The 72,089-nt window shown below is 42.9% G+C and overlaps 2 protein-coding genes across 2 annotated transcripts; both read left to right on the forward strand.

Moving 5' to 3' along the window:
• Window positions 1-17,661: 17,661 nt before the first annotated feature.
• Window positions 17,662-25,461, forward strand: LOC120096936 (disks large homolog 5-like). The gene is made up of 5 exons (XM_039093765.2): window positions 17,662-18,200; window positions 18,938-19,100; window positions 20,251-20,382; window positions 21,042-21,218; window positions 24,862-25,461. The coding sequence occupies exons 1-5, from the start codon at window positions 18,050-18,052 to the stop codon at window positions 24,944-24,946; spliced, it is 708 nt and encodes a 235-aa protein (XP_038949693.1). The 5' UTR covers window positions 17,662-18,049; the 3' UTR covers window positions 24,947-25,461.
• An 11,038-nt stretch (window positions 25,462-36,499) lies between these two features.
• On the forward strand, window positions 36,500-44,868 carry LOC134481950 (disks large homolog 5-like). The gene is made up of 5 exons (XM_063274778.1): window positions 36,500-37,590; window positions 38,328-38,490; window positions 39,645-39,776; window positions 40,438-40,614; window positions 44,267-44,868. The coding sequence occupies exons 1-5, from the start codon at window positions 37,440-37,442 to the stop codon at window positions 44,349-44,351; spliced, it is 708 nt and encodes a 235-aa protein (XP_063130848.1). The 5' UTR covers window positions 36,500-37,439; the 3' UTR covers window positions 44,352-44,868.
• The last annotated feature ends 27,221 nt before the right edge of the window (window positions 44,869-72,089 follow it).

Consider the following 72,089-nt stretch of genomic DNA (forward strand, 5'->3'; position numbering starts at 1 on the left):
GGAGGTGCTTTGGGTTCAATAGGTCCTGTGAAGAGCTGGAGGGGCCTAATCCCTCTTGCTGCCTCACAGTGTGTGACTGGACTGTCAACAGGGTATCATTGTTGTTCTCTGATTTTATTCATTGTATTTTGAGATAATGCCACATTCTTGTATTTATTTGGCATTCTAATTGTATGAAAGAGAGAGAGAGAGAGAGAGAGAGAGAGAGAGAGAGAGAGAGAGTGTTTTGTGTGAGTTTGTGTGTGTGTATGCATGTGTGAGTGCGTTTGTGTGTATAACTTAAGATCTGGGTATTCTGTGTTCTGATTTGGCCTGAGAATTATCCTGTGTCAATTTCCATGGCATGATAATGATGTGGGTGAGAGCCTCACTTTGAACAGTACAACATTTCACATCTGCTCAGGTGGACACACATGGGAATCTCCTGGTATGTGCTATAAATTCTTTTCCCTGTAAATACTGTCCATGTTCCTTTGGGTTTTCATGTAGCAATAGATTCTATGATTGAGAATTGTTACCTAAGAACAGGAGAATAGGCTTCATGGGTTTAAGTTGGAGCCTGGATGGTGGCACAGGACGCTCGAAAGTTCTTGGCAAGCTAGTCTATTCCTTCAAACCCTGTCAGGGAGCTCAAGCAAATCAGCTCCCTGCTTTTGTTTCCTGGCACTGCTGTCCCTGTGTTCATAATAATAAACTGAATAAATACCAAATGCACCCAGTACCAAGGAGTAAGGGCGTGGCATGTCCTAGGCTGGGGTAGTTCAGGATTCAGTCTGAATTCATGTAATTCTTGAATCCTTCATTCATAATGTTATTTGATCCTTGGACCATGCCCTGCCACAGGAACAAGTTTGAGTCCGAGATGCTCATGATGCAGCACGAGGAAGTGATGACCGACATGAAGAAAATGAGCGAGCAGATCAATACCGCTTTGGTCAAATGTAAAAACCTTACACTGGAAAATGACTGGTACTGGTGAGTAACTTACAAGGTTGTGACCCCAGCACTAGGCACAGCATGTGTCAGCCCATTCTTATCTTTGAAGTAAAGTGAGGATCAGGCTTTATAGTGTTTGAAGCAGACCAGGAAGCCTGTCTCTAAGGAAGGCTCTAGGATTTTTACCGCTTGTAGATAGTTTGAACAAATGGAAAGAGACTGTGAGATTCATCAGTCATTGTCCTTCCCAAATAGGGATCCTGTACATAGAAAATGTGTGCACAATGATGGAGTCATCAATCAATCCTGATGCTCTGGGGCTCTGACAGGACACACACACACACACACACACACACACACACACACACACACACACAGGACACATAGAAAGATTGGCCTCCAAGGGACATTCTAATAAAATGGACATATAAGCACACATAACGATTAAGTCCACTTCTAGGAAAAACTTGAATCAATGGTGTCAGGTTTTTGAGAAGTGCCCTGAGTCTTCTGGAATGTTGCTCTTTTCTCCATTTGACCTGTCTCTAGGTTATGCTCCATGGCTACTGTGGACGTGGACTATAATCTGGGGCTCTCTTCTGATCAGGACCCTAGAAGGAGGAATGGACTTGGAGAAGTGGAGGAAGTTGGAGCCTGGCTGGGATTCACCATTTTTTCTTTGTGTCTCAGCCGCAGCTTCTGCCCCCTCCTAACTGAGTGTTTTGAGCTGAAGAACAATGCCCAGAGAGCATGGAATGAGTACAAAGGGCTTCTAAGGGATCAGATTGCACTGGAAGAATCCATTAAGGAAACAACAAGGTTCTGTGGGGAAGCCAGTATGAAAATCCGTGTAACAAGCAGCCTCAGGTAGGATGAATGAAGCATCAAGGGCAGGTTTTCCTGATATCTAAGCAGAAACCAAGTCAAACCAATTTAACCTTCTCCAACTTATCCAGACACTCTCCTAGGTCTCATCCAGTTGTTCATTTCTTTGCCCATTTACAAAACTTTCTGTGATTCTAGCTTCATGCAAGAAACTGGAGGATTGACAACCAAATCCTCCTGCTCAACTAGAAAATGCATTTCCTTAAGTGGGATCTGTTGATCACACATTGCACACTTACATGCTAGAGGGATGCCATGTGGTAGCCGTCTTTGTAGTGCCCAGAACTGATTAGAGTTCAGTTCACTTGCTGAAAGAATGGTTATCATTGTCAATTATGATGGGGCTTGTGGACTTTCTCTCCTTTTCCCTGTACATTGAAAATGGTCCCTTCTGCCTTTCCAAATGGTGGTTCATAGTGACAGAGCTTGAGAAGCGGTTTGTCAGTCCTGTTCTAGTGTTTTAGTGTTCTTTCCTGTGGCTTATGTCCTGGAGCTGACTGGATGAACAGGGATGTAAGAAAGACTTCTCTCAGGGTGAGGGTTTGTGTGAGATATGTGAGGGTTAGAGGGAAATTTTTCTCCAACTCTCTCAACCTCGTGTGCCCAAGAAGTGCATTCCCTACACAGGTTTACTCTATAAGGGATGGAGAGCAGTGTCTACGCTCTCACTGACACATTTCCTTTGCCTAATCTGTATTCAACAACTGTGCTTCCAGAAGGATGGCCTCCTCATTCTTTTCTGCTTCTCACTTATGATTTGTCCTCTCTCTCTCTCTCTCTCTCTCTCTCTCTCTCTCTCTCTCTCTCTCTCTCTCCCTCCCTCCCTCCCTCCTTCCCTCCCTCCCCCTCTCCATTTCTCTCTGACTCTGTGTGTGTGTGTATGTGTGTGTGTGTGTTTGTGTCATTGGGCACAGATGTGCGAACATGGTTATGGCTATGGTACATATGTTACATTGGGAGTTGCTTGTTTTAAGTGTTTGCGCTATGGGTGCTTACATATAGAAGTGTGTGTATATGTGTGTTCGTGCATATGTGTGTGTGTGTGAACTCATCAAGTTTCTGAACACAGACACATATTTATATATATTGTATTAGTCTATATGTACACACAGAAGCATGTAAAAGTATATATATATACATATATATACATATATATATAAAGAGAGAGAGAAAGAGAGAGAGAGAGAGAGAGAGAGAGAGAGAGAGAGAGAGAGAGAGAGAGGAAGAGGAAACACAATTTTTCCAATTAGTTTTTTTAAACTGTTCTTAATGGGGTTTTGATTACTATTGAAATTATTACAGTGGGAAAACTGTTCATCAACATTGACATTACTTGGAGAAATCTCAGGAATAGGGTACAGGGATTTGAGGAGAGGCTGCTGTGTGAAATCCATGTACCTGAGTGTGGAAAGTGCTGACTCAGGGCTCTTCTGCCTCCTTTGCTCTCGGTGTGCAGTAACACTGGAAGGTCACGTGCTTGTTGTGTCTTCTCAACATCCTGGTTATGTTAATCGTTACCTGCCACCACTTTCTTTCTAGATCGGCCTAAACTTGATTGAATATACATTGGCTTTGGAGTTTGCTCTGGAAATTGTTAATTGAAAGATTAATTTGCTTAGAGTTGAATCTGCAGGCAGAAGATGTCCAGGAGTTATGCTGAGGTGGAATCACATCTTTGCCTCAGACAGAACCTTAGACTCAAAATAGTCCACAGCACTCACCCTGTGCTGGGTTGTGGCACTCTTAACCATTGTTATTCAAAATCATTTGATCTGAGTGAAAATCATCTGTAAGGTGGGTTTAGAAAGTGATGACCCTCAGACATTGCTGGAGGTGTCAAATGGGTAGCCCTGTGAGAAGCCATGCACAACTCTTGTAAAAGTTCAACCTTTGACACAGCGATTCCAGAACAAGAAGTAGGTGTCAGCAGAGAAACTGTGGCACATTAGTGTTGTAGTGGTTCACCTCAGAGCAGCCATGAAGCAAAACTATCCAGAAGTCCACCAGTCAGAAAGTGAAAAGGTACAATGTTGTCCAGCCCTTCCATGGACTGTGGCTGAGTTTGATTATACCTGCCAGCATTTGACTTTGAATCAGTCAGCCTTATCTCACTCGAATTATATCTGATAGCATCCCAGTCCAAGTTTTACCTTGGATTGTGGTTGTGGAGATTTCCTAGCTGTTTGTGCTGGTAGTTTGTTTCCCCTGTCAGGTACTGTATCCTAAAGGGACCTCATATTGAAAAATGCAGCTCACTTTGCATGCACTGGGAAACAGTGAGCAGAGGACAGAAGAGCCTCACCTGCCCCCACCCAGTGCTCTGTTGCCTGAAATCAGCCTCCTGTGCACAGCCTTGTGCCCTTGCTAAGCAGTCTTGGCTAACAGGCCTAGATGTCACATTTCTAATTTCTGATTTTCAGGGGAATACACTTTATTGGCTGAGCTGTCTTTAGGCTATGCTCACTGTGTACTTACCCCATTCCAGGTTTTTTTTTTTTTTATGCCACAATAGTAGACTGGGTGATCTCTTCTATTACCATTAACTGGGAAACTAAGCACATTCTGCAAAATACTCTGCTTGTATGTGTGAACAAATATATTTGGGTGAGTTCAAAGGTGTGTATGTCTGTCTGTCTGTCTGTCTGTCTGTCTGTCTGTCTGTCTCTGTATACATGCCTGTCTCCATGGACAATATAATCTTCTAATGACCAGGATGAGGAGAGAATGTAGGAAAGTCTGTAGGACGCCCTGAATCAGAACAAACTGTTCACTGAGCAAAAGGCCTTGGCTGGGAAGATGCGGCATCATTTCGGTGTCACTGAGATGATTTGAAAGCACAGGATGAGAGGACCCAAGTAGATTCCCTGTACTTATGAACTGTCTTATTGGGTGTGTGACTTTCATCATAGTTATCAGCATCTGTCAGCTAGGAGCAGCTCAGAATATTATTCCTGTCCATTTTAAAAGAAATTCCATCCATGAAGTGTATGTGATCCATAGAGATTCTGGCTATGGTGTACTGATCCCTCCAGTCTGAGCTCTCTTGTATTATCTGAGCCCAGTGCCTTTAAGTCTCCCCACAAAGAGTTTTTTGATACCCATAAACAAAGGAGTGGTATAGTTTATTTTCTGCATGAGTATCTCCTTTAGAGTTCAATGCCTACCCTTGGCAAGATTTCCATGCAGCATATTCTTGCCAAATATAATATCACTTCAGTGTGCATGTACTTCTTGAGATATTGTTTCTGTGGGTCTTTGCAGATATTGAGGTTGTAAGTGGACCCCAGGCATATTCCTGCACTGGAGGAATAATGATAGTCTTCATTTCAGTGATGGCCAGGCCTCCAAGGCCTTCCTATTGTTTTCTAGGTTGTTCACATGTCTCCTCATCTGACATTGAGACGCTGCTACATGATTTTAAAATATAATATATATGGACGATTGGAATTATCTGCTGTTCACTGTTCAAGTTTTAGCAGTTTTAAAAGCTGGGAAAATATGCAGGCCTGTGGGGTCTCTTACCCTTCTCTCTTGGGCATGAGAAAATGACCTCAGATGAAAGATCATCCTGGATTATCCTGCTGAATTGTGCGCTATGTATGGGAGAAGTGACATGGCAGGTCCTCACCAGGCCTTTTCCACCCCTAGGTCTGAACACTCCAGCAGACGCTTGCCCATGGCCCAGACCAGGACTACAGCTCTCAGAGACAGACCTGTCCACCAGGAGCACTGAGGGTGCAAAGATTGATAACACCTTCCGCATCTCAGTCCTTGTAACCGTTCCAATCTTGGGCTGAATTTGAAAGACCTTGAGATGTGGCATGGAACACGCCTCACGTTTAACCCTTTGACGACTTGTCCATCAACAACCAACCACCCTGAATGAGGCGTCTACATTCCTCTTGAAGAGATTTTACCATCTTACCTGCCGTTCTGCTGTGTTTGCAAGGCCAGCAACAGGCTGGAGTTATATGTTGAAAAATCAGCAGGAATTGAATGCTGACTAATTTACTTGTTCTATTTGGTTTTTAGTTTGAAGTTTGGTTGTTTTATGCATTTGGTTTTATTTGTTTAAGTTTGAAGTTTTGTTATTCATTTGTTAACTTTAGTGTACTTAATTAATATTAATTAATTAATATTCCTAAGGCTATATACATTGAACTCATTGACTCCCCAATTTAAAATGTTCTTGAATAAATTAATGTTTGTCTATAAATAAAAATGTGACCTTTAACCCTTCACTCACAAGACCGTCCTGAGTCGTGTGTGGTTCTTCCTCCTGTAACAGCACAAGTGTAAGGCAACAGTGGTTTTCTGCAAGTCTCATGCAGCGTAGGCTTCATCATCAGTTCACAGCCAGCCAGAGCTGCACAGGAAATTGTGCTCTTGATGTAGACGGTGTGTCATGCTCTGTGGAACCCACCTTCATGATGAAAAATATCCTTGCTTTATCCCTGTACTCACAAATTTAGCTTCCTTTATAATGACAAACAAAGGAGAAACACAGAAGTATTTCTCTAATACATTAGAGGAAATAAAACAATTCAGTATGGGAATGTAAAATGTTCAGGACACACAGAGTTTGATGCCTATGGATTCCTTGAAATATAGCATCAACTATGACTGCACATTTAATGAATTCCACCAATTGTAGAGGAATGAACATTTTTAATATTTTTGTTGTTGGTTTGTTTGTTGTTATTGATAATGATGTTTTGCTGAGTTCATTTTGATATATATCATAGCTTCTTTTGGGTGGAGGTCTTACAGTTTTGAATTATTTCTTTTTTTGCAATTTGTAGTGGATATTTTTATCTATATTTCAAATATTCTGTCCCTTTCCAGTTTCATCCCATAAAATCCCTATTCTCTCCCCAGAATGCCTACCTCTATGTGGGTGCTACCCCACATGCCTGTTGTCTCCCTCCCACCTCCCCATATTCGTTTTCATGCAATTCTGCCAGGGGCCAGCAGAGGGCAGTGGATTTCACTGGGATGTGATGTGACAGAGAATTGTTAATTGCCCCTTAGGTCCTCTGGGATTCAAATTCTCAAACAGATGAGCCATGTCTCCAGTCCCTGTCCTGGACTTTTGTAATGAATTCTATTATTTACAACTTGTCTGCCAATTCTGTGAGTTCATTGAGAGAGCATTTTCTAATTTGTCATTAATGATTTTTTTAAATGGCCATTTACAGAAATTGTTAAACATTATTTCCCTGTGCACATTCACTAATGGGCTTATATTTGAAACAGATTTGAAAAACTAAAACACTATATTTAAAAAAACGTAATTCAAATGGGCTATATACATAAGCATAATACAGTTGAAGAAACTTAAATGACTTAGAAACTCATATTAAATATTTATCATCCTTGGACACTACAGAAATGCCAATCAAAATTATTCTGAGATATTTTTTCATACCTTTCATAACTTAGTTCAGTAACACATAAGAGAATTCCCTCCTACTGGGTATGGAGCAAGGGGAACATTGAGAGTCTCCTGTAGATTTGCAATGCAAATTTCTGTAGCAACTTTGGAAACCAGAATGCAGTTTCTTCAGGAAGGTGGTAATGGGTAAACCTCAAGATACAACACCAAGACCTATATCCTAATGTTGACTCATCCTAGTATAGACACCCTTTCTCCACCATGTTCAGTGAAGCTCTCTTATAATATTCAGAATTTGGAAATATTCAAGTGGTCCCTTACGAGATGAGTGCATAAAGAAAGCATGGTGCATTTCCAGACAGGATTGCTGATCAATAACTACAAAAGGAAAAAGGAAAGCATGTAATTTTCAGGACAATGAATGGGTCTTGTAAAATCATCCTGGATGAGGTGATCCAGATCAATGAGGACCAATGGGATACATATTCACTGTAATCTGAATGTTAATTGTTCGACCTGTGTAACTGTATGATCAGTTTAGTGTAAGGGTCAAGGGACGTGGGCCAGACTGTCCCCATTTCGGTGTTGTTTGCCTTAATCATACAGTCGTATGCCTTTCTGAAAGAGAAATGTATTCATTTTTATTTATATTGGTTAATTGTTCTTTGGCTGACTTTTGTCTGTGGTCCCTCTGCATGCAGTTCTCTCAGTGGCCAGGAGAGGGCAGGAGATATCCTGTTATAGATGATGGGTAAGAGCCCTATAGGTCCTCTGAGTGAGCAGCATATTTTGCATTGGATTCTGTTGTTTATGGTCCTGAGTTTGCCTCTCCCCAACTGGTTGTCTCTGGTGTTAATTGTCATGAGTGTCTCTGACTGGATCCAGCCTCATTGGAGGAATATAGAGCTCTGTGAGCTGGGTGACAGCTGATCTCCTGGGAGTCAGGTAATACTGTCTCTGTTTAGGGTGGGCCTCCTGGGTCTCTGGTTTGAGCAGGCCTCCAGGGTCCCTGGAAGTACAAACCCACAGGCCTCATAGAATTTTGAGAGAGTCTGTACTGTTATTTTCTAGCTTCCCTTCCCATTTCCTACATCTTCAATAGAGCACAGAGTTGACAACTATGAATTATATTTCCTAGGTGCCTCTCAAACCAAGAGTTTGCATGTGACTAAGTTTTGTTCAGAAACATATGAACGGAGTCTATAGGCAAAATGTCTGCCGTTTTCTTCATGATGTTTACCCTCCGTAGTACTGAGGATCAAATTCCCATATTCTTAAAGTTAGTTGATTTATTCAATATCAAGAATGTATGTGTAAAGTATCAATATCCGGTGTTCATAATTGTCTTATTTTGGCTCCCAAAAAGCTGCACTTCCAGACCTGAGCATCCCTGAGGGCTCCGAGTTGCCATTGCCAATGTTTGGACAGAAAGACAGAAGGACAGGGCAAGGGATTGGGAGGGAGTGGAGGATGAAGGGAATCACCATGATCCAGACTTAGAAGGGTCAGAGTAAGAGCTACAGGAGAGAAAGCAGCCTACAATGTAGGTGGAAGGGAATAGGACCCTATTGGGGAGTGGGGTGTTTCCCAGAAGGTAACAGGCAGCAAGATAAAACATAGATATAAAAGGTGTTAAACCTGGGATGCTGGGTGGAAGGGAGATGTATGGTAGCTGTCAGGAGGATTAGAAATGTCCAGACATTGATTGTGTGTGTGCCTGTGTGTGTGTGTTTCATTCTCAAAATCAGAGAACTCTTGGGCAGGTGCCATGACTGCACTAAGGAGCCAAAGCTGTTTAATTAATTCACTGCCACAGTCTGGTACATTGAGGTCCCATGTTAGGGAGGTATTAACCTGGACACGGGGTACACAGCCCAGTCAGCCAATGCACAGTTTATTCAGTTTCAACTTCTTTTAAAGACAAAGCAGGATAAAAGTTGCCCACTGTTTCTAGTTCTCTCCAGAAGCTGTTTCCCTAGCCATAGCATATCTTGAATCTTAGTGACCCCAACCTCCTTGCAGACTGAGAAACATGTCAGCCGTCCAACTCTTAGACGTGTTAGAGGTGCTGCTGTCTAATTAAGCTATAAAGAAAGTTACTTTCTCGTGAGAAAATGACCATGAAGTCCACATCCTCAGGTTTGCAGCTTCCTTGGCAGACAGAGCACCAGGATCCTCTGCTTGAGGAAGTTGCCTCCTCTGTATCTCAGTGTGGTGAGAGTGAGCGAACCATCCTAGGGTGTCCTGCTGCTGGCAAGCTAGGAGCAGTCGCCTCATGACACTTCTCTACAGTACAGTAAAATAGTGTCAACCCCAAACCCTAGAGAATGGCTCAGCAGACAGAGGGACCTGTGGCCCCGAATAGCCAGAGAAATGCTGCCCTCTGTGGATTGGCTGCCTAATTTTGGGCTATCACAGGCAAGGGAAAAGTCTCAATATTTGCAGCCAATCCAGTCTTTTCCAATAGCTTTGCCTGTGCCGTAATTAACTTAAGAACACTTAACAATTTTAGTATTTGTAATTTATTCCACATTTCAGGTACATAATTCAGGCTGTGCCTAAAACAGGAAAAGTGAAAGGAGGTAAATTCTTAGTAATCTCAGATGTAAGAATCAGGGACTTAGAGAATTATACAACCCTTGTTGTGTAGCTAAACCTTCAAGAAGTTCCTCTTCAACCTTGAGTGTGACCAAGCAAGACTAAGCCAAAAAGCCACATTCTGGTTCATTTTATACTAGACTCAAGGACAGTCATATGCAATACACACATCATTCACAGACATTTTATGTCCTATCCTGCTCAAATGGAAAGCCATGGAGCCAAAAAACTCAGATGATAAACTTCAGTCCAAACAAAAGAAACCAATTAAAATAACAACAAAAATAAACCTGGTTTGGTGGCACAAACCTTTGCTGGGGAGACAGAGACTCCATGTCCTCCCTAGCCAGCCAGCCCAGCTGACCTGTCCTATTCCAAGTCAATGAAAACTCCCGTTTTATAAAAATGGTGGACAGCACCTGAAGAGTAACAACCAAGGTTGTCCTCTGGCCTGCACACACGCAAGCTCACACATGCAGAGCCACAGGACCACACGAGCCTGTAAAAGGTTTTTCATGAGCCAGGAAGATAGCTCAATGGGGAAAGGCTCTTGTGTGGCCTAGCCTGACGTAATCAGTTCAATACCTGGGACCTACACAGAAACCTGACTCCTATCAGATGGCCCTGACCTTCATGCTTTGAGGTTTGGTCTGTTGCTCTGTAATGGAATGATAACTGCAGGCCTCCACGGCCTGATTGTCCCAGAGACAAGAGAGTCTACATGTTTACCCAAGTGATACTATGTAAACTTGTGTCACCAAATCTTTTCTGGTAGGTGAATAAAGATGCCAACAGTCAACAGCTGGGCACAGGCAGGGTTTAGCCTCCCAGGACTTCCCGCATCAGAAAAGAACCACAAGTGGGAAAGAAGGTGAAGGGAGGAGGAAGCCACCATGGGTCAGGTGGGTTGGCTAATTGGAGTTAAGAGAAGCCCAGACGAAACACAGCAAATTATACAGTGGGATTATTAGCTGGGAAACAGACATAACAGCCAGAGGATCCATATCTGCCCAGGTCTTTTGCTGATTAAGGCTTAATGTAAGCATAAAGCTTTTGGGTGTCTTTTACCTGGGAACTAAGTGGTCAGAGGCAGGGGAGAAACCCCAGGTTGGGATTAAATAATTTCTACAACATGTATACACACAATTACTGCCCCCCCCCCACAAATAATAAATGTAACTTTTGAAATGGGGATAAGGAATTTGTCATCAACCATGAGGATCCAAGTTCTATCACTAAAACCCATGTGGTAGGAGGAGGACCCCCTCACTCATTGTCCTCTGACCTCCATATATGCACAATAACACATATAGACATATGCGCACAGAATACGACAATGGATTAATTAATGGATTACTTAATTAAAGGTTTTTCAAATCATCTGTTCTTGGCCACTGCTCACTTCTGTCTTTTGTTTACCATAACAGGATTTTTTGAGAACTTGATGCAGACATATGCACTTGGACCAGAATTATTGTTAATGTTGTCATTCATTCTACCCTCCACTGAGCCAAGCTTCCTGGGTAAGCCATCCCCAAACAGGACTTGCCAGCACCATTTCCACATCTAGATACCAGGATAAAGAGTCCCACTTTTAAATCCCCTGCCTGTGAGTTCAGAGCATTCCAGGGGTATCTGAAAAGATCTTCCCAGTACAGGCCCAACACCTCTGAGACTTTCTCATGCTCTCCCCACCCCAGCTTTAGTCCCCTGATGGTGGCCTGGGCCCTTGAAAATGAAAGAAGTAAAAAGTTCTTGAGAAGCTGTGGCTCTTTGTTTAGCTTCTGGTACTTGCTGTCTTTGATGGAAAGCTAGATTATAGGAAAAGGATTTTGCACATGAATTTGGGATCATAGAATTCACATCCAACAAACTGGGAGACTGGGCTCAGAGCTGGAGAGGGGAGACTCAGGTGGAACTGAGAACTGTGCAAAGCTGCATCCCATTTCCCTTTGCCACTGCAAGAGCGGAAGAGACCCATTTCACAGTTGTGCTGTGTTGTGCTGTACTAGGCTTGGTAATGAGAAAGCACAGGGCCTCCCTTTGTAGCTTCAGACTCCAGCCTCTGCTGTCTCAGTTCCCCAAGCATCAGGAGGGCAGGTGTGGGCTGCCACAGCGCTAGCAGGAACAGGAAGATTTCTGTGTTCTGTTCTCTTCTTCATGGGCTGAGGCTGAGCCTGGAGTCTCCATGTCAGTAAGCATCCTTCAAGGCTGTTCCTCTGCAGCTCTGAAACCTTTTGTTGTTTTTGTTTTTGTTTTTTATGTAAACCAAGCTTATTTTTCCTTTTATGTAGTGTTTATGTAGCACTATAGCTAGGTAAACAATGTGAATTAGTATAACTCATCTCAAAAGCCAGAGTTTTGTTTTCGTTGTTTTAATTTTTTAATGAGTCGTTAAAAAGATGCATCCTATTCTAACAGGATAAATATTTTTAACCATTTCACTTTGAGTTAATGATGGCTCACAAATGAGCAACTCTCCTCATTGAGGAAAACAAAAAGCTGTTGTGGACAAGGGACAGCTCACACACACAAACAAAAAGAGCTGTGTAAAAATCACTAACTGTTCCCATATTAAACCTTGACCCCTGGGGAGATGCCCTGGGAGGTTCACTGTCAGAATATTCAAGTCCTGGGGGTCCCTCTAGAGGAACGACTTAAAAACCTTCAAAACTTCATTTGAAAATAACAAGAAAAATCTGACTTTACCTAAGCTATAAAATTTTAAGGCTCAGAGGTAGCATTTGAACTTTTTTAGTTGGAAACCTCTCTGGAAGGTGTCTTGCTCTAAAGCACCCATGAAATGGGCACAGCCACTGTCTTTGCTGCTCTTCCAGTCCTTTCTGCACAGCAACACAGGGACTATCCTCTCCAGTTTCTGAACTGCAGTCAGCTGTGAGCATTGCTCCAGTGTGGGACAGCTAGCTCTCCTCCAGTCCTTAGGGAGAGCATTCTTAACATTTGAATGCCTGTAGCATAGCTCACCTTTTGCCCTTCTTTGTTCCTTTTGTGGAGTGGAGGTGTCAGATTCTTCAGAAGTGTTGGGCAGCAAACCATCAAAGGAATTCATGAGGCTGTGGAACCTCTCAGGTTGTAAGACAATCAGAGTTCTTGACCTTTACATCCTTTCCAGCTCCAGGGGACTCCCAGACCACCAGAGCTTTAAGGTCTGGAGGCAAGATGGAGGTGTGTTAGTGGGAGTGGATTTTGAGGCGTCAAAGGCGCCCACCATTCCCAGGTAGCATTTGTTTCTTCTACTTCTTCATCAACACTGGAACTCTCAGCTGTTCATCCCACATCTTCTTGCTCTAAAACTATGAAATTGAAAGTCCCCAATTAAATATGTTGTTCTATATGTCACCTGGGTCACCTGTTTAGTCCTTCTCAGTTTTAGCATTCTGTTAATAGGAATAACAACAGAAACCAAGCTTTTTGAATTTTGTAGATTCTTTGTCAGGGCATGGTAAGACATGCTACCTTCTATGTGATGATTTTCTAGACTAAAGTGATTTCTAAATCTTGCTTTTCTCAAGACTGGATTGGTCACCTTGTCAATAACAGATGGCGCCTACTGATTCTTTTTACTAAGTCAGGTAATTTTGAAGGGCAAGAAAAGGACGCCCCAAACACCCAACTGCAATTAGCTGTGAACTTAGCTTTGCTGCACCTGGAGGCCATTCTGGGAAGAGAAAGCATCCATTCCAGGCCGTCCAATGAGAGGAGGTGATTGGTTTCATCCAGAGAATAGGTTGAGTAGAGTTAAAATTTGCATTTCTGAGAATTCCCAGGTAATGAAGCTACAGGTGCTTGTCCAGGTCACAGTTTCAGAAGTGTTGGTCTAGCATGCCTGACTGGTAAGTTAGGAGGTTGTTCAGGTTTTGATATTTATGGAATTTCTACTTTCCTGAACTTCTAGGAGTACATGGCAAGAAGGCTTGAGTCTAAATGAAGAACTCGTCTTCATAGTTTGCATGGTGGTCAACTTGACAGCACCTGGAATCTCCCTGGAGACACAGCTCTAGGCACCCAAGTGGAAGCTCATTTGATTATTAGCTCTATTATATAAGGCATTACTAGATGTAGGTTAGCCTCGGGACATGCTGTGCTGAACTCTTCTGATTAGACTAATTGAAGTGGGAAGACCCACCCCCTGTGGTTGACTGGGACAGTGGACTGGATAAGAGGGATGAAGTGATCTGAAGACCAGCGTCTTCCTCTGCTCTCTGCCTGCAGTCAGTACAACAGCTCTCAGGCTCCTGCTGTCCTGACTTTCCACTGTGGTGCATCTTGCAACTATAAAACAAAGTAAACTTCTCTCCCTTAACTTTTGCTTTTGTACACATATTTAATCACAGCAACAGAGAAGTGACAAAGCCAATCAACTGTCACTTAAGCTCCTGAACATCCACAGGAATCTCAGCCAGGAGTCATAAGCTATTGTCCAGGAAAACTGGAAATTTAGGGGAAGAGACACTCTTTCACCATGCTTCTCCATTCATAAGCATTTTATGGGAACACAGACACTCAGAGACAAAAAGTGGTCAAATGCAATGGAACTTAAAGTACACAGCCCCCAATGACATGGTGGATCCCATGAGTCACGTGGTAGATGCCATGAGTCACATGGTAGATCCCATGAGTCACATGGTGGTTCCCATGAGTCAGATGGTAGATCCCATTAGCTCTGCTTCCTAAGCCACTGTGTACTTATCTCCTTTTCCCCTGCTACCTGAATCCAGCTCTATCTTGCCTGAATCTTTCTGCCATGTGTCATGGTATTACCACTTTGATTTCCCATGATTCTGTGCTCTTCCCTTTGTATTCTGATGGCCATGGTGCTTGTTCAAAAACCACCATGCTGTGATGGATTTACTCCTGGTGCTATCCTATAGCCACATAGTTGAATTCAATCATTACCCTTAGTGGTTTGAATTCTGCTGTGCCTAACACTAGTTTTTGTTCACATTTAGAGGACAGAGCCTTTGACTCCTTTTTATCTTTGAGGGGAGTCTTTCAACTAAGCTTCTCTGCCCCTGCACATAGAGTCTCTATGTCCCCTTGCAAGTACATAAATCATAAAATAACCCTCCCTCCGATTCGGTTGGTTTCAAGGCATGAAAAACCAGGGCCAGGCTGTTTACAGATTCATTACTTCCTGACCTTGTCCAGTACAAAGACTGCAGCACTGTATCAGGTGTAACACATGCTCTCATGCACCCTGTTGCCCCTGCCCTCCCTGGTCAGAGTCCACATCCCAGTGTGAGCCCCCAACTCCATCTATCAAACCGCCCTCATTTAAAAGCCCCCAGTTATAAAAAGGCAGGGCCTGCCAGTACTCTAGCTCCTATTGCTGACCCACCCATTACTCCCCAGTGTGAAAACTGCCACTCTTGCAGCACCTTCTCTGTGAGGTTTGGGTCATGAATCCACACTTGGGACAAGATGAAGCTCCTAAGCCTGCTGTCCTCATTCATGTCTGCCTGCCTCTGCACATTCTGATGCCTCAGACCCAAAGCTCACCCTGGTTGCCTTTTCTTCCTATTTTCTCAGTTTACTTCTAGACACTTTTTCAAATGAACTTTCTTGTAAAAGGAATACTTATTCTCTCAAATCTTGGAAAACATAAAGAATTATGGACAAGAGCAACTGTGATTCATGCTTTTGATTTATTTTTGCAAGACATTATCTTTGTAGACATATTTATTATTCCCATCTGTAAGTAGTTTGTATATAAATGTGTGTTTGAATTTGTTTGTTTAGTCCTTATCCTGGTACTATCTTTCATTTCTTTCTTTTCTTCTACTTAATGTAAGGCTACCATTATTTAAAATGTAATTTTGACAACATCGCTAGTTCTTCTTTTGGGATGGAATTTCAGGTTGGAAATGCTGGCACCCTAGGACTTTTTAGGCTCTTAGTGTATCTGTAGCAAGGCTGTTATCCAGGAAGGATGTAGAAATTGACAAACTTCCGAGAGGATCGTGAATATTTACATCTCAATAACCTCCCTGTAAGTCACAGAGTTTTGCTTGGCCGTCCATTATTTAATTCAGCGTCTGTATGTCTGTGATTAGGCTGCATGGTTTTCTACATTTCTCAAGGATATGTGTTCCTTCTTCTGTGCACTGTCTTTGAACGTGCTGTCAGTTTTCAGGTGTCCTGTGCACCCCCTTTCAGTGCTTTAAGGAAACACCTGCTCCCTGAGAAGTTCTTCAGACAGGTTTGCTCTGCTGGGGACATCTTAGCACTGCAGGAGCCCATTGCTACTGAGAATCTCCATTTACATTAAACCATTCAGGCTTGTCTCCCTCTAGTGGACAAGGAGCAAAGTGCACCCAGCCAACTGCTGTGCATGAGGTCTGTGACAGGGATTTAATACTTTACTGATCAACCAGTGAGGATCCCTGCCCAGTGGACTGTAACTGGACATGGCTATCGTCAGAGCAGTTTATCAGCATTTCATGTAAAACAAACAGGAACTCTAAGCTCTTGGATAAGCCTAGGAAATTTTGTTTAGGTAATATTAAGACCTACTTTGGAAAATCTACACTTGCATAGCTAGAGATTGAAATATTGATGCCAATTCTTTGCTCATAGAAACAATATCAGATGCTTTTCTTTTACATAAAAAACATCATTCTTTGAAAACCTTATAAAATTACATTTATGGATTCATCTGGCGCTTTATTAAATTCTCTAGCAAATACCATAGCACACCTTCTGACAGTAGGACACAAAAGGTACACCTACTCAGACAAGAAGAAAGATTCTTCTTTACATTAAACATAGAAACACAAGTTAAACCAAAACCAAGAACTTTTTTCAACTGTGTCATACTCTCAATTTATTTTTCCTTCATTCCTAGTTTGGCTTTTTGAGTTTTGCCATATTTACGTACATACATACATACATACATACATACATACATACATACACACATACATGAATACATACACACACCCACATACATACATACATATATACATACATACATACATACATACATACATACGTTAAGTTAATACTATCTCTGAGGCTTCAGGCAAACCAGAGTCAGTGTCATCCAGGGAGGGCTTGTAGCCACAAGGGACCACTACTGACCATTACCTCATCCCAAATGAGGTTGGTCCTCTTTTTGGGATGGATGCCCTTAAAGCTCTGCTCACTACTGCTACCAGCAAGGGAGAGCTCTTGGCCAGGCAGTGGCTTCCTGCGGGGAAGGCCTGTGACAGGCTCCTGCAAGCACACTACCACCGCCTCCTCCATGCCTTGGTCAGCAGCTTCCACAGCTGGTTGATGAGATGTTCTGGGTTTTCCCACTCCAGGGCACACAGCTCGGCCTCCAGCAAGGCCCTGGTCTGGCACAGCACCATCGAGGGGTTGCTGTCAGAAGCCAGCAGGTTGCCCAGGTAGAACTCCAGTTCTAGCTCCCTGTACACCATGATGTGCTACAGCTTCTCTGCTTCTTCCTGCTCATTCTTGGCCAGCAGCACCTCTGCATTCTGCCCCTCCATGGCTCTCGCTTGCGTTTCAGTTCCCTCATTTTTGGCGATTTTAACTTTTAAGAATGGACAGAAAGTTTACAGTTTGATGTTTGCCCTATACCTGAGCACCTATGTTTTCAGGAAACAGGAGTTTTCATTGCACAAAATGGGATTGTAAGACAGGGATTTCAGGAAAAAACATGGGTGAATACATTGAAACCATGCCCCCTCCCAAGGCACAGTCCATGAAACAATGTACTCCAACTTGCATACATTAAAGGTGTAGGAACAAATATTGGCCTCCTGGGAACAGTAAAAACTGTGGAAATTGGACTATATGTGACATCCATGGACCCTGGGGTATACATTTCAGGGAGAAGAATCTCCCTCACCCAGGGTCTTTAGATTTTTGGCTGTTAACAAAGATGTTCTATCCAAATCAAGGCTTTAACCAACTCTCCCTGTCCTCAGAACTGAGCTGTAATGAAGCAGTGAGAACTTTGAAGTTGTGGAAGGAGAGTGTGCGAATGGGTGTTCCCTAGCTCAAAAGTGAGTCCTTGGAAAAGCCACTGCAGAACCTGGTCAGTCTGGGTAGAGGTAGTTAGCAAGTAAGCTATGGCATTTCCCAGTGATATCACCGGTGGTGTCTTCCCTCGAAATTCTCTTGTATCCAGGAGACACTAGAATGTTCTGTGATGTCACCAGTGTTGTGGTGACACCAACTGCCTGAGCCATTTCCCTTCATTTCCTAATGGGTTCCCGAGGAGGCATGTTCTCCAGGATCCTCAGTCTCTTTCGGAGGGACAATCATATCTATGCAGAGACAAGACCAAGGCAGAGGGAGGCCAGCCTTCTATCACGTTGGAGAACAAGACGAATGGAAAGGTCCTTGAGGAGGTCAAGTGAGTACTGGGCAGGGCAAGGGGAGCTTCCTGGAGGAGGTTGGCTTGAGCTGGTCCTTCCAGGAGTATGACGTATGATTTAGAGCCTCAGTCTTCCTAAATGGCTGACCCAGACTCAACAATTTCTGATCATTAGTTTGACAGAGAACCAAGACCTGTTATATGTCAAGGGCTTTCCTTGGATCTCTTTAGTGTCATAGGCAGTGTCAAAGAATACCAGGATGTGCCTCTGTAAGAATAACAAAGTGTCTCTCAGGATAGGCTGTGGAAGCACTTCCTCTCAGCAGTGTCCTGTAGATTATGTGGGTCATTGATGCCAAGAGGGATACTCTCCTGGTCATATATCAAGGTCTCAGTTACTTTGTTCTTGAACACACGTGACTAGGGATTCAAGATGTTAAGCAGTTTGGACTCAAGGACTTACCGGCCTCACATCAGACATTAGCTGAGAAGGTCCTCCAATTCTTCTTGTTTAGGCCAGCTTTAGAATTTGAGTGCAGAAGAATGGCTGTAGGAGGTGTGGTCTATATCTATGATGGCATATGTCACCATATGTCTATGATGGTGGGGAACAGGGACTGAGCTGAGTTCAGCTTAAAGATCGCTTTCTTGCTCTGTCAGGGAGTCACTGTATCTGTAGACTGTTCATCCTCAGACTTCTGTTTTAGAGTAAGCATAGTTTTTCTTGACACTATGTCCACATATATGCCTGTTTACTGGTGTTTATCTACCTACAGAGTCTGATCAGAAAGCATCATCCCAACCCTCCACGACACCTGTTGAGGAGGAGAGAATGAAGCGTTTGGAGAACCTCAAAATTGCTCTCCACAAGGTGCAGAAGGAGAGAGATGAACTCAGGAGAATCCTGGCCGATTACCCTGGAAAGAATTTAAATGACAGGTAGTCACAGTGCAAGTTCTGTTAAATCCACATTTCCTCACATCACAGTAGGCTACAACTCCAGGGTGTCCTCATGGTCAAAATCACTTTCCTGATTGCATCAGAATGTGAAGATCAGATGGGAATGAGATGGTGGTGGCACAGGCTATTTTGATTCCTACAAACGTAAATCATAGCCTGTGGCCTGAATTACAGTCTGGGAATGAGGGTAGTAGTGTGTGAGCTCTCATTGTGTGGTTTAAGTAGCCTGGACAGGTGTTGGCTTGTGGGAATTTCTAGGTGCTCTGATTATGAGCAATCATTGTTGCAATTGACGTGGAGGTGCTTTGGGTTCAATAGGTCCTGTGAAGAGCTGGAGGGGCCTAATCCCTCTTGCTGCCTCACAGTGTGTGACTGGACTGTCAACAGGGTATCATTGTTGTTCTCTGATTTTATTCATTGTATTTTGAGATAATGCCACATTCTTGTATTTATTTGGCATTCTAATTGTATGAAAGAGAGAGAGAGAGAGAGAGAGAGAGAGAGTGTGTGTTTTGTGTGAGTTTGTGTGTGTGTATGCATGTGTGAGTGCGTTTGTGTGTATAACTTAAGATCTGGGTATTCTGTGTTCTGATTTGGCCTGAGAATTATCCTGTGTCAATTTCCATGGCATGATAATGATGTGGGTGAGAGCCTCACTTTGAACAGTACAACATTTCACATCTGCTCAGGTGGACACACATGGGAATCTCCTGGTGTGTGCTATAAATTCTTTTCCCTGTAAATACTGTCCATGTTCCTTTGGGTTTTCATGTAGCAATAGATTCTATGATTGAGAATTGTTACCTAAGAACAGGAGAATAGTCTTCATGGGTTTAAGTTGGAGCCTGGATGGTGGCACAGGACGCTCGAAAGTTCTTGGCAAGCTAGTCTATTCCTTCAAACCCTGTCAGGGAGCTCAAGCAAATCAGCTCCCTGCTTTTGTTTCCTGGCACTGCTGTCCCTGTGTTCATAATAATAAACTGAATAAATACCAAATGCACCCAGTACCAAGGAGTAAGGGCGTGGCATGTCCTAGGCTGGGGTAGTTCAGGATTCAGTCTGAATTCATGTAATTCTTGAATCCTTCATTCATAATGTTATTTGATCCTTGGACCATGCCCTGCCACAGGAACAAGTTTGAGTCCGAGATGCTCATGATGCAGCACGAGGAAGTGATGACCGACATGAAGAAAATGAGCGAGCAGATCAATACCGCTTTGGTCAAATGTAAAAACCTTACACTGGAAAATGACTGGTACTGGTGAGTAACTTACAAGGTTGTGACCCCAGCACTAGGCACAGCATGTGTCAGCCCATTCTTATCTTTGAAGTAAAGTGAGGATCAGGCTTTATAGTGTTTGAAGCAGACCAGGAAGCCTGTCTCTAAGGAAGGCTCTAGGATTTTTACCGCTTGTAGATAGTTTGAACAAATGGAAAGAGACTGTGAGATTCATCAGTCATTGTCCTTCCCAAATAGGGATCCTGTACATAGAAAATGTGTGCACAATGATGGAGTCATCAATCAATCCTGATGCTCTGGGGCTCTGACAGGACACACACACACACACACACACACACACACACACACACACACACACACACACACAGGACACATAGAAAGATTGGCCTCCAAGGGACATTCTAATAAAATGGACATATAAGCACACATAACGATTAAGTCCACTTCTAGGAAAAACTTGAATCAATGGTGTCAGGTTTTTGAGAAGTGCCCTGAGTCTTCTGGAATGTTGCTCTTTTCTCCATTTGACCTGTCTCTAGGTTATGCTCCATGGCTACTGTGGACGTGGACTATAATCTGGGGCTCTCTTCTGATCAGGACCCTAGAAGGAGGAATGGACTTGGAGAAGTGGAGGAAGTTGGAGCCTGGCTGGGATTCACCATTTTTTCTTTGTGTCTCAGCCGCAGCTTCTGCCCCCTCCTAACTGAGTGTTTTGAGCTGAAGAACAATGCCCAGAGAGCATGGAATGAGTACAAAGGGCTTCTAAGGGATCAGATTGCACTGGAAGAATCCATTAAGGAAACAACAAGGTTCTGTGGGGAAGCCAGTATGAAAATCCGTGTAACAAGCAGCCTCAGGTAGGATGAATGAAGCATCAAGGGCAGGTTTTCCTGATATCTAAGCAGAAACCAAGTCAAACCAATTTAACCTTCTCCAACTTATCCAGACACTCTCCTAGGTCTCATCCAGTTGTTCATTTCTTTGCCCATTTACAAAACTTTCTGTGATTCTAGCTTCATGCAAGAAACTGGAGGATTGACAACCAAATCCTCCTGCTCAACTAGAAAATGCATTTCCTTAAGTGGGATCTGTTGATCACACATTGCACACTTACATGCTAGAGGGATGCCATGTGGTAGCCGTCTTTGTAGTGCCCAGAACTGATTAGAGTTCAGTTCACTTGCTGAAAGAATGGTTATCATTGTCAATTATGATGGGGCTTGTGGACTTTCTCTCCTTTTCCCTGTACATTGAAAATGGTCCCTTCTGCCTTTCCAAATGGTGGTTCATAGTGACAGAGCTTGAGAAGCGGTTTGTCAGTCCTGTTCTAGTGTTTTAGTGTTCTTTCCTGTGGCTTATGTCCTGGAGCTGACTGGATGAACAGGGATGTAAGAAAGACTTCTCTCAGGGTGAGGGTTTGTGTGAGATATGTGAGGGTTAGAGGGAAATTTTTCTCCAACTCTCTCAACCTCGTGTGCCCAAGAAGTGCATTCCCTACACAGGTTTACTCTATAAGGGATGGAGAGCAGTGTCTACGCTCTCACTGACACATTTCCTTTGCCTAATCTGTATTCAACAACTGTGCTTCCAGAAGGATGGCCTCCTCATTCTTTTCTGCTTCTCACTTATGATTTCTGTTCTCTCTCTCTCTCTCTCTCTCTCTCTCTCTCTCTCTCTCTGTCTTTCTCTCTCTCTCCCCTCCTTCCTTCCCTACCTCCCCCTCTCCATTTCTCTCTGACTCTGTGTGTGTGTGTATGTGTGTGTGTGTGTGTTTGTGTCGTTGGGCACAGATGTGCGAACATGGTTATGGCTATGGTACATATGTTACATTGGGAGTTGCTTGTTTTAAGTGTTTGAGGTATGGGTGCTTACATATAGAAGTGTGTGTATATGTGTGTTCGTGCATATGTGTGTGTGTGTGTGTGAACTCATCAAGTTTCTGAACACAGACACATATTTATATATATTGTATTAGTCTATATGTACACACATAGAAGCATGTAAAAGTATATATATACATATATATACATATATATATATAAAGAGAGAGAGAAAGAGAGAGAGAGAGAGAGAGAGAGAGGAAGAGGAAACACAATTTTTCCAATTAGTTTTTTTAAACTGTTCTTAATGGGGTTTTGATTACTATTGAAATTATTACAGTGGGAAAACTATTCATCAACATTGACATTACTTGGAGAAATCTCAGGAATAGGGTACAGGGATTTGAGGAGAGGCTGCTGTGTGAAATCCATGTACCTGAGTGTGGAAAGTGCTGACTCAGGGCTCTTCTGCCTCCTTTGCTCTCGGTGTGCAGTAACACTGGAAGGTCACGTGCTTGTTGTGTCTTCTCAACATCCTGGTTATGTTAATCGTTACCTGCCACCACTTTCTTTCTAGATCGGCCTAAACTTGATTGAATATACATTGGCTTTGGAGTTTGCTCTGGAAATTGTTAATTGAAAGATTAATTTGCTTAGAGTTGAATCTGCAGGCAGAAGATGTCCAGGAGTTATGCTGAGGTGGAATCACATCTTTGCCTCAGACAGAACCTTAGACTCAAAATAGTCCACAGCACTCACCCTGTGTTGGGTCTGTGGCACTCTTAACCATTGTTATTCAAAATCATTTGATCTGAGTGAAAATCATCTGTAAGGTGGGTTTAGAAAGTGATGACCCTCAGACATTGCTAGAGGTGTCAAATGGGTAGCCCTGTGAGAAGCCATGCACAACTCTTGTAAAAGTTCAACCTTTGACACAGCGATTCCAGAACAAGAAGTAGGTGTCAGCAGAGAAACTGTGGCACATTAGTGTTGTAGTGGTTCACCTCAGAGCAGCCATGAAGCAAAACTATCCAGAAGTCCACCAGTCAGAAAGTGAAAAGGTACAATGTTGTCCAGCCCTTCCATGGACTGTGGCTGAGTTTGATTATACCTGCCAGCATTTGACTTTGAATCAGTCAGCCTTATCTCACTCGAATTATATCTGATAGCATCCCATTACAAGTTTTACCTTGGATTGTGGTTGTGGAGATTTCCTAGCTGTTTGTGCTGGTAGTTTGTTTCCCCTGTCAGGTACTGTATCTTAAAGGGACCTCATATTGAAAAATGCAGCTCACTTTGCATGCACTGGGAAACAGTGAGCAGAGGACAGAAGAGCCTCACCTGCCCCCACCCAGTGCTCTGTTGCCTGAAATCAGCCTCCTGTGCACAGCTTTGTGCCCTTGCTAAGCAGTCTTGGCTAACAGGCCTAGATGTCACATTTCTAATTTCTGATTTTCAGGGGAATACACTTTATTGGCTGAGCTGTCTTTAGGCTATGCTCACTGTGTACTTACCCCATTCCAGGTTTTTTTTTTTATGCCACAATAGTAGACTGGGTGATCTCTTCTATTACCATTAACTGGGAAACTAAGCACATTCTGCAAAATACTCTGCTTGTATGTGTGAACAAATATATTTGGGTGAGTTCAAAGGTGTGTATGTCTGTATGTCTGTCTGTCTGTCTGTCTGTCTGTCTCTGTATACATGCCTGTCTCCATGGACAATATAATCTTCTAATGACCAGGATGAGGAGAGAATGTAGGAAAGTCTGTAGGACGCCCTGAATCAGAACAAACTGTTCACTGAGCAAAAGGCCTTGGCTGGGAAGATGCGGCATCATTTCGGTGTCACTGAGATGATTTGAAAGCACAGGATGAGAGGACCCAAGTAGATTCCCTGTACTTATGAACTGTCTTATTGGGTGTGTGACTTTCATCATAGTTATCAGCATCTGTCAGCTAGGAGCAGCTCAGAATATTATTCCTGTCCATTTTAAAAGAAATTCCATCCATGAAGGGTATGTGATCCATAGAGATTCTGGCTATGGTGTACTGATCCCTCCAGTCTGAGCTCTCTTGTATTATCTGAGCCCAGTGCCTTTAAGTCTCCCCACAAAGAGTTTTTTGATACCCATAAACAAAGGAGTGGTATAGTTTATTTTCTGCATGAGTATCTCCTTTAGAGTTCAATGCCTACCCTTGGCAAGATTTCCATGCAGCATATTCTTGCCAAATATAATATCACTTCAGTGTGCATGTACTTCTTGAGATATTGTTTCTGTGGGTCTTTGCAGATATTGAGGTTGTAAGTGGACCCCAGGCATATTCCTGCACTGGAGGAATAATGATAGTCTTCATTTCAGTGATGGCCAGGCCTCCAAGGCCTTCCTATTGTTTTCTAGGTTGTTCACATGTCTCCTCATCTGACATTGAGACGCTGCTACATGATTTTAAAATATAATATATATGGACGATTGGAATTATCTGCTGTTCACTGTTCAAGTTTTAGCAGTTTTAAAAGCTGGGAAAATATGCAGGCCTGTGGGGTCTCTTACCCTTCTCTCTTGGGCATGAGAAAATGACCTCAGATGAAAGATCATCCTGGATTATCCTGCTGAATTGTGCGCTATGTATGGGAGAAGTGACATGGCAGGTCCTCACCAGGCCTTTTCCACCCCTAGGTCTGAACACTCCAGCAGACGCTTGCCCATGGCCCAGACCAGGACTACAGCTCTCAGAGACAGACCTGTCCACCAGGAGCACTGAGGGTGCAAAGATTGATAACACCTCCCGCATCTCAGTCCTTGTAACCGTTCCAATCTTGGGCTGAATTTGAAAGACCTTGAGATGTGGCATGGAACACGCCTCACGTTTAACCCTTTGACGACTTGTCCATCAACAACCAACCACCCTGAATGAGGCGTCTACATTCCTCTTGAAGAGATTTTACCATCTTACCTGCCGTTCTGCTGTGTTTGCAAGGCCAGCAACAGGCTGGAGTTATATGTTGAAAAATCAGCAGGAATTGAATGCTGACTAATTTACTTGTTCTATTTGGTTTTTAGTTTGAAGTTTGGTTGTTTTATGCATTTGGTTTTATTTGTTTAAGTTTGAAGTTTTGTTATTCATTTGTTAACTTTAGTGTACTTAATTAATATTAATTAATTAATATTCCTAAGGCTATATACATTGAACTCATTGACTCCCCAATTTAAAATGTTCTTGAATAAATTAATGTTTGTCTATAAATAAAAATGTGACCTTTAACCCTTCACTCACAAGACCGTCCTGAGTCGTGTGTGGTTCTTCCTCCTGTAACAGCACAAGTGTAAGGCAACAGTGGTTTTCTGCAAGTCTCATGCAGCGTAGGCTTCATCATCAGTTCACAGCCAGCCAGAGCTGCACAGGAAATTGTGCTCTTGATGTAGACGGTGTGTCATGCTCTGTGGAACCCACCTTCATGATGAAAAATATCCTTGCTTTATCCCTGTACTCACAAATTTAGCTTCCTTTATAATGACAAACAAAGGAGAAACACAGAAGTATTTCTCTAATACATTAGAGGAAATAAAACAATTCAGTATGGGAATGTAAAATGTTCAGGACACACAGAGTTTGATGCCTATGGATTCCTTGAAATATAGCATCAACTATGACTGCACATTTAATGAATTCCACCAATTGTAGAGGAATGAACATTTTTAATATTTTTGTTGTTGGTTTGTTTGTTGTTATTGATAATGATGTTTTGCTGAGTTCATTTTGATATATATCATAGCTTCTTTTGGGTGGAGGTCTTACAGTTTTGAATTATTTCTTTTTTTGCAATTTGTAGTGGATATTTTTATCTATATTTCAAATATTCTGTCCCTTTCCAGTTTCATCCCATAAAATCCCTATTCTCTCCCCAGAATGCCTACCTCTATGTGGGTGCTACCCCACATGCCTGTTGTCTCCCTCCCACCTCCCCATATTCGTTTTCATGCAATTCTGCCAGGGGCCAGCAGAGGGCAGTGGATTTCACTGGGATGTGATGTGACAGAGAATTGTTAATTGCCCCTTAGGTCCTCTGGGATTCAAATTCTCAAACAGATGAGCCATGTCTCCAGTCCCTGTCCTGGACTTTTGTAATGAATTCTATTATTTACAACTTGTCTGCCAATTCTGTGAGTTCATTGAGAGAGCATTTTCTAATTTGTCATTAATGATTTTTTTAAATGGCCATTTACAGAAATTGTTAAACATTATTTCCCTGTGCACATTCACTAATGGGCTTATATTTGAAACAGATTTGAAAAACTAAAACACTATATTTAAAAAAACGTAATTCAAATGGGCTATATACATAAGCATAATACAGTTGAAGAAACTTAAATGACTTAGAAACTCATATTAAATATTTATCATCCTTGGACACTACAGAAATGCCAATCAAAATTATTCTGAGATATTTTTTCATACCTTTCATAACTTAGTTCAGTAACACATAAGAGAATTCCCTCCTACTGGGTATGGAGCAAGGGGAACATTGAGAGTCTCCTGTAGATTTGCAATGCAAATTTCTGTAGCAACTTTGGAAACCAGAATGCAGTTTCTTCAGGAAGGTGGTAATGGGTAAACCTCAAGATACAACACCAAGACCTATATCCTAATGTTGACTCATCCTAGTATAGACACCCTTTCTCCACCATGTTCAGTGAAGCTCTCTTATAATATTCAGAATTTGGAAATATTCAAGTGGTCCCTTACGAGATGAGTGCATAAAGAAAGCATGGTGCATTTCCAGACAGGATTGCTGATCAATAACTACAAAAGGAAAAAGGAAAGCATGTAATTTTCAGGACAATGAATGGGTCTTGTAAAATCATCCTGGATGAGGTGATCCAGATCAATGAGGACCAATGGGATACATATTCACTGTAATCTGAATGTTAATTGTTCGACCTGTGTAACTGTATGATCAGTTTAGTGTAAGGGTCAAGGGACGTGGGCCAGACTGTCCCCATTTCGGTGTTGTTTGCCTTAATCATACAGTCGTATGCCTTTCTGAAAGAGAAATGTATTCATTTTTATTTATATTGGTTAATTGTTCTTTGGCTGACTTTTGTCTGTGGTCCCTCTGCATGCAGTTCTCTCAGTGGCCAGGAGAGGGCAGGAGATATCCTGTTATAGATGATGGGTAAGAGCCCTATAGGTCCTCTGAGTGAGCAGCATATTTTGCATTGGATTCTGTTGTTTATGGTCCTGAGTTTGCCTCTCCCCAACTGGTTGTCTCTGGTGTTAATTGTCATGAGTGTCTCTGACTGGATCCAGCCTCATTGGAGGAATATAGAGCTCTGTGAGCTGGGTGACAGCTGATCTCCTGGGAGTCAGGTAATACTGTCTCTGTTTAGGGTGGGCCTCCTGGGTCTCTGGTTTGAGCAGGCCTCCAGGGTCCCTGGAAGTACAAACCCACAGGCCTCATAGAATTTTGAGAGAGTCTGTACTGTTATTTTCTAGCTTCCCTTCCCATTTCCTACATCTTCAATAGAGCACAGAGTTGACAACTATGAATTATATTTCCTAGGTGCCTCTCAAACCAAGAGTTTGCATGTGACTAAGTTTTGTTCAGAAACATATGAACGGAGTCTATAGGCAAAATGTCTGCCGTTTTCTTCATGATGTTTACCCTCCGTAGTACTGAGGATCAAATTCCCATATTCTTAAAGTTAGTTGATTTATTCAATATCAAGAATGTATGTGTAAAGTATCAATATCCGGTGTTCATAATTGTCTTATTTTGGCTCCCAAAAAGCTGCACTTCCAGACCTGAGCGTCCCTGAGGGCTCCGAGTTGCCATTGCCAATGTTTGGACAGAAAGACAGAAGGACAGGGCAAGGGATTGGGAGGGAGTGGAGGATGAAGGGAATCACCATGATCCAGACTTAGAAGGGTCAGAGTAAGAGCTACAGGAGAGAAAGCAGCCTACAATGTAGGTGGAAGGGAATAGGACCCTATTGGGGAGTGGGGTGTTTCCCAGAAGGTAACAGGCAGCAAGATAAAACATAGATATAAAAGGTGTTAAACCTGGGATGCTGGGTGGAAGGGAGATGTATGGTAGCTGTCAGGAGGATTAGAAATGTCCAGACATTGATTGTGTGTGTGCCTGTGTGTGTGTGTTTCATTCTCAAAATCAGAGAACTCTTGGGCAGGTGCCATGACTGCACTAAGGAGCCAAAGCTGTTTAATTAATTCACTGCCACAGTCTGGTACATTGAGGTCCCATGTTAGGGAGGTATTAACCTGGACACGGGGTACACAGCCCAGTCAGCCAATGCACAGTTTATTCAGTTTCAACTTCTTTTAAAGACAAAGCAGGATAAAAGTTGCCCACTGTTTCTAGTTCTCTCCAGAAGCTGTTTCCCTAGCCATAGCATATCTTGAATCTTAGTGACCCCAACCTCCTTGCAGACTGAGAAACATGTCAGCCGTCCAACTCTTAGACGTGTTAGAGGTGCTGCTGTCTAATTAAGCTATAAAGAAAGTTACTTTCTCGTGAGAAAATGACCATGAAGTCCACATCCTCAGGTTTGCAGCTTCCTTGGCAGACAGAGCACCAGGATCCTCTGCTTGAGGAAGTTGCCTCCTCTGTATCTCAGTGTGGTGAGAGTGAGCGAACCATCCTAGGGTGTCCTGCTGCTGGCAAGCTAGGAGCAGTCGCCTCATGACACTTCTCTACAGTACAGTAAAATAGTGTCAACCCCAAACCCTAGAGAATGGCTCAGCAGACAGAGGGACCTGTGGCCCCGAATAGCCAGAGAAATGCTGCCCTCTGTGGATTGGCTGCCTAATTTTGGGCTATCACAGGCAAGGGAAAAGTCTCAATATTTGCAGCCAATCCAGTCTTTTCCAATAGCTTTGCCTGTGCCGTAATTAACTTAAGAACACTTAACAATTTTAGTATTTGTAATTTATTCCACATTTCAGGTACATAATTCAGACTGTGCCTAAAACAGGAAAAGTGAAAGGAGGTAAATTCTTAGTAATCTCAGATGTAAGAATCAGGGACTTAGAAAATTATACAACCCTTGTTGTGTAGCTAAACCTTCAAGAAGTTCCTCTTCAACCTTGAGTGTGACCAAGCAAGACTAAGCCAAAAAGCCACATTCTGGTTCATTTTATACTAGACTCAAGGACAGTCATATGCAATACACACATCATTCACAGACATTTTATGTCCTATCCTGCTCAAATGGAAAGCCATGGAGCCAAAAAACTCAGATGATAAACTTCAGTCCAAACAAAAGAAACCAATTAAAATAACAACAAAAATAAACCTGGTTTGGTGGCACAAACCTTTGCTGGGGAGACAGAGACTCCATGTCCTCCCTAGCCAGCCAGCCCAGCTGACCTGTCCTATTCCAAGTCAATGAAAACTCCCGTTTTATAAAAATGGTGGACAGCACCTGAAGAGTAACAACCAAGGTTGTCCTCTGGCCTGCACACACGCAAGCTCACACATGCAGAGCCACAGGACCACACGAGCCTGTAAAAGGTTTTTCATGAGCCAGGAAGATAGCTCAATGGGGAAAGGCTCTTGTGTGGCCTAGCCTGACGTAATCAGTTCAATACCTGGGACCTACACAGAAACCTGACTCCTATCAGATGGCCCTGACCTTCATGCTTTGAGGTTTGGTCTGTTGCTCTGTAATGGAATGATAACTGCAGGCCTCCACGGCCTGATTGTCCCAGAGACAAGAGAGTCTACATGTTTACCCAAGTGATACTATGTAAACTTGTGTCACCAAATCTTTTCTGGTAGGTGAATAAAGATGCCAACAGTCAACAGCTGGGCACAGGCAGGGTTTAGCCTCCCAGGACTTCCCGCATCAGAAAAGAACCACAAGTGGGAAAGAAGGTGAAGGGAGGAGGAAGCCACCATGGGTCAGGTGGGTTGGCTAATTGGAGTTAAGAGAAGCCCAGACGAAACACAGCAAATTATACAGTGGGATTATTAGCTGGGAAACAGACATAACAGCCAGAGGATCCATATCTGCCCAGGTCTTTTGCTGATTAAGGCTTAATGTAAGCATAAAGCTTTTGGGTGTCTTTTACCTGGGAACTAAGTGGTCAGAGGCAGGGGAGAAACCCCAGGTTGGGATTAAATAATTTCTACAACATGTATACACACAATTACTGCCCCCCCCACAAATAATAAATGTAACTTTTGAAATGGGGATAAGGAATTTGTCATCAACCATGAGGATCCAAGTTCTATCACTAAAACCCATGTGGTAGGAGGAGGACCCCCTCACTCATTGTCCTCTGACCTCCATATATGCACAATAACACATATAGACATATGCGCACAGAATACGACAATGGATTAATTAATGGATTACTTAATTAAAGGTTTTTCAAATCATCTGTTCTTGGCCACTGCTCACTTCTGTCTTTTGTTTACCATAACAGGATTTTTTGAGAACTTGATGCAGACATATGCACTTGGACCAGAATTATTGTTAATGTTGTCATTCATTCTACCCTCCACTGAGCCAAGCTTCCTGGGTAAGCCATCCCCAAACAGGACTTGCCAGCACCATTTCCACATCTAGATACCAGGATAAAGAGTCCCACTTTTAAATCCCCTGCCTGTGAGTTCAGAGCATTCCAGGGGTATCTGAAAAGATCTTCCCAGTACAGGCCCAACACCTCTGAGACTTTCTCATGCTCTCCCCACCCCAGCTTTAGTCCCCTGATGGTGGCCTGGGCCCTTGAAAATGAAAGAAGTAAAAAGTTCTTGAGAAGCTGTGGCTCTTTGTTTAGCTTCTGGTACTTGCTGTCTTTGATGGAAAGCTAGATTATAGGAAAAGGATTTTGCACATGAATTTGGGATCATAGAATTCACATCCAACAAACTGGGAGACTGGGCTCAGAGCTGGAGAGGGGAGACTCAGGTGGAACTGAGAACTGTGCAAAGCTGCATCCCATTTCCCTTTGCCACTGCAAGAGCGGGAGAGACCCATTTCACAGTTGTGCTGTGTTGTGCTGTACTAGGCTTGGTAATGAGAAAGCACAGGGCCTCCCTTTGTAGCTTCAGACTCCAGCCTCTGCTGTCTCAGTTCCCCAAGCATCAGGAGGGCAGGTGTGGGCTGCCACAGCGCTAGCAGGAACAGGAAGATTTCTGTGTTCTGTTCTCTTCTTCATGGGCTGAGGCTGAGCCTGGAGTCTCCATGTCAGTAAGCATCCTTCAAGGCTGTTCCTCTGCAGCTCTGAAACCTTTTGTTGTTTTTGTTTTTGTTTTTTATGTAAACCAAGCTTATTTTTCCTTTTATGTAGTGTTTATGTAGCACTATAGCTAGGTAAACAATGTGAATTAGTATAACTCATCTCAAAAGCCAGAGTTTTGTTTTCGTTGTTTTAATTTTTTAATGAGTCGTTAAAAAGATGCATCCTATTCTAACAGGATAAATATTTTTAACCATTTCACTTTGAGTTAATGATGGCTCACAAATGAGCAACTCTCCTCATTGAGGAAAACAAAAAGCTGTTGTGGACAAGGGACAGCTCACACACACAAACAAAAAGAGCTGTGTAAAAATCACTAACTGTTCCCATATTAAACCTTGACCCCTGGGGAGATGCCCTGGGAGGTTCACTGTCAGAATATTCAAGTCCTGGGGGTCCCTCTAGAGGAACGACTTAAAAACCTTCAAAACTTCATTTGAAAATAACAAGAAAAATCTGACTTTACCTAAGCTATAAAATTTTAAGGCTCAGAGGTAGCATTTGAACTTTTTTAGTTGGAAACCTCTCTGGAAGGTGTCTTGCTCTAAAGCACCCATGAAATGGGCGCAGCCACTGTCTTTGCTGCTCTTCCAGTCCTTTCTGCACAGCAACACAGGGACTATCCTCTCCAGTTTCTGAACTGCAGTCAGCTGTGAGCATTGCTCCAGTGTGGGACAGCTAGCTCTCCTCCAGTCCTTAGGGAGAGCATTCTTAACATTTGAATGCCTGTAGCATAGCTCACCTTTTGCCCTTCTTTGTTCCTTTTGTGGAGTGGAGGTGTCAGATTCTTCAGAAGTGTTGGGCAGCAAACCATCAAAGGAATTCATGAGGCTGTGGAACCTCTCAGGTTGTAAGACAATCAGAGTTCTTGACCTTTACATCCTTTCCAGCTCCAGGGGACTCCCAGACCACCAGAGCTTTAAGGTCTGGAGGCAAGATGGAGGTGTGTTAGTGGGAGTGGATTTTGAGGCGTCAAAGGCGCCCACCATTCCCAGGTAGCATTTGTTTCTTCTACTTCTTCATCAACACTGGAACTCTCAGCTGTTCATCCCACATCTTCTTGCTCTAAAACTATGAAATTGAAAGTCCCCAATTAAATATGTTGTTCTATATGTCACCTGGGTCACCTGTTTAGTCCTTCTCAGTTTTAGCATTCTGTTAATAGGAATAACAACAGAAACCAAGCTTTTTGAATTTTGTAGATTCTTTGTCAGGGCATGGTAAGACATGCTACCTTCTATGTGATGATTTTCTAGACTAAAGTGATTTCTAAATCTTGCTTTTCTCAAGACTGGATTGGTCACCTTGTCAATAACAGATGGCGCCTACTGATTCTTTTTACTAAGTCAGGTAATTTTGAAGGGCAAGAAAAGGACGCCCCAAACACCCAACTGCAATTAGCTGTGAACTTAGCTTTGCTGCACCTGGAGGCCATTCTGGGAAGAGAAAGCATCCATTCCAGGCCGTCCAATGAGAGGAGGTGATTGGTTTCATCCAGAGAATAGGTTGAGTAGAGTTAAAATTTGCATTTCTGAGAATTCCCAGGTAATGAAGCTACAGGTGCTTGTCCAGGTCACAGTTTCAGAAGTGTTGGTCTAGCATGCCTGACTGGTAAGTTAGGAGGTTGTTCAGGTTTTGATATTTATGGAATTTCTACTTTCCTGAACTTCTAGGAGTACATGGCAAGAAGGCTTGAGTCTAAATGAAGAACTCGTCTTCATAGTTTGCATGGTGGTCAACTTGACAGCACCTGGAATCTCCCTGGAGCCACAGCTCTAGGCACCCAAGTGGAAGATCATTTGATTATTAGCTCTATTATATAAGGCATTACTAGATGTAGGTTAGCCTCGGGACATGCTGTGCTGAACTCTTCTGATTAGACTAATTGAAGTGGGAAGACCCACCCCCTGTGGTTGACTGGGACAGTGGACTGGATAAGAGGGATGAAGTGATCTGAAGACCAGCGTCTTCCTCTGCTCTCTGCCTGCAGTCAGTACAACAGCTCTCAGGCTCCTGCTGTCCTGACTTTCCACTGTGGTGCATCTTGCAACTATAAAACAAAGTAAACTTCTCTCCCTTAACTTTTGCTTTTGTACACATATTTAATCAGAGCAACAGAGAAGTGACAAAGCCAATCGACTGTCACTTAAGCTCCTGAACATCCACAGGAATCTCAGCCAGGAGTCATAAGCTATTGTCCAGGAAAACTGGAAATTTAGGGGAAGAGACACTCTTTCACCATGCTTCTCCATTCATAAGCATTTTATGGGAACACAGACACTCAGAGACAAAAAGTGGTCAAATGCAATGGAACTTAAAGTACACAGCCCCCAATGACATGGTGGATCCCATGAGTCACGTGGTAGATGCCATGAGTCACATGGTAGATCCCATGAGTCACATGGTGGTTCCCATAAGTCAGATGGTAGATCCCATTAGCTCTGCTTCCTAAGCCACTGTGTACTTATCTCCTTTTCCCCTGCTACCTGAATCCAGCTCTATCTTGCCTGAATCTTTCTGCCATGTGTCATGGTATTACCACTTTGATTTCCCATGATTCTGTGCTCTTCCCTTTGTATTCTGATGGCCATGGTGCTTGTTCAAAAACCACCATGCTGTGATGGATTTACTCCTGGTGCTATCCTATAGCCACATAGTTGAATTCAATCATTACCCTTAGTGGTTTGAATTCTGCTGTGCCTAACACTAGTTTTTGTTCACATTTAGAGGACAGAGCCTTTGACTCCTTTTTATCTTTGAGGGGAGTCTTTCAACTAAGCTTCTCTGCCCCTGCACATAGAGTCTCTATGTCCCCTTGCAAGTACATAAATCATAAAATAACCCTCCCTCCGATTCGGTTGGTTTCAAGGCATGAAAAACCAGGGCCAGGCTGTTTACAGATTCATTACTTCCTGACCTTGTCCAGTACAAAGACTGCAGCACTGTATCAGGTGTAACACATGCTCTCATGCACCCTGTTGCCCCTGCCCTCCCTGGTCAGAGTCCACATCCCAGTGTGAGCCCCCAACTCCATCTATCAAACCGCCCTCATTTAAAAGCCCCCAGTTATAAAAAGGCAGGGCCTGCCAGTACTCTAGCTCCTATTGCTGACCCACCCATTACTCCCCAGTGTGAAAACTGCCACTCTTGCAGCACCCTCTCTGTGAGGTTTGGGTCATGAATCCACACTTGGGACAAGATGAAGCTCCTAAGCCTGCTGTCCTCATTCATGTCTGCCTGCCTCTGCACATTCTGATGCCTCAGACCCAAAGCTCACCCTGGTTGCCTTTTCTTCCTATTTTCTCAGTTTACTTCTAGACACTTTTTCAAATGAACTTTCTTGTAAAAGGAATACTTATTCTCTCAAATCTTGGAAAACATAAAGAATTATGGACAAGAGCAACTGTGATTCATGCTTTTGATTTATTTTTGCAAGACATTATCTTTGTAGACATATTTATTATTCCCATCTGTAAGTAGTTTGTATATAAATGTGTGTTTGAATTTGTTTGTTTAGTCCTTATCCTGGTACTATCTTTCATTTCTTTCTTTTCTTCTACTTAATGTAAGGCTACCATTATTTAAAATGTAATTTTGACAACATCGCTAGTTCTTCTTTTGGGATGGAATTTCAGGTTGGAAATGCTGGCACCCTAGGACTTTTTAGGCTCTTAGTGTATCTGTAGCAAGGCTGTTATCCAGGAAGGATGTAGAAATTGACAAACTTCCGAGAGGATCGTGAATATTTACATCTCAATAACCTCCCTGTAAGTCACAGAGTTTTGCTTGGCCGTCCATTATTTAATTCAGCGTCTGTATGTCTGTGATTAGGCTGCATGGTTTTCTACATTTCTCAAGGATATGTGTTCCTTCTTCTGTGCACTGTCTTTGAACGTGCTGTCAGTTTTCAGGTGTCCTGTGCACCCCCTTTCAGTGCTTTAAGGAAACACCTGCTCCCTGAGAAGTTCTTCAGACAGGTTTGCTCTGCTGGGGACATCTTAGCACTGCAGGAGCCCATTGCTACTGAGAATCTCCATTTACATTAAACCATTCAGGCTTGTCTCCCTCTAGTGGACAAGGAGCAAAGTGCACCCAGCCAACTGCTGTGCATGAGGTCTGTGACAGGGATTTAATACTTTACTGATCAACCAGTGAGGATCCCTGCCCAGTGGACTGTAACTGGACATGGCTATCGTCAGAGCAGTTTATCAGCATTTCATGTAAAACAAACAGGAACTCTAAGCTCTTGGATAAGCCTAGGAAATTTTGTTTAGGTAATATTAAGACCTACTTTGGAAAATCTACACTTGCATAGCTAGAGATTGAAATATTGATGCCAATTCTTTGCTCATAGAAACAATATCAGATGCTTTTCTTTTACATAAAAAACATCATTCTTTGAAAACCTTATAAAATTACATTTATGGATTCATCTGGCGCTTTATTAAATTCTCTAGCAAATACCATAGCACACCTTCTGACAGTAGGACACAAAAGGTACACCTACTCAGACAAGAAGAAAGATTCTTCTTTACATTAAACATAGAAACACAAGTTAAACCAAAACCAAGAACTTTTTTCAACTGTGTCATACTCTCAATTTATTTTTCCTTCATTCCTAGTTTGGCTTTTTGAGTTTTGCCATATTTACGTACATACATACATACATACATACATACATACATACATACATACACACATACATGAATACATACACACACCCACATACATACATACATACATACATACATACATACATACATACATACGTTAAGTTAATACTATCTCTGAGGCTTCAGGCAAACCAGAGTCAGTGTCATCCAGGGAGGGCTTGTAGCCACAAGGGACCACTACTGACCATTACCTCATCCCAAATGAGGTTGGTCCTCTTTTTGGGATGGATGCCCTTAAAGCTCTGCTCACTACTGCTACCAGCAAGGGAGAGCTCTTGGCCAGGCAGTGGCTTCCTGCGGGGAAGGCCTGTGACAGGCTCCTGCAAGCACACTACCACCGCCTCCTCCATGCCTTGGTCAGCAGCTTCCACAGCTGGTTGATGAGATGTTCTGGGTTTTCCCACTCCAGGGCACACAGCTCGGCCTCCAGCAAGGCCCTGGTCTGGCACAGCACCATCGAGGGGTTGCTGTCAGAAGCCAGCAGGTTGCCCAGGTAGAACTCCAGTTCTAGCTCCCTGTACACCATGATGTGCTACAGCTTCTCTGCTTCTTCCTGCTCATTCTTGGCCAGCAGCACCTCTGCATTCTGCCCCTCCATGGCTCTCGCTTGCGTTTCAGTTCCCTCATTTTTGGCGATTTTAACTTTTAAGAATGGACAGAAAGTTTACAGTTTGATGTTTGCCCTATACCTGAGCACCTATGTTTTCAGGAAACAGGAGTTTTCATTGCACAAAATGGGATTGTAAGACAGGGATTTCAGGAAAAAACATGGGTGAATACATTGAAACCATGCCCCCTCCCAAGGCACAGTCCATGAAACAATGTACTCCAACTTGCATACATTAAAGGTGTAGGAACAAATATTGGCCTCCTGGGAACAGTAAAAACTGTGGAAATTGGACTATATGTGACATCCATGGACCCTGGGGTATACATTTCAGGGAGAAGAATCTCCCTCACCCAGGGTCTTTAGATTTTTGGCTGTTAACAAAGATGTTCTATCCAAATCAAGGCTTTAACCAACTCTCCCTGTCCTCAGAACTGAGCTGTAATGAAGCAGTGAGAACTTTGAAGTTGTGGAAGGAGAGTGTGCGAATGGGTGTTCCCTAGCTCAAAAGTGAGTCCTTGGAAAAGCCACTGCAGAACCTGGTCAGTCTGGGTAGAGGTAGTTAGCAAGTAAGCTATGGCATTTCCCAGTGATATCACCGGTGGTGTCTTCCCTCGAAATTCTCTTGTATCCAGGAGACACTAGAATGTTCTGTGATGTCACCAGTGTTGTGGTGACACCAACTGCCTGAGCCATTTCCCTTCATTTCCTAATGGGTTCCCGAGGAGGCATGTTCTCCAGGATCCTCAGTCTCTTTCGGAGGGACAATCATATCTATGCAGAGACAAGACCAAGGCAGAGGGAGGCCAGCCTTCTATCACGTTGGAGAACAAGACGAATGGAAAGGTCCTTGAGGAGGTCAAGTGAGTACTGGGCAGGGCAAGGGGAGCTTCCTGGAGGAGGTTGGCTTGAGCTGGTCCTTCCAGGAGTATGACGTATGATTTAGAGCCTCAGTCTTCCTAAATGGCTGACCCAGACTCAACAATTTCTGATCATTAGTTTGACAGAGAACCAAGACCTGTTATATGTCAAGGGCTTTCCTTGGATCTCTTTAGTGTCATAGGCAGTGTCAAAGAATACCAGGATGAGCCTCTGTAAGAATAACAAAGTGTCTCTCAGGATAGGCTGTGGAAGCACTTCCTCTCAGCAGTGTCCTGTAGATTATGTGGGTCATTGATGCCAAGAGGGATACTCTCCTGGTCATATATCAAGGTCTCAGTTACTTTGTCCTTGAACACACGTGACTAGGGATTCAAGATGTTAAGCAGTTTGGACTCAAGGACTTACCGGCCTCACATCAGACATTAGCTGAGAAGGTCCTCCAATTCTTCTTGTTTAGGCCAGCTTTAGAATTTGAGTGCAGAAGAATGGCTGTAGGAGGTGTGGTCTATATCTATGATGGCATATGTCACCATATGTCTATGATGGTGGGGAACAGGGACTGAGCTGAGTTCAGCTTAAAGATCGCTTTCTTGCTCTGTCAGGGAGTCACTGTATCTGTAGACTGTTCATCCTCAGACTTCTGTTTTAGAGTAAGCATAGTTTTTCTTGACACTATGTCCACATATATGCCTGTTTACTGGTGTTTATCTACCTACAGAGTCTGATCAGAAAGCATCATCCCAACCCTCCACGACACCTGTTGAGGAGGAGAGAATGAAGCGTTTGGAGAACCTCAAAATTGCTCTCCACAAGGTGCAGAAGGAGAGAGATGAACTCAGGAGAATCCTGGCCGATTACCCTGGAAAGAATTTAAATGACAGGTAGTCACAGTGCAAGTTCTGTTAAATCCACATTTCCTCACATCACAGTAGGCTACAACTCCAGGGTGTCCTCATGGTCAAAATCACTTTCCTGATTGCATCAGAATGTGAAGATCAGATGGGAATGAGATGGTGGTGGCACAGGCTATTTTGATTCCTACAAACATAAATCATAGCCTGTGGCCTGAATTACAGTCTGGGAATGAGGGTAGTAGTGTGTGAGCTCTCATTGTGTGGTTTAAGTAGCCTGGACAGGTGTTGGGTTGTGGGAATTTCTAGGTGCTCTGATTATGAGCAATCATTGTTGCAATTGACGTGGAGGTGCTTTGGGTTCAATAGGTCCTGTGAAGAGCTGGAGGGGCCTAATCCCTCTTGCTGCCTCACAGTGTGTGACTGGACTGTCAACAGGGTATCATTGTTGTTCTCTGATTTTATTCATTGTATTTTGAGATAATGCCACATTCTTGTATTTATTTGGCATTCTAATTGTATGAAAGAGAGAGAGAGAGAGAGAGAGAGAGAGAGAGTGTGTGTGTTTTGTGTGAGTTTGTGTGTGTGTATGCATGTGTGAGTGCGTTTGTGTGTATAACTTAAGATCTGGGTATTCTGTGTTCTGATTTGGCCTGAGAATTATCCTGTGTCAATTTCCATGGCATGATAATGATGTGGGTGAGAGCCTCACTTTGAACAGTACAACATTTCACATCTGCTCAGGTGGACACACATGGGAATCTCCTGGTGTGTGCTATAAATTCTTTTCCCTGTAAATACTGTCCATGTTCCTTTGGGTTTTCATGTAGCAATAGATTCTATGATTGAGAATTGTTACCTAAGAACAGGAGAATAGTCTTCATGGGTTTAAGTTGGAGCCTGGATGGTGGCACAGGACGCTCGAAAGTTCTTGGCAAGCTAGTCTATTCCTTCAAACCCTCTCAGGGAGCTCAAGCAAATCAGCTCCCTGCTTTTGTTTCCTGGCACTGCTGTCCCTGTGTTCATAATAATAAACTGAATAAATACCAAATGCACCCAGTACCAAGGAGTAAGGGCGTGGCATGTCCTAGGCTGGGGTAGTTCAGGATTCAGTCTGAATTCATGTAATTCTTGAATCCTTCATTCATAATGTTATTTGATCCTTGGACCACGCCCTGCCACAGGAACAAGTTTGAGTCCGAGATGCTCATGATGCAGCACGAGGAAGTGATGACCGACATGAAGAAAATGAGCGAGCAGATCAATACCGCTTTGGTCAAATGTAAAAACCTTACACTGGAAAATGACTGGTACTGGTGAGTAACTTACAAGGTTGTGACCCCAGCACTAGGCACAGCATGTGTCAGCCCATTCTTATCTTTGAAGTAAAGTGAGGATCAGGCTTTATAGTGTTTGAAGCAGACCAGGAAGCCTGTCTCTAAGGAAGGCTCTAGGATTTTTACCGCTTGTAGATAGTTTGAACAAATGGAAAGAGACTGTGAGATTCATCAGTCATTGTCCTTCCCAAATAGGGATCCTGTACATAGAAAATGTGTGCACAATGATGGAGTCATCAATCAATCCTGATGCTCTGGGGCTCTGACAGGACACACACACACACACACACACACACACACACACACACACACACACACACACACACAGGACACATAGAAAGATTGGCCTCCAAGGGACATTCTAATAAAATGGACATATAAGCACACATAACGATTAAGTCCACTTCTAGGAAAAACTTGAATCAATGGTGTCAGGTTTTTGAGAAGTGCCCTGAGTCTTCTGGAATGTTGCTCTTTTCTCCATTTGACCTGTCTCTAGGTTATGCTCCATGGCTACTGTGGACGTGGACTATAATCTGGGGCTCTCTTCTGATCAGGACCCTAGAAGGAGGAATGGACTTGGAGAAGTGGAGGAAGTTGGAGCCTGGCTGGGATTCACCATTTTTTCTTTGTGTCTCAGCCGCAGCTTCTGCCCCCTCCTAACTGAGTGTTTTGAGCTGAAGAACAATGCCCAGAGAGCATGGAATGAGTACAAAGGGCTTCTAAGGGATCAGATTGCACTGGAAGAATCCATTAAGGAAACAACAAGGTTCTGTGGGGAAGCCAGTATGAAAATCCGTGTAACAAGCAGCCTCAGGTAGGATGAATGAAGCATCAAGGGCAGGTTTTCCTGATATCTAAGCAGAAACCAAGTCAAACCAATTTAACCTTCTCCAACTTATCCAGACACTCTCCTAGGTCTCATCCAGTTGTTCATTTCTTTGCCCATTTACAAAACTTTCTGTGATTCTAGCTTCATGCAAGAAACTGGAGGATTGACAACCAAATCCTCCTGCTCAACTAGAAAATGCATTTCCTTAAGTGGGATCTGTTGATCACACATTGCACACTTACATGCTAGAGGGATGCCATGTGGTAGCCGTCTTTGTAGTGCCCAGAACTGATTAGAGTTCAGTTCACTTGCTGAAAGAATGGTTATCATTGTCAATTATGATGGGGCTTGTGGACTTTCTCTCCTTTTCCCTGTACATTGAAAATGGTCCCTTCTGCCTTTCCAAATGGTGGTTCATAGTGACGGAGCTTGAGAAGCGGTTTGTCAGTCCTGTTCTAGTGTTTTAGTGTTCTTTCCTGTGGCTTCTGTCCTGGAGCTGACTGGATGAACAGGGATGTAAGAAAGACTTCTCTCAGGGTGAGGGTTTGTGTGAGATATGTGAGGGTTAGAGGGAAATTTTTCTCCAACTCTCTCAACCTCGTGTGCCCAAGAAGTGCATTCCCTACACAGGTTTACTCTATAAGGGATGGAGAGCAGTGTCTACGCTCTCACTGACACATTTCCTTTGCCTAATCTGTATTCAACAACTGTGCTTCCAGAAGGATGGCCTCCGTATTCTTTTCTGCTTCTCACTTATGATTTCTGTCCTCTCTCTCTCTCTCTCTCTCTCTCTCTCTCTCTCTCTCTCTCTCTCCCTCCCTCCCTCCCTCCTTCCCTCCCTCCCCCTCTCCATTTCTCTCTGACTCTGTGTGTGTGTGTATGTGTGTGTGTGTGTGTTTGTGTCATTGGGCACAGATGTGCGAACATGGTTATGGCTATGGTACATATGTTACATTGGGAGTTGCTTGTTTTAAGTGTTTGCGCTATGGGTGCTTACATATAGAAGTGTGTGTATATGTGTGTTCGTGCATATGTGTGTGTGTGTGAACTCATCAAGTTTCTGAACACAGACACATATTTATATATATTGTATTAGTCTATATGTACACACATAGAAGCATGTAAAAGTATATATATATACATATATATACATATATATATAAAGAGAGAGAGAAAGAGAGAGAGAGAGAGAGAGAGAGAGAGAGAGAGAGAGAGAGGAAGAGGAAACACAATTTTTCCAATTAGTTTTTTTAAACTGTTCTTAATGGGGTTTTGATTACTATTGAAATTATTACAGTGGGAAAACTATTCATCAACATTGACATTACTTGGAGAAATCTCAGGAATAGGGTACAGGGATTTGAGGAGAGGCTGCTGTGTGAAATCCATGTACCTGAGTGTGGAAAGTGCTGACTCAGGGCTCTTCTGCCTCTTTTGCTCTCGGTGTGCAGTAACACTGGAAGGTCACGTGCTTGTTGTGTCTTCTCAACATCCTGGTTATGTTAATCGTTACCTGCCACCACTTTCTTTCTAGATCGGCCTAAACTTGATTGAATATACATTGGCTTTGGAGTTTGCTCTGGAAATTGTTAATTGAAAGATTAATTTGCTTAGAGTTGAATCTGCAGGCAGAAGATGTCCAGGAGTTATGCTGAGGTGGAATCACATCTTTGCCTCAGACAGAACCTTAGACTCAAAATAGTCCACAGCACTCACCCTGTGTTGGGTCTGTGGCACTCTTAACCATTGTTATTCAAAATCATTTGATCTGAGTGAAAATCATCTGTAAGGTGGGTTTAGAAAGTGATGACCCTCAGACATTGCTAGAGGTGTCAAATGGGTAGCCCTGTGAGAAGCCATGCACAACTCTTGTGCAAGTTCAACCTTTGACACAGCGATTCCAGAACAAGAAGTAGGTGTCAGCAGAGAAACTGTGGCACATTAGTGTTGTAGTGGTTCACCTCAGAGCAGCCATGAAGCAAAATTATCCAGAAGTCCACCAGTCAGAAAGTGAAAAGGTACAATGTTGTCCAGCCCTTCCATGGACTGTGGCTGAGTTTGATTATACCTGCCAGCATTTGACTTTGAATCAGTCAGCCTTATCTCACTCGAATTATATCTGATAGCATCCCATTACAAGTTTTACCTTGGATTGTGGTTGTGGAGATTTCCTAGCTGTTTGTGCTGGTAGTTTGTTTCCCCTGTCAGGTACTGTATCTTAAAGGGACCTCATATTGAAAAATGCAGCTCACTTTGCATGCACTGGGAAACAGTGAGCAGAGGACAGAAGAGCCTCACCTGCCCCCACCCAGTGCTCTGTTGCCTGAAATCAGCCTCCTGTGCACAGCTTTGTGCCCTTGCTAAGCAGTCTTGGCTAACAGGCCTAGATGTCACATTTCTAATTTCTGATTTTCAGGGGAATACACTTTATTGGCTGAGCTGTCTTTAGGCTATGCTCACTGTGTACTTACCCCATTCTAGGTTTTTTTTTTTATGCCACAATAGTAGACTGGGTGATCTCTTCTATTACCATTAACTGGGAAACTAAGCACATTCTGCAAAATACTCTGCTTGTATGTGTGAACAAATATATTTGGGTGAGTTCAAAGGTGTGTATGTCTGTCTGCCTGTCTGTCTGTCTGTCTGTCTGTCTCTGTATACATGCCTGTCTCCATGGACAATATAATCTTCTAATGACCAGGATGAGGAGAGAATGTAGGAAAGTCTGTAGGACGCCCTGAATCAGAACAAACTGTTCACTGAGCAAAAGGCCTTGGCTGGGAAGATGCGGCATCATTTCGGTGTCACTGAGATGATTTGAAAGCACAGGATGAGAGGACCCAAGTAGATTCCCTGTACTTATGAACTGTCTTATTGGGTGTGTGACTTTCATCATAGTTATCAGCATCTGTCAGCTAGGAGCAGCTCAGAATATTATTCCTGTCCATTTTAAAAGAAATTCCATCCATGAAGGGTATGTGATCCATAGAGATTCTGGCTATGGTGTACTGATCCCTCCAGTCTGAGCTCTCTTGTATTATCTGAGCCCAGTGCCTTTAAGTCTCCCCACAAAGAGTTTTTTGATACCCATAAACAAAGGAGTGGTATAGTTTATTTTCTGCATGAGTATCTCCTTTAGAGTTCAATGCCTACCCTTGGCAAGATTTCCATGCAGCATATTCTTGCCAAATATAATATCACTTCAGTGTGCATGTACTTCTTGAGATATTGTTTCTGTGGGTCTTTGCAGATATTGAGGTTGTAAGTGGACCCCAGGCATATTCCTGCACTGGAGGAATAATGATAGTCTTCATTTCAGTGATGGCCAGGCCTCCAAGGCCTTCCTATTGTTTTCTAGGTTGTTCACATGTCTCCTCATCTGACATTGAGACGCTGCTACATGATTTTAAAATATAATATATATGGACGATTGGAATTATCTGCTGTTCACTGTTCAAGTTTTAGCAGTTTTAAAAGCTGGGAAAATATGCAGGCCTGTGGGGTCTCTTACCCTTCTCTCTTGGGCATGAGAAAATGACCTCAGATGAAAGATCATCCTGGATTATCCTGCTGAATTGTGCGCTATGTATGGGAGAAGTGACATGGCAGGTCCTCACCAGGCCTTTTCCACCCCTAGGTCTGAACACTCCAGCAGACGCTTGCCCATGGCCCAGACCAGGACTACAGCTCTCAGAGACAGACCTGTCCACCAGGAGCACTGAGGGTGCAAAGATTGATAACACCTCCCGCATCTCAGTCCTTGTAACCGTTCCAATCTTGGGCTGAATTTGAAAGACCTTGAGATGTGGCATGGAACACGCCTCACGTTTAACCCTTTGACGACTTGTCCATCAACAACCAACCACCCTGAATGAGGCGTCTACATTCCTCTTGAAGAGATTTTACCATCTTACCTGCCGTTCTGCTGTGTTTGCAAGGCCAGCAACAGGCTGGAGTTATATGTTGAAAAATCAGCAGGAATTGAATGCTGACTAATTTACTTGTTCTATTTGGTTTTTAGTTTGAAGTTTGGTTGTTTTATGCATTTGGTTTTATTTGTTTAAGTTTGAAGTTTTGTTATTCATTTGTTAACTTTAGTGTACTTAATTAATATTAATTAATTAATATTCCTAAGGCTATATACATTGAACTCATTGACTCCCCAATTTAAAATGTTCTTGAATAAATTAATGTTTGTCTATAAATAAAAATGTGACCTTTAACCCTTCACTCACAAGACCGTCCTGAGTCGTGTGTGGTTCTTCCTCCTGTAACAGCACAAGTGTAAGGCAACAGTGGTTTTCTGCAAGTCTCATGCAGCGTAGGCTTCATCATCAGTTCACAGCCAGCCAGAGCTGCATAGGAAATTGTGCTCTTGATGTAGACGGTGTGTCATGCTCTGTGGAACCCACCTTCATGATGAAAAATATCCTTGCTTTATCCCTGTACTCACAAATTTAGCTTCCTTTATAATGACAAACAAAGGAGAAACACAGAAGTATTTCTCTAATACATTAGAGGAAATAAAACAATTCAGTATGGGAATGTAAAATGTTCAGGACACACAGAGTTTGATGCCTATGGATTCCTTGAAATATAGCATCAACTATGACTGCACATTTAATGAATTCCACCAATTGTAGAGGAATGAACATTTTTAATATTTTTGTTGTTGGTTTGTTTGTTGTTATTGATAATGATGTTTTGCTGAGTTCATTTTGATATATATCATAGCTTCTTTTGGGTGGAGGTCTTACAGTTTTGAATTATTTCTTTTTTTGCAATTTGTAGTGGATATTTTTATCTATATTTCAAATATTCTGTCCCTTTCCAGTTTCATCCCATAAAATCCCTATTCTCTCCCCAGAATGCCTACCTCTATGTGGGTGCTACCCCACATGCCTGTTGTCTCCCTCCCACCTCCCCATATTCGTTTTCATGCAATTCTGCCAGGGGCCAGCAGAGGGCAGTGGATTTCACTGGGATGTGATGTGACAGAGAATTGTTAATTGCCCCTTAGGTCCTCTGGGATTCAAATTCTCAAACAGATGAGCCATGTCTCCAGTCCCTGTCCTGGACTTTTGTAATGAATTCTATTATTTACAACTTGTCTGCCAATTCTGTGAGTTCATTGAGAGAGCATTTTCTAATTTGTCATTAATGATTTTTTTAAATGGCCATTTACAGAAATTGTTAAACATTATTTCCCTGTGCACATTCACTAATGGGCTTATATTTGAAACAGATTTGAAAAACTAAAACACTATATTTAAAAAAACGTAATTCAAATGGGCTATATACATAAGCATAATACAGTTGAAGAAACTTAAATGACTTAGAAACTCATATTAAATATTTATCATCCTTGGACACTACAGAAATGCCAATCAAAATTATTCTGAGATATTTTTTCATACCTTTCATAACTTAGTTCAGTAACACATAAGAGAATTCCCTCCTACTGGGTATGGAGCAAGGGGAACATTGAGAGTCTCCTGTAGATTTGCAATGCAAATTTCTGTAGCAACTTTGGAAACCAGAATGCAGTTTCTTCAGGAAGGTGGTAATGGGTAAACCTCAAGATACAACACCAAGACCTATATCCTAATGTTGACTCATCCTAGTATAGACACCCTTTCTCCACCATGTTCAGTGAAGCTCTCTTATAATATTCAGAATTTGGAAATATTCAAGTGGTCCCTTACGAGATGAGTGCATAAAGAAAGCATGGTGCATTTCCAGACAGGATTGCTGATCAATAACTACAAAAGGAAAAAGGAAAGCATGTAATTTTCAGGACAATGAATGGGTCTTGTAAAATCATCCTGGATGAGGTGATCCAGATCAATGAGGACCAATGGGATACATATTCACTGTAATCTGAATGTTAATTGTTCGACCTGTGTAACTGTATGATCAGTTTAGTGTAAGGGTCAAGGGACGTGGGCCAGACTGTCCCCATTTCGGTGTTGTTTGCCTTAATCATACAGTCGTATGCCTTTCTGAAAGAGAAATGTATTCATTTTTATTTATATTGGTTAATTGTTCTTTGGCTGACTTTTGTCTGTGGTCCCTCTGCATGCAGTTCTCTCAGTGGCCAGGAGAGGGCAGGAGATATCCTGTTATAGATGATGGGTAAGAGCCCTATAGGTCCTCTGAGTGAGCAGCATATTTTGCATTGGATTCTGTTGTTTATGGTCCTGAGTTTGCCTCTCCCCAACTGGTTGTCTCTGGTGTTAATTGTCATGAGTGTCTCTGACTGGATCCAGCCTCATTGGAGGAATATAGAGCTCTGTGAGCTGGGTGACAGCTGATCTCCTGGGAGTCAGGTAATACTGTCTCTGTTTAGGGTGGGCCTCCTGGGTCTCTGGTTTGAGCAGGCCTCCAGGGTCCCTGGAAGTACAAACCCACAGGCCTCATAGAATTTTGAGAGAGTCTGTACTGTTATTTTCTAGCTTCCCTTCCCATTTCCTACATCTTCAATAGAGCACAGAGTTGACAACTATGAATTATATTTCCTAGGTGCCTCTCAAACCAAGAGTTTGCATGTGACTAAGTTTTGTTCAGAAACATATGAACGGAGTCTATAGGCAAAATGTCTGCCGTTTTCTTCATGATGTTTACCCTCCGTAGTACTGAGGATCAAATTCCCATATTCTTAAAGTTAGTTGATTTATTCAATATCAAGAATGTATGTGTAAAGTATCAATATCCGGTGTTCATAATTGTCTTATTTTGGCTCCCAAAAAGCTGCACTTCCAGACCTGAGCGTCCCTGAGGGCTCCGAGTTGCCATTGCCAATGTTTGGACAGAAAGACAGAAGGACAGGGCAAGGGATTGGGAGGGAGTGGAGGATGAAGGGAATCACCATGATCCAGACTTAGAAGGGTCAGAGTAAGAGCTACAGGAGAGAAAGCAGCCTACAATGTAGGTGGAAGGGAATAGGACCCTATTGGGGAGTGGGGTGTTTCCCAGAAGGTAACAGGCAGCAAGATAAAACATAGATATAAAAGGTGTTAAACCTGGGATGCTGGGTGGAAGGGAGATGTATGGTAGCTGTCAGGAGGATTAGAAATGTCCAGACATTGATTGTGTGTGTGCCTGTGTGTGTGTGTTTCATTCTCAAAATCAGAGAACTCTTGGGCAGGTGCCATGACTGCACTAAGGAGCCAAAGCTGTTTAATTAATTCACTGCCACAGTCTGGTACATTGAGGTCCCATGTTAGGGAGGTATTAACCTGGACACGGGGTACACAGCCCAGTCAGCCAATGCACAGTTTATTCAGTTTCAACTTCTTTTAAAGACAAAGCAGGATAAAAGTTGCCCACTGTTTCTAGTTCTCTCCAGAAGCTGTTTCCCTAGCCATAGCATATCTTGAATCTTAGTGACCCCAACCTCCTTGCAGACTGAGAAACATGTCAGCCGTCCAACTCTTAGACGTGTTAGAGGTGCTGCTGTCTAATTAAGCTATAAAGAAAGTTACTTTCTCGTGAGAAAATGACCATGAAGTCCACATCCTCAGGTTTGCAGCTTCCTTGGCAGACAGAGCACCAGGATCCTCTGCTTGAGGAAGTTGCCTCCTCTGTATCTCAGTGTGGTGAGAGTGAGCGAACCATCCTAGGGTGTCCTGCTGCTGGCAAGCTAGGAGCAGTCGCCTCATGACACTTCTCTACAGTACAGTAAAATAGTGTCAACCCCAAACCCTAGAGAATGGCTCAGCAGACAGAGGGACCTGTGGCCCCGAATAGCCAGAGAAATGCTGCCCTCTGTGGATTGGCTGCCTAATTTTGGGCTATCACAGGCAAGGGAAAAGTCTCAATATTTGCAGCCAATCCAGTCTTTTCCAATAGCTTTGCCTGTGCCGTAATTAACTTAAGAACACTTAACAATTTTAGTATTTGTAATTTATTCCACATTTCAGGTACATAATTCAGACTGTGCCTAAAACAGGAAAAGTGAAAGGAGGTAAATTCTTAGTAATCTCAGATGTAAGAATCAGGGACTTAGAGAATTATACAACCCTTGTTGTGTAGCTAAACCTTCAAGAAGTTCCTCTTCAACCTTGAGTGTGACCAAGCAAGACTAAGCCAAAAAGCCACATTCTGGTTCATTTTATACTAGACTCAAGGACAGTCATATGCAATACACACATCATTCACAGACATTTTATGTCCTATCCTGCTCAAATGGAAAGCCATGGAGCCAAAAAACTCAGATGATAAACTTCAGTCCAAACAAAAGAAACCAATTAAAATAACAACAAAAATAAACCTGGTTTGGTGGCACAAACCTTTGCTGGGGAGACAGAGACTCCATGTCCTCCCTAGCCAGCCAGCCCAGCTGACCTGTCCTATTCCAAGTCAATGAAAACTCCCGTTTTATAAAAATGGTGGACAGCACCTGAAGAGTAACAACCAAGGTTGTCCTCTGGCCTGCACACACGCAAGCTCACACATGCAGAGCCACAGGACCACACGAGCCTGTAAAAGGTTTTTCATGAGCCAGGAAGATAGCTCAATGGGGAAAGGCTCTTGTGTGGCCTAGCCTGACGTAATCAGTTCAATACCTGGGACCTACACAGAAACCTGACTCCTATCAGATGGCCCTGACCTCCATGCTTTGAGGTTTGGTCTGTTGCTCTGTAATCTAATGATAACTGCAGGCCTCCACGGCCTGATTGTCCCAGAGACAAGAGAGTCCACATGTTTACCCAAGTGATACTATGTAAACTTGTGTCACCAAATCTTTTCTGGTAGGTGAATAAAGATGCCAACAGTCAACAGCTGGGCACAGGCAGGGTTTAGCCTCCCAGGACTTCCCGCATCAGAAAAGAACCACAAGTGGGAAAGAAGGTGAAGGGAGGAGGAAGCCACCATGGGTCAGGTGGGTTGGCTAATTGGAGTTAAGAGAAGCCCAGACGAAACACAGCAAATTATACAGTGGGATTATTAGCTGGGAAACAGACATAACAGCCAGAGGATCCATATCTGCCCAGGTCTTTTGCTGATTAAGGCTTAATGTAAGCATAAAGCTTTTGGGTGTCTTTTACCTGGGAACTAAGTGGTCAGAGGCAGGGGAGAAACCCCAGGTTGGGATTAAATAATTTCTACAACATGTATACACACAATTACTGCCCCCCCCCACAAATAATAAATGTAACTTTTGAAATGGGGATAAGGAATTTGTCATCAACCATGAGGATCCAAGTTCTATCACTAAAACCCATGTGGTAGGAGGAGGACCCCCTCACTCATTGTCCTCTGACCTCCATATATGCACAATAACACATATAGACATATGCGCACAGAATACGACAATGGATTAATTAATGGATTACTTAATTAAAGGTTTTTCAAATCATCTGTTCTTGGCCACTGCTCACTTCTGTCTTTTGTTTACCATAACAGGATTTTTTGAGAACTTGATGCAGACATATGCACTTGGACCAGAATTATTGTTAATGTTGTCATTCATTCTACCCTCCACTGAGCCAAGCTTCCTGGGTAAGCCATCCCCAAACAGGACTTGCCAGCACCATTTCCACATCTAGATACCAGGATAAAGAGTCCCACTTTTAAATCCCCTGCCTGTGAGTTCAGAGCATTCCAGGGGTATCTGAAAAGATCTTCCCAGTACAGGCCCAACACCTCTGAGACTTTCTCATGCTCTCCCCACCCCAGCTTTAGTCCCCTGATGGTGGCCTGGGCCCTTGAAAATGAAAGAAGTAAAAAGTTCTTGAGAAGCTGTGGCTCTTTGTTTAGCTTCTGGTACTTGCTGTCTTTGATGGAAAGCTAGATTATAGGAAAAGGATTTTGCACATGAATTTGGGATCATAGAATTCACATCCAACAAACTGGGAGACTGGGCTCAGAGCTGGAGAGGGGAGACTCAGGTGGAACTGAGAACTGTGCAAAGCTGCATCCCATTTCCCTTTGCCACTGCAAGAGCGGGAGAGACCCATTTCACAGTTGTGCTGTGTTGTGCTGTACTAGGCTTGGTAATGAGAAAGCACAGGGCCTCCCTTTGTAGCTTCAGACTCCAGCCTCTGCTGTCTCAGTTCCCCAAGCATCAGGAGGGCAGGTGTGGGCTGCCACAGCGCTAGCAGGAACAGGAAGATTTCTGTGTTCTGTTCTCTTCTTCATGGGCTGAGGCTGAGCCTGGAGTCTCCATGTCAGTAAGCATCCTTCAAGGCTGTTCCTCTGCAGCTCTGAAACCTTTTGTTGTTTTTGTTTTTGTTTTTTATGTAAACCAAGCTTATTTTTCCTTTTATGTAGTGTTTATGTAGCACTATAGCTAGGTAAACAATGTGAATTAGTATAACTCATCTCAAAAGCCAGAGTTTTGTTTTCGTTGTTTTAATTTTTTAATGAGTCGTTAAAAAGATGCATCCTATTCTAACAGGATAAATATTTTTAACCATTTCACTTTGAGTTAATGATGGCTCACAAATGAGCAACTCTCCTCATTGAGGAAAACAAAAAGCTGTTGTGGACAAGGGACAGCTCACACACACAAACAAAAAGAGCTGTGTAAAAATCACTAACTGTTCCCATATTAAACCTTGACCCCTGGGGAGATGCCCTGGGAGGTTCACTGTCAGAATATTCAAGTCCTGGGGGTCCCTCTAGAGGAACGACTTAAAAACCTTCAAAACTTCATTTGAAAATAACAAGAAAAATCTGACTTTACCTAAGCTATAAAATTTTAAGGCTCAGAGGTAGCATTTGAACTTTTTTAGTTGGAAACCTCTCTGGAAGGTGTCTTGCTCTAAAGCACCCATGAAATGGGCGCAGCCACTGTCTTTGCTACTGTTCCAGTCCTTTCTGCACAGCAACACAGGGACTATCCTCTCCAGTTTCTGAACTGCAGTCAGCTGTGAGCATTGCTCCAGTGTGGGACAGCTAGCTCTCCTCCAGTCCTTAGGGAGAGCATTCTTAACATTTGAATGCCTGTAGCATAGCTCACCTTTTGCCCTTCTTTGTTCCTTTTGTGGAGTGGAGGTGTCAGATTCTTCAGAAGTGTTGGGCAGCAAACCATCAAAGGAATTCATGAGGCTGTGGAACCTCTCAGGTTGTAAGACAATCAGAGTTCTTGACCTTTACATCCTTTCCAGCTCCAGGGGACTCCCAGACCACCAGAGCTTTAAGGTCTGGAGGCAAGATGGAGGTGTGTTAGTGGGAGTGGATTTTGAGGCGTCAAAGGCGCCCACCATTCCCAGGTAGCATTTGTTTCTTCTACTTCTTCATCAACACTGGAACTCTCAGCTGTTCATCCCACATCTTCTTGCTCTAAAACTATGAAATTGAAAGTCCCCAATTAAATATGTTGTTCTATATGTCACCTGGGTCACCTGTTTAGTCCTTCTCAGTTTTAGCATTCTGTTAATAGGAATAACAACAGAAACCAAGCTTTTTGAATTTTGTAGATTCTTTGTCAGGGCATGGTAAGACATGCTACCTTCTATGTGATGATTTTCTAGACTAAAGTGATTTCTAAATCTTGCTTTTCTCAAGACTGGATTGGTCACCTTGTCAATAACAGATGGCGCCTACTGATTCTTTTTACTAAGTCAGGTAATTTTGAAGGGCAAGAAAAGGACGCCCCAAACACCCAACTGCAATTAGCTGTGAACTTAGCTTTGCTGCACCTGGAGGCCATTCTGGGAAGAGAAAGCATCCATTCCAGGCCGTCCAATGAGAGGAGGTGATTGGTTTCATCCAGAGAATAGGTTGAGTAGAGTTAAAATTTGCATTTCTGAGAATTCCCAGGTAATGAAGCTACAGGTGCTTGTCCAGGTCACAGTTTCAGAAGTGTTGGTCTAGCATGCCTGACTGGTAAGTTAGGAGGTTGTTCAGGTTTTGATATTTATGGAATTTCTACTTTCCTGAACTTCTAGGAGTACATGGCAAGAAGGCTTGAGTCTAAATGAAGAACTCGTCTTCATAGTTTGCATGGTGGTCAACTTGACAGCACCTGGAATCTCCCTGGAGCCACAGCTCTAGGCACCCAAGTGGAAGATCATTTGATTATTAGCTCTATTATATAAGGCATTACTAGATGTAGGTTAGCCTCGGGACATGCTGTGCTGAACTCTTCTGATTAGACTAATTGAAGTGGGAAGACCCACCCCCTGTGGTTGACTGGGACAGTGGACTGGATAAGAGGGATGAAGTGATCTGAAGACCAGCGTCTTCCTCTGCTCTCTGCCTGCAGTCAGTACAACAGCTCTCAGGCTCCTGCTGTCCTGACTTTCCACTGTGGTGCATCTTGCAACTATAAAACAAAGTAAACTTCTCTCCCTTAACTTTTGCTTTTGTACACATATTTAATCAGAGCAACAGAGAAGTGACAAAGCCAATCGACTGTCACTTAAGCTCCTGAACATCCACAGGAATCTCAGCCAGGAGTCATAAGCTATTGTCCAGGAAAACTGGAAATTTAGGGGAAGAGACACTCTTTCACCATGCTTCTCCATTCATAAGCATTTTATGGGAACACAGACACTCAGAGACAAAAAGTGGTCAAATGCAATGGAACTTAAAGTACACAGCCCCCAATGACATGGTGGATCCCATGAGTCACGTGGTAGATGCCATGAGTCACATGGTAGATCCCATGAGTCACATGGTGGTTCCCATAAGTCAGATGGTAGATCCCATTAGCTCTGCTTCCTAAGCCACTGTGTACTTATCTCCTTTTCCCCTGCTACCTGAATCTAGCTCTATCTTGCCTGAATCTTTCTGCCATGTGTCATGGTATTACCACTTTGATTTCCCATGATTCTGTGCTTTACCCTTTGTATTCTGATGGCCATGGTGCTTGTTCAAAAACCACCAGCTATGATGGATTTCCTCCTGGTGCTATCCTATAGCCACATAGTTGAATTCAATCATTACCCTTAGTGGTTTGAATTCTGCTGTGCCTAACACTAGTTTTTGTTCACCTTCAGAGGACAAAGCCTTTGACTCCTTTTTATCTTTGAGGGGAGTCTTTCAACTAGGCCTCTCTGCCCCTGCACATAGAGTATCTATGTCCCCTTTCAAGTACATTAATTAAAAATAACCCTCCCTCCAATTCGGTTGGTTTCATAGCATGAAAAACCAGGGCCAGGCTCTTTAGAGATTCATTACTTCCTTACCTTGTCCAGTACAAAGACTGCAGCACTGTATCAGGTGTGACACATGCTATCATGCACCCTGGTGCCCCTGCCCTCCCCAGTCATAGTCCACATCCTAGGGTGAGCCCCCAAGTCCATCTATCAGACTGCCCTCATTTCAAAGCCCCCAGTTATAAACTGCCAGAACTCTAGCTCCTACTGCTGACCCACCCATTACTCCCCAGTGTGAAAACTGCCACTCTTGCAGCGCCTTCTCTGTGAGGTTTGGGTCATGAATTCACACTTGGGACAAGATGAAGCTCCTAAGCCTGCTGCCCTCCTTCATGCCTGCCTGCCTCTGCACATTCTGATGCTTCAGACCCAAAGCTCACCCTGAGTGCCTTTTCCTCCTATTTTCTCAGTTTAGTTCTCAAGACTTTTTCAAATACACTTTTATGTAGAAGGAATACTTATCCTCTCAAATCTTGGAAAACATAAAGTATTATGGTCAAGAGCAACTGTGATTCATGCTTTCGATTTATTTTTGCAAGATATCTTCTTGTAGACATATTTATTATTCCCATCTGTAAATAGTTTGTATATAAATGTGTGTTTGTATTTATTTGTTTAGTCCTTATCCTGGTACTATCTTTCATTTCTTTCTTTTCTTCTACTTATCGTAAGGCTACAATTTTTTAAACTGTAATTTTGACAATATCTCTAGTCCTTCTTTGGAATGGAATTTCAGGTTGAAAATGCTGGCACCCTAGGTCTTTTAAGGCTCTTAGTGTATCTGTAGCAAGGCTGTTATCAAGGAAGGATGTAGAAATTGACAAACTTCCCAGAGGATCATGAATATTTACATCTCAATAACCTCCCTGTAAGTCACAGAGTTTTGCTTGGCTATCCATCATTTAATTCAGTGTCTGTATTTCTGTGATTAGGCTGCATGGTTTTCTACATTTCTCAAGGATATGTGTTCCTTCTTCTGTGCACTGTCTTTGAACGTGCTGTCAGTTTTCAGGTGTCCTGTGCACCTCCTTTCAGTGCTTTAAGGAAACACTTGCTCCCTGAGAAGTTCTTCAGACAGGTTTGCTCTGCTGGGGACATCTTAGCACTGCAGGAGCCCATTGCTACTGAGAGTCTCCATTTACATTAAACCGTTCAGGCTTGTCTCCCTCTAGTGGACAAGGAGCAAAGTGCACCCAGCCAACTGCTGTGCATGAGGTCTGACTGTGTCAGGGATTTAATACTTTACTGATCAACCAGTGAGGATCCCTGCCCAGTGGGCTGTAACTGGACATGGCTGTCATCAGAGCAGTTTGTCAGCATTTCAGGTAAAACAAACAGGAACACTAAGCTCTTGGATAAGCCTAGGGAATTTTGTTGAGGTAGTATTAAGACCTACTTTGGAAAATCCACACTTACATAGCTAGAGATTGAAATATTGATGCCAATTCTTTGCTCATAGAAACAATATCAGATGCTTTTCTTTTACATAAAAAACATCATTCTTTGAAAACCTTATAAAATTACATTTATGGATTCATCTGGCGCTTTATCAAATTCTCTAGCAAATACCATAGCGCACCTTCTAACAGTAGAACACAAAAAATTACACCTACTTGGAGGTCTTCTTCAGCTCTGTCCACAAGTTTAAAGGTTTCATAGTAAGCACGGTACTGTTGGGGAGAAAAATCATCCCACAGATAAAGATAAAGGCTTTCAGAAGGAAGGAATCCCATTATTCTGTTTGTCTCATCCTGAAATTTTCACCCTGTGGCTGATGGATATGGACAAGGAGCCTGTAAAGAGAAGCCTGAGGAACATCAGGGAGACGCAGCTTACTGACTCCCTCGAGGCCTGCATTCTCAGATCAAAGATCCCAGGCTTCCCCACACACGTCTTTTGATTTTATATTTTTACTTTTGTATTAGTTACTTTATTTACATTTCTAATGTAATCTCTTATCCTGGTTTCCCCTCCACAAACCTACATCCCACCCTTTAGCCCCATGCCCCTGCTCCCCCACCCACCCACCCTCTTCTGCCCCACGCTCTAGCATTCTCCTAGCTTGGCCCCTCAAACCCACACAAAATCTTTAGCTAGTGTCCTCATATGCATACTTTATTCAGTCCTGTTTAGCTTCTATCCACTATTATATGTTTGCTTAAAAGTAACTAGCAGAGACATGGACACACCAGTGAATTGGGATTTTGAGTAGAAGAAAAAAGATAGGAAGCATGATTATTAAAATTTAGGAGGTGATCAGATGAAAGACCTGGCCATCTCATGTGAATTAGTCTTTTGCTTAAGGTAGATTCTATATAAGGTGGGAGTAGGAGGTACCCTAAAGATAGACCCCTACTTTCCTGTGTCAGCCTCCATCTATGCCCACATGTCACTTGTGTCCTTGTAGTTTCCTCAGAGCTCTGTGAGGTGCCTCAAATCATGACTCTCTCTGCTGCCTTTCAGGTCATATTGCTACCTAGATCAGAACAACCCCAGACCACCATTCTGAGACTAGGTACTTTTCCTTATGGCATTAGACCTCCATGCCTACTAGATTCTAAATCCACAATGAAACACATTGACCCTAATGGGACACAAACTTCAGAAATCATTATCAGTAGGAGTAACTGTGGTTAAGATCACTGAAGGCCACCCAGGAACATCTCTCAGGAAAGACACACATTCCTAGAAGGAATCTCCTTAGCCTCTGCCTCCAATCTCTACAGCAGTCAGTGTCTTGGTTATTTCAGTCCAGAGCATGAGGAACTTGACTTCCATTAGACTCACCTCTCACCTGTCACTGCTGTGTGGACACCGTCTCTCTCATTCCTGCTTCACGATGCCAACAGTAATGGTGGTGACCGTGACCACTTAGACCCTTCACTTCCCTGGCACAGTCCTGTGGCTTTTAACGTTTTCATATTCGTGTACAAAAGACTTGTGGGTAAACAGTCATTGTCTTCATTTTACAAACCTAGAAATGCATTAAACAGCCAAACAGCACTGTCCTTCAAGTCAGCTTAAATATCACCCTTTTTAGGAGTCTCTTTGAGATGGTGTCTAAAGGTCTCAGCATCCAGGTTAGAATCCTCTCTTCAGAGTCGTGGCTTTCAGGGAAGATGGAGACATCTACATCTAGTTTTCCTAGTTTTATGGAAAGTCACTGCTCCTGCTTCCCATGATTCTGAAGCCGGAATGCGATGGAGTGAAGATGGCTTCAAGAACAGGTTCTGGGATATTATAAACACTTGATAATTAACTCGTGTATCATTTGCTCAGCAGGAGCTGCCCCTTTAATCTGCCAAGCTCTCCATTAGCCTTAATCATTCTTCTCCCTTACAGTCTGTGCAGATGCATAGGATGTTTTTCTCATTGTGTATCTCACTCAGCTACAGGGTGCTGGATGAGGTAGGTAGGATGAGGTCTGATGTCTACTGAATGGATAGGACTCAGACCACAACCTTAAATTGATTTAGAACCAAACATTTCACAGATGTGGGATATATTTCTTGGTTATGTCCTCAGAGAGAGGTGTGGTGAAATGTAATTCCAACCAAAATTCCAACCATGTAAGAATGGTTGATAAAGGAATGGTTCTTGTATAACTAAAAGAAACAGTATACTTTTAAATTAAAAATATATTTATTTATTTTATATGTTTAGGGTTAGAGGCATCACTGTACACATGTGGAAATCAGAAGTTAACTCATGTGAGTTTGTTCTCTCCTTTCTACATGTGCATTTTCAAATCATTTGTACATGTCTGTGTGTGTGTGTGTGTGCCCGTAAATTCATGCACACTCATATATATGCATGTAATTAATACTATTCTGAATATAAAAAGAGCATTTATTTGAGAGAGTGCCCTATGGTGGGTTCAGCACTTATTGAGTAAAAGTTTTTGTTGTCAACTTGATGATGCTTTACAAGGATGATGGGGATTCAAACTCTGGTCCTCACATTTGCATGGCAAGCGATTCCCTAACTGCGCCTTCTCCCCAATACCCTACAACTACATTTCATAAGCTTCCTATGTTTACTATATGATTAGTAGATAGAGATTCAGATTCTATCCATTTAGATTAAGTTGTATGTGTCTTAGTGATTTTTGAGAACGTTAAGAGGTCCTTAGATGCCTGCAGTTGTGGCTCATCTCTTCAATCCCAGCACTCGGGAGGCAGAGGCAAGTGGATCTCTGACTTTCAGGCAGCCTGGTCTATGACCTTGTCTTCAAAACAAAACAAAAGAAAGAAAGAGAGAAAAAAAGGAAAGAAAAAAGAGGTCGTCAGAAACAAGTCTGCAGACTGCTGCCTTAGGCTAGCATGAAGTCTCCTGAGGAGATCAGACTCCTGATAATTTGCTATAATCACGAGGTACTAATAATAAACGAGAGCCACTGTTAGTAACAATGCTGATATTAATTAGTGAAGCCAAGCACTGGGTTCTGTGGTGTACATATACACAAGCACACAGGCATGCACATACACTCACATGCTCATAGGTGAACAAATACATATTTGCTCCAAATTGTTTGGAACTAGAAAACCTTTTATTTTTCCCCAGAATGTGGAATATGTGCATACCCAGGAGACCTGGTAGAACAGAACCCTCCTGGAAGTGTCCCAAGGAAGCTTTGGAGACATTGGACACTTGCATGGTGCAGCCCAGCTCCCGCTTACTCTGGTGTCAGGAAGGTGCAGGCCAGCTAAGCTGGGCATCTGCATCTTGTGCATGCAGACTAGTTGCACAGATGGTTCAGCTAGTTCTGGCCATGCATTCTTCTTGGCCTGAATGCTTTTTGGGGAACTGGTCTTCCATGGAGTTAGTGCTCCCAGGGACCTCCATCAGCCACTCCTCAGTGTCATCCAGGGAGGGCTTGTAGCTACAAGGGCATCACTACTGGCCATTCACCTCGTCCTACATGAGGTTGGTCCTCTTCTTGGGATGGATGCCCTTAAAGCTCAACAAATGCTACCAGCAAGTGAGAGCCGTTGGCCAGGCAGTGGCTTCCTGCGGGGAAGGCCTGTGACAGGCTCCTGCAAGCACACTACCACCGCCTCCTCCATGCCTTGATCAGCAGCTTCCACACCTGGCTGATGAGATGCTCTGGGTTTTCCCACTCCAGGGCACGCAGCTCGGCCTCCAGCAAGGCCGTGGTCTGGCACAGCACCATTGGGGGTTGCTGTCAGAAGTCAGCAGGTTGCCCAGGTCGAACTCCAGTTCTAGCTCCTTGTGCACCATGATGTGCTACAGCTTCTCTGCTTCCTCCTGCTCTTCCTTGGCCAGCAGCACCTCTGCATTCTGCCCCTCCATGGCTCTCGCTTGGGTCTCAGGTCCCTCACTTTTGGGGATTTTAACTTTTAAAAATGGACAGAAAGTTTACAATTTGATGTTTGCCCTAGATGTGAGCACCTATGTTGCCAGGAAAAGTGAGGTTCCATTGCACAAAATGGGGTTGTAAGACAGAGATTTCAGGAAAAAACATGGGTGAATATATTGAAACCATTCCTCCTCCAAGGCACACTCCATGAAACAACATTCTCCAACTTGCATACATTTAAAGGTGTAGGAAAAGAAATATTGGCCTCTAGGGAACAGAAAAAATTGTGGGAATTGGATTATATGTCACATGCATGGACCCTGGATCCTGGGTTTATACATTTCAGGAAGAAGAATATTCATCATCCAAGGTCTTTAGATCTTTGGCTGTTAACAAATATGTTCTATCCATTTCAAGGCCTGATACAACTCTCCCTCTCCTTAGCAACTGAGTTGTAATGAAGCAGTGAGAACTCTGAAGCTCTGGAAGGAGAGTGTGCGAATGGGTGTTCCCTCGCTCAAAAGTGAGTCTCTGGAAAAGCCACTGCAGAACCTGGTCAGTCTGGGTGGATGTAGTTAGCAAGTAAGCTATGGCATTTCCCAGTAACTTCAACGGTAGTGTCATCACCTGGAAATTCTCTTGTATCCAGGAGACAATAGAATCTTCTGTGATGTCAGCAGTGTTGTGGTGACACCAACTGCCTGAGCGATTTCGCTTCATTTCCTAATGGGTTCCCGAGGAGGCATGTTCTCCAGGATCCTCAGTCTCTTTCGGAGGGACAATCATATCCATGCAGAGACCAGACCAAGGCAGAGGGAGGCCAGCCTTCTATCACGTTGGAGAACAAGACGAATGGAAAGGTCCTTGAGGAGGTCAAGTGAGTACTGGGCAGGGCAAGGGGAGCTTCCTGGAGGAGGTTGGCTTGAGCTGGTCCTTCCAGGAGTAGGACGTATGATTTAGAGCCTCAGTCTTCCTAAATGGCTGACCCAGACTCAACAATTTCTGATCATTAGTTTGACAGAGAACCAAGAACTGTTATATGTCAAGGGGCTTTCCTTGGATCTCTTTAGTGTCATGGGCAGTGTCAAAGAATACCAGGATGAGTGTCTGTAAGAATAACAAAGTGTCTCTCTCAGGATAGGCTGTTGAAGCACTTCATTCTCAGCTGTGTCCTGTAGACTACGTGGGTAATTGATGCCACGAGGGATACTCTCCTGGTCATATATCATGGTCACAGTTACTTTGTACTTGAACACACGTGACTAGGGATTCCAGATGTTAAACAGTTTGGACTCAAGGACTTACCTGCCTCACATCAGACATTAGCTTAGAAGGTCCTCGAATTCTTCTTGTTTAGGCCAGCTTTAGAATTTCAGTGCAGAAGAATGGCTGTAGGAGGTGTGGTCTATATCTATGATGGCATATGGCATCATATGGCTATGATGGTGGGGAAGAGGGACCTAGCCGAGTCCAGCTTAAAGACAGCTTTCTTACTCTGTCAGGGATTCACTGTATCTGTAGAACTGTTCATCCTCAGACTTCTGTTTTAGAGTAAGCATAGTTTTCCTTGACACTGTGTCCACATATATGCCTGTTCACTGGTGTTTTTCTACCTACAGAGTCTGATCAGAAGGCATCATCCCAACCCTCCACCACCTGTTGAAGAGGAGAGAATGAAGCGTTTGGAGAACCTCAAAATTGCTCTCCACAAGATGCAGAAGGAGAGAGATGAACTCAGGAGAATCCTGGCTGATTACCCGGGAAAGAATTTAAATGACAGGTAGTCACAGTGCAAGTTCTGTTAAATCCACATTTCCTCACATCACAGTAGGCTACAACTCCAGGGTGGGCTCATGGTCAAAATCACTTTCCTGATTGCATCAGAATGTGAAGATCAGATGGGAATGAGAGGGTGGCACAGGCTATTTTGATTCCTACAAACGTAAATCATAGCCTATGGCCTGAATTACAGTCTGGGAATAAGGGTAGTAGAGTGTGTGCTCTCATTGTGTTGTTTAAGTAGCCTGGACAGTTGTTGGGTTGTGGGAATTTCTAGGTGCTCTGATTATGAGCAATCATTGTTGTAATTGACGTGGAGGTGCTTTGGGTTCAATAGGTCCTGTGAAGAGCTGGAGGGGCCTAATCCCTCTTGCTGCCTCACAGTGTGTGACTGCACTGTCAACAGGGTATCATTGCTTTTCTCTGATTTTATTGATTGTATTTTGAGATAATGCCACATCCTTGTATTTATTTGGCATTCTAATTGTATGAGAGAGAGAGAGAGAGAGAGAGAGAGAGAGGGGGGGGGGGAGAGAGAGAGAGAGAGAGAGGGAGAGAGAGAGAGAGTGTTTTGTGTGAGTTTGTGTGTGTGTATGCATGTGTGAGTGCGTTTGTGTGTATAACTTAAGATCTGGGTATTCTGTGTTCTGATTTGGCCTGAGAATTATCCTATGTCAATTTCCATGGCATGATAATGATGTGGCTGAGAGCCTCACTTTGAACAGTACAACATTTCACATCTGCTCAGGTGGACACACATGGCAATCTCCTGGTGTGTGTTATAATTTCTTTTCCCTGTAAATACTGTCCATGTTCCTTTGGGTTTTCATGTAGCAATAGATTCTATGATTGAGAATTGTTACCTAAGAACAGGAGAATAGGCTTCATGGGTTTAAGTTGGAGCCTGGATGGTGGCACAGGACCCTCGAATGTTCTTGGCAAGCTAGTCTATTCCTTCAAACCCTGTCAGGGAGCTCAATCAATTTTCTCCCTGCTTTTGTTTCCTGGCACTGCTGTCCCCGCGGCCACAATAATAAACTTAATAAATACCAAATGGACCCAAAACCAAGGAGCAAGGGTGTGGCATGTCCTAGGCTGGGGTAGTTCAGGATTCAGTCTAAATTCATATAATTCTTGTATCCTTCATTCATAATGTTATTTGATCCTTGGACCACGCCCTGCCACAGGAACAAGTTTGAGTCCGAGATGCTCATGATGCAGCACGAGGAAGTGATGACCGACATGAAGAAAATGAGCGAGCAGATCAATACCGCTTTGGTCAAATGTAAAAACCTCACACTGGAAAATGACTGGTACTGGTGAGTAACTTACAAGGTTGTGACCCCAGCACTAGGCAAGCATATGTCAGCCCATTCTTATCTTTGAAATAAAGTGAGGATCAGGCTTTATAGTGTTTGAAGCATACCAGGAAGCCTGTCTCAAAGGAAGGCTCTAGGATTTTTACCTCTTGTAGATAGTTTGAACAAATGGAAAGAGACTGTGAGATTCATCAGTCATTGTCCTTCCCAAATAGGGATCCTGTACATAGAAAATGTGTGAACAATGATGGAGTCATCAATCAATCCTGATGCTCTGGGGCTCTGACAGGACACACACAGCACACACACACACACACACACACACACACACACACACACACACACACACAGGACACATAGAAAGATTGGCCTCCAAGGGACATTCTAATAAAAAGGACATATAAGTACACACAGGGATTAAGTCCTCTTCTAGGAAAAACTTGAATCAATGGTGTCAGGTTTTTGAGAAGTGCCCTGAGTCTTCTGGAATGTTGCTCTTTTCTCCATTTGACCTGTCTCTAGGTTATGCTCCATGGCTACTGTGGACTTGGACTATAATCTGGGGCTCTCTTCTGATCAGGACCCTAGAAGGAGTAATGGACTTGGAGAAGTGGGAGGAAGTTGGAGACTGGCTGGGATTCACCATTTTTTCTTTGTGTCTCAGCCGCAGCTTCTGCCCCCTCCTAACTGAGTGTTTTGAGCTGAAGAACAATGCCCAGAGAGCATGGAATGAGTACAAGAGGCTTCTAAGGGATCAGATTGCACTGGAAGAATCCATTAAGGAAACAACAAGGTTCTGTGGGGAAGCCAGTATGAAAATCCGTGTAACAAGCAGCCTCAGGTAGGATGAATGAAGCATCAAGGGCAGGTTTTCCTGATATCTAAGCAGAAACCAAGTCAAACCAATTTAACCTTTCTCCAAATTATCCAGAAACTCTCCTAGGTCTCATCCAGTTGTTCATTTCTTTGCCCATTTACAAAACTTTCTGTGATTCTAGCTTCATGCAAGAAACTGGAGGATTGACAACCAAATCCTCCTGCTCAACTAGAAAATGCATTTCCTTAAGGGGGATCTGTTGATCACACATTGCACACTTACATGCCATTATGCTAGAGGGATGCCATGTGGTAGCCGTCTTTGTAGTGCACAGAACTGATTAGAGTTCAGTTCAATTGCTAAAAGAATGGCTCTCATTGTCAATCATGATGGGGCTTGTGGACTTTCTCTCCTTTTCCCCGTACATTGAAAATGGTCCCTTCTGCCTGTCCAAATCGTGGTTCATAGTGATAGAGCTTGAGAAGCAGTGTGTCAGTCCTGTTCTATGTCAGTGTTTTGGTGTTCTTTCCTGGGGCTTCTGTCCTGGAGCTGACTGGATGAACAGGGATGTAAGAAAGGCTTCTCTCAGGGTGAGGGTTTGTGTGAGATATGTGAGGGTTAGAGGGAAATTTTTCTCCAACTCTCTCAACCTCATGTGCCCAAGAAGTGCATTCCCCATACAGGTTTACTCTATAAGGGATGGACAGCAGTGTCTACGCTCTCACTTGACACATTTCCTTTGCCTAATCTGTATTCAACAACTGTGCTTCCAGAAGGATGGCCTCCTCATTCTTTTCTGCTTCTCACTTATGATTTCTGTCCTCTCTCTCTCTCTCCGCACCCCTCCCTCCTTCCTTCCCTCCCCCTCTCCATTTCTCTCTGACTCTGTGTGTGTGTGTGTGTGTGTGTGTGTGTATGTGTGTGTGTGTGTGTGTTTGTGTCATTGGGCACAGATGTGTGAACATGGTTATGGCTATGGTACATATGTTACATTGGGAGTTGCTTGTTTTAAGTGTTTGAGGTATGGGTGCTTACATATAGAAGTGTGTGTATATGTTAGTTTGTGCATATGTCTGTGTGTGTGTGAACACAACAAGTTTCTGAACACAGACACATATTTATATATATTGTATTAGTCTATATGTACACATATAGAAATGTAAAAGAGAGAAGAAGAGGAAACACAATGTTTCCATTTGTTTTAAACTGTTCTTAATGGGGTTTTGATTACTATTGAAATTATTACAGTGGGAAAACTATTCATCAACATTGACATTACTTGGAGAAAAACTCAGGAATAGGGTACAGGGATTTGAGGAGAGTCTGCTGTGTGAAATCCATGTACCTGAGTGTGGAAACTGCTGACTCAGGGCTCTTCTGCCTCCTTTGCTCTCGGTGTAAAGTAACACTGGAAGGTCATGTGCTTGTTGTCTCTTCTCAACATCCTGGTTATGTTAATCATTACCTGCCACCACTTTCTTTCCAGATTGGCCTAAACTTGGTTGAATATACCTTGGCTTTGGAGTTTGCTCTGGAATTTGTTAATTGAAAGATTAATTTGCTTAGAGTTGAATCTGCAGGCAGAAGATGTCCAGGAGTTATGCTGAGGTGGAATCACATCTTTGCTACAGACAGAAACTTAGGCTCAAAATAGTCCACAGCACCCACCCTGTGTTGGGTCTGTAGCACTCTTAACTATTGTTATTCAAAATCATTTGTTCTGAGTGAAAATCATCTGTAAGGAGGGTTTAGAAAAGTGATGACCCTCAGACATTGCTGGAGGTGTCAAATGGGTAGCCGTGTGAGAAGCCATGTACAACTCTTGTGAAAGTTCAACCTTTGACACAGCGATTCCAGAACAAGAAGTAGGTGTCAGCAGAGAAACTGTGGCACATTAGTGTTGTAGTGGTTCACCTCAGAGCAGCCATGAAGCAAAATTATCCAGATGTCCATCAGTCAGAAAGTGAAAAGGTACAATGTTGTCCAGCCCTTCCATGGACTGTGGCTGAGTTTGATTATACCTGCTAGCATTTGACTTTGAATCAGTCAGCCTTATCTCACTCGAATTATATCTGATAGCATCCCATTACAAGTTTTACCTTGGATTGTGGTTATGGAGATTTCCTAGCTGTTTGTAGTTTGGCTCCCCGGTCAGGTACTGTATCCTAAAGGGTCCTCATATTGAAAAATGCAGCTCACTTTGCATGCACTGGGAAACAGTGAGCAGAGGACAGAAGAGGCTCACCTGCCCCCACCCAGTGCTCTCTTGCCTGAAATCAGCCTCCTATGCACAGCCTTGTGACCTTGCTAAGCAGGCTTGGCTAACAGGCCTAAATGTCACATTTCTAATTTCTGATTTTCATGGGAATACACTTTATTGGCTGAGCTGTCTTTAGCCTATGCTCACTGTGTACTTACCCCATTCCAGGTCTTTTTTTTCTGATGCCACAATTGTAGACTGGGTGATCTCTTCTATTACCATTAACTGGGAAACTAAGCACATTCTGCAAAATACTCTGCTTGTATGTGTGAACAAATATATTTGGGTGAGTTCAAAGGTGTGTATGTCTGTCTGTCTGTCTGTCTGTCTGTCTGTCTGTCTCTGTATACATGCCTGTGTCCATGGACAATATAATCTTCTAATGACCAGGATGAGGAGAGAATGTAGGAAAGTCTGTAGGACGCCCTGAATCAGAACAAACTGGTCACTGAGCAAAAGGCCTTGTCTGAGAAGATGCGGCATCATTTCGGTGTCACTGAGATGATTTGAAAGCACAGGATGAGAGGACCCAAGTAGATTACCTGTACTTATAAACTGTCTTATTGGGTGTGTGACTTTCATCATAGTTATCAGCATCTGTCAGCTAGGAGCAGCTCAGAATATTATTCCTGTCCATTTTAAAAGAAATTCCATCCATGAAGTGTATGTGATCCATAGAGATTCTGGCTATGGTGTACTGATCCCTCCAGTCTGAGCTCTCTTGTATTATCTGAGCCCAGTGCCTTTAAGTCTCCCCACAAATAGTTTTATGATAACCATAAACAAAGGAGTGGTATAGATTATTTTCTGCATGTGTATCTCCTTTAGAGTTCAATGCCTACCCTTGGCAAGATTTCCATGCAGTATATTTTTGCCAAATATAATATCACTTCAGTGTGCATGTACTTCTTTAGATATTGTTTCTCTGGGTCTTTGCAGATATCGAGGTTGTATTTGGACCCCAGGCATATTCCTGCAGTGGAGGAATAATGATAGTCTTCATTTCAGTGATGGACAGGCCTCCAAGGCCTTCCTATTGTTTTCTAGGTTGTTCACATCTCTCCTCAACTGACGTTGAGACATTGCTACATGATTTTAAAATATAATATATATGGACGATTGGAATTATCTGCTGTTCACTGTTCAATTTTTAGCAGTTTTAAAAGCTGGGAAAATATGCAGGCCTGTGGGATCTCTTACCCTTCTGTCCTGGCCATGAGAAAATGACCTCAGATGAAAGATCATCCTGGATTATCCTGCTGAATTGTGTGCTGTGTATGGGAGAAGTGACATGGCAGGTCCTCACCAGGCCTTTTCCACCCCTAGGTCTGAACACTCCAGCAGACGCTTGCCCATGGCCCAGACCAGGACTACAGCTCTCAGAGACAGACCTGTCCAGCAGGAGCACTGAGGGTGCAAAGATTGACAACACCTCCCGCATCTCAGTCCTTGTAACCTTTCCAATCTTGGGCTGAATTTGAAAGACCTTGAGATGTGGCATGGAACACGCCTCACGTTTAACCCTTTGACGACTTGTCCATCAACAACCAACCACCCTGTATGAGGCAGGTCTACATTCCTCTTGAAGAGATTTTACCATCTTACCTGCCGTTCTGCTGTGTTTGCAAGGCCAGCAACAGGCTGGAGTTACATGTTGAAAAATCAGCATGAATTGAATGCTGACTAATTTACTTGTTATATTTGGTTTTTAGTTTGAAGTTTGGTTGTTTTATGCATTTGTTTTTATTTGTTTAAGTTTGAAGTTTTTTATTCATTTCTTAACTTTAGTGTATGTAATTAATATTAATTAATTAATATTCCTAAGGCTATATACATTGAACTCATTGACTCCCCAATTTAAAATGTTCTTGAATAAATTAATGTTTGTCTATAAATAAAAATGTGACCTTTAACCCTTCACTCACAAGGCCGTCCTGAGTCGTGTGTGGTTCTTCCTCCTGTAACAGCACAAGTGTAAGGCAACAGTGGTTTTCTGCAAGTCTCATGCAGCGTAGGCTTCATCATCAGTTCACAGCCAGCCAGAGCTGCACAGGAAACTGTGCTCTTGATGTAGACAGTGTGTCATGCTCTGTGGAACCCCCCTTCATGATGAAATATATCCTTGCTTTATCCCTGTGCTCACAAATTTAGCTTCCTTTATAATGACAAACAAAGGAGAAACACAGAAGTATTTCTCTAATACATTAGAGGAAATAAAACAATTCAGTATGGGAATGTAAAATGTTCAGGACACACAGACTTTGATGCTTGTGGATTCCTTGAAATATAGCATCAACTATGACTGCACATTTAATGAATTCCACCAATTGTAGAGGAATGAACATTTTTACTATTTTTGTTGTTGGTTTGTTTGTTGTTATTGATAATGATGTTTTGCTGAGTTCATTTTGATATATATCATAGCTTCTTTTGGGCGGAGGTTTTACAGTTTTGAATTATTTCTTTTTTTGCAATTTGTAGTGGATATTTTTATCTATATTTCAAATATTCTGTCCCTTTCCAGTTTCATCCCATAAAATCCCTATTCTCTCCCCAGAATGCCTACCTCTATGTGGGTGCTACCCCACATGCCTGTTGTGTCCCTCCCACCTCCCCATATTCGTTTTCATGCAATTCTGCCAGGGGCTAGCAGAGGGCAGTGGATTTCACTGGGATGTGATGTGACAGAGAATTGTTAATTGCCCCTTAGGTCCTCTGGGATTCAAATTCTGAAACAGATGAGCCATGTCTCCAGTCCCTGTCCTGGACTTTTGCAATGAATTCCATTATTTACAACTTGTCTGCCAATTCTGTGAGTTCATTGAGAGAGCATTTTCTAATTTGTCATTAATGATTTTTTTTAATGACCATTTACAGAAATTGTTAAACATTATTTCCCTGTGCACATTCACTAATGGGCTTATATTTGAAACAGATTTGTAAAACTAAAACGTAATTTGAATGGGCTATATACATAAGCATAATACAGTTGAAGAAACTTAAATGACTTAGAAACTCATGTTAAATATTTATCATCTTTGGACACTACAGAAATGCCAATCAAAATTATTCTGAGATATTTTTTCATACCTTTAATAGCTTAGTTCAGTAACACATAAGAGAATTCCCTCCTACTGGGTATGGAGCAAGGGGAACATTGAGATTCTCCTGTAGATTTGCAATGCAAATTTCTGTAGCAACTTTGGAGATCAGAATGCAGTTTCTTCAGGAAGGTGGTAATGGGTAAACCTCAAGATACAACACCAAGGCATATATCCTAATGTTGACTCATCCCAGTATAGACACCCTTTCTCCACCATGTTCAGTGAAGCTCTCTTATAATATTCAGAATTTGGAAATATTCAAGTGGTCCCTTATGAGATGAGTGCATAAAGAAAGCATGGTACATTTCCAGACTGGATTGCTGATTAATAACTACAAAAGTAAAAAGGAAAGCATGCAATTCAGGACAATGAATGGATCTTGTAAAATCATCCTGGATGTGGTGATCCATTTCAATGAGGACAAATGGGATACATATTCACTGTAATCTGAATGTTAATTGTTCGACCCTGTGTAACTGTATGATCAGTTTAGTGTAAGGGTCAAGGGACGTGGGCCAGACTGTCCCCATTTTCGGTGTTGTTTGCCTTGATCATACATTTGTATGCCTTTCTGAAAGAGAAATGTATTCATTTTTATTTATATTGGTGAATTGTTCTTTGGCTGACTTTTTGTCTGTGGTCCCCCTGCATGCAGTTCTCTCAGTGGCCAGAAGAGGGCAGGAGATACCCTGTTATAGATGATGGGTAAGAGCCCTATAGGTCCTCTGAGTGAGCAGCAGATTTTGCATTGGGTTCTGTTGTTTATGGTCCTGAGTTTGCCTCTCCCCAACTGGTTATCTCTGATGTTAACTGTCGTGAGTGTCTCTGACTGGATCCAGCCTCATTGGAGGAATATAGAGCTCTGTGAGCTGGGCAACAGCTGGTTTCCTGGGAGTCAGGTAGTACTGTCTCTGTTTCGGGTGGGCCTCCTGGGTCTCTGGTTTGAGCAGGCCTCCAGGGTCCCTGGAGTACAAACCCACAGGCCTCAGAGAATTTTGAGAGAGTCTGTACTGTTATTTTCTAGCTTCCCTTCCCATTTCCTACATCTTCAATAGAGCACAGAGTTGACAACTATGAATTATATTTCCTAGGTGCCTCTCAAACCAAGAGTTTGCATGTGACTAAGTTTTGTCCAGAAACATATGAACGGAGTCCATAGGCAAAATGTCTGCCATTTTCTTCATGATGTTTACCCTCCGTAGTACTGAGGATCAAATTCCCATATTCTTAAAGATAGTTGATTTATTCAATATCAAGAATGTATGTGTAAAGTATCAATATCCGGTGTTCATAATTGTCTTATTTTGACTCCCAAAAAGCTGTACTTCCAGACCTTAGGGTCCCTGAGGGCTCCGAGTTGCCATTGCCAATGTTTGGACAGAAAGACAGAAGGACAGGGCAAGGGATTGGGAGGGAGTGGAGGATGAAGGGAATCACCATGATCCAGACTTAGAAGGATCAGAGTTAAGAGCTACAGGAGAGAAAGCAGCCTACAATGTAGGTGGAAGGGAATAGGACCCTATTGGGGGAGTGGGTTGTTTCCCAGAAGGCAACAGGCAGCAAAGATAAAACATAGATTTAAAAGGTGTTAATCCTGGGATGCTGGGTGGAAGGGAGGTGTATGGTAGCTGTCAGGAAGATTAGAAATGTCCAGACATTGACCGTGTGTGTGCCTGTGTGTGTGTGTTTCATTCTCAAAATCAGATAACTCTTGGGCAGGTGCCATGACTGCACTAAGGAGCCAAAGCTGTTTAATTAATTCACTGCTACAGTCTGGTACATTGAGGTAACAGGCGAGGGTCGTATTAAACTGGACACGGGGTAAACAGCCCAGTCAGCAAATGCACAGTTTATTTAGTTTCATTTCTGTTAAAGACAAAACAGGATAAAAGTTCCCACTGTGTCTAGTTCTCTCCAGAAGCTGTTTCCCTAGCCATAGCATATCTTGGATCTTAGTGACCCAAACCTCCTTGCAGACTGAGAAACATGTCAGCTGTCCAACTCTTAGACGTGTTAGAGGTGCTGCTGTCTAATTAAGCTATAAAGAAAGTTACTTTCTCGTGAGAAAATGACCATGAAGTCCACGTCCTCAGGTTTGCAGCTTCCTTGGCAGACAGAGCACCAGTATCCTCTGCTTGAGGACGTTCACCTCCTCTGTATCTCAGTGTGGTGAGAGTGACCGAACCATCCTAGGGTGCCCTGCCTCTGGAAAACTAGGAACAGTTGCCTCACGGCATTTCTCTACAGTACAGTAAAATAGTGTCACCCCTAATCCCTAGAGAATGGCTCAGCAGACAGAGGGACCTGTGGCCCTCAATAGCCGGAGAAATGCTGCCCTCTGTGTATTGGCTGCCTAATTTTGGGCTATCACAGGCAAGGAAAAGTCTCAATATTTGCACCAGATCCAGCCTTTTCCAATAGTTTGGCCCTAATAAATTTAAGGACACAATCATTTTAGTATTAGTAATTTATTCCACATTTCATCTACCTAATCCAGACTGTACCTAAATCGGGGAAAATGAAAGGAAGTAAATTCTTAGTCATCTCAGATGTCAGAGTCAGGGACTTAGAGAATTATACAACGTTTGTTGTGTGACTAAACCTTCAAGAAGTTCCTCTTAAGCCTTGAGTGTGACCAAGCAAGACTAAGCCAGAAAGCAACATTCTGGTTCACTTTTATACCAGACTCAAGGACAATCATACACAACACACAGTCAGTCAGACATTTTATGGCCTCTCCTGCTCACATGGAAACCATGGAGCCAGAAACCCAGACAATAAACCAGTCCAAACAAAAGAAGCCAATTAAAACAACAACAATAAAGAAACCTGGTTTGGTGGCACACACCTTTGCTGGGGAGACAGAGACTCCATGTCCTCCCTAGCCAGCCAGCCCAGCTGACCTGTCCTATTCCGAGGCAATGAAAACTCCCGGTTTATAAAAATGGTGGACGGCACCTGAAGTGTAACACCCAAGGTTGTCCTCGACCCCCACACATGCAAGCTGGATTCTGGAGGGTGTTTCCTTCTCCTCTGGAAGACACAGGAAACTCTACCATTCAGCTCCTCCAAGGCTTCAGGCATCTGCATGGAAGGCACAGCAAGAGGAGAGACAGTGTCAGTGCATCCACTGCTCCACCACAGTCTGCTTTCTCATTAGTAAACAAAAGGCCTCCCAGGAATTCTGAGGCCTGCAAAGAAGGAGGTAGAAACAGCTTTTGAATGACTCCAAAGTGTTTTTAAAAAATCTATTGAGTGGGTTCTCATTTGAAGTTCATAGAACACTCACTTCCTAGTTTGAAAATTGTTATTTGAGGAGCAAATTAAACATCGAAGCTTTTTAAAAATGTATCTTAAGGAAACCAAAAAGGTCCAAATGATGACTGTTCTACTGTATAGAAGACTGTTAGTTAAGAATATGGAAAGCAAGACAGAATCAGAAAAGCCCACATTCTGTAATTCCTATTAAATTCAGCAATTTAGTTACTATGTTGAATTCTAATTAAAATGTTTAGTTGTTGGGACATAAGAAAGTCACATAGGACCAAAAGTAACACTGCAGAGATTGCTTTCTTGTGGTTGGTGGTGAGAGAGGGGCTAAGGGATCAGTGAAAGCTCAGACTGGACCAACAAGCTCATCAGGTAAAGGAGATTGCCACCAAGCCTGGTGACTTGAGTGTGATCCCTGGAATCAGGTCCAAAGGAGAGAACTCCTCCCAAAAGTTACACTTTACTACATAGTACACAGTGGC

The sequence above is a fragment of the Rattus norvegicus genome, chromosome 15, assembly GCF_036323735.1.
Source record: "Rattus norvegicus strain BN/NHsdMcwi chromosome 15, GRCr8, whole genome shotgun sequence".
Classification (NCBI taxonomy): domain Eukaryota; kingdom Metazoa; phylum Chordata; class Mammalia; order Rodentia; family Muridae; genus Rattus; species Rattus norvegicus.

Coding starts and splice junctions, on each gene's coding strand:
- LOC134481950 (XM_063274778.1), top strand. CDS start 37,440: ATGGGTTCCCGAGGAGGCATGTTCTCCAGGATCCTCAGTCTCTTTCGG. Junction 38,491..39,644: donor GGAAAGAATTTAAATGACAG/GTAGTCACAGTG, acceptor GCCCTGCCACAG/GAACAAGTTTGAGTCCGAGA. Junction 40,615..44,266: donor CGTGTAACAAGCAGCCTCAG/GTAGGATGAATG, acceptor TTCCACCCCTAG/GTCTGAACACTCCAGCAGAC.
- LOC120096936 (XM_039093765.2), top strand. CDS start 18,050: ATGGGTTCCCGAGGAGGCATGTTCTCCAGGATCCTCAGTCTCTTTCGG. Junction 19,101..20,250: donor GGAAAGAATTTAAATGACAG/GTAGTCACAGTG, acceptor GCCCTGCCACAG/GAACAAGTTTGAGTCCGAGA. Junction 21,219..24,861: donor CGTGTAACAAGCAGCCTCAG/GTAGGATGAATG, acceptor TTCCACCCCTAG/GTCTGAACACTCCAGCAGAC.